Source organism: Anopheles gambiae, chromosome 2, assembly GCF_943734735.2.
Source record: "Anopheles gambiae chromosome 2, idAnoGambNW_F1_1, whole genome shotgun sequence".
Classification (NCBI taxonomy): domain Eukaryota; kingdom Metazoa; phylum Arthropoda; class Insecta; order Diptera; family Culicidae; genus Anopheles; species Anopheles gambiae.
In genome coordinates this window covers 87,821,632-87,893,720 of record NC_064601.1, presented here as the reverse complement: position 1 = coordinate 87,893,720, position 72,089 = coordinate 87,821,632, and the positions used below count along the sequence as shown (strand labels likewise).

Sequence of the window (72,089 nt, the reverse complement as noted above, 5' to 3'; positions counted from 1 at the left end):
AATCACAGACTGTAAACATACATTGTTAATGATCAATTCGCTTAGAGATGATCCCCCACGGAGGGTAATCCTCCCAACAGTTCAGTGTGGCCAACGGTAAAGATAAATCGGACCTAAAGCTTCATTATCAAAGGGGGAGCATAGGACAGGTGAACCTGACGGAGATCGGGTGTCTACATGGATGGGAGACTGCAGACAGGGACCGAGCATCCTGGAGAATAGTTGTTGACCGGGCCAAGTCACTCTATCGTGAGCAGCCCAACAAGAGAGAGAAAGAGAGAGAGAGAGAGAGAGAGAGAGAGAGGGAGAGATAGAGATAGAGAGAGAGAGAGAGAGAGAGAGAGAGCTTCATTATCAAGGCTATAAGAAAGATAAGAAAGTCAATCATTTTGTCCTAGGGTCCTAGAGAAGAGCGCGATATGTTTTTCTTTGGCACAACCAACCGTTGTCGGTCATAGTCTGTTTCTGCCTGACCTGTACCATTAGTGATCTTGGAACAGAATAGTTAGACCTAAACGCTACCTCTTTGCAATATAGTCATTGTATTTATTTATCTTTTTTTTTTTTGCTCTAAGGAAACTATTTTTGACAGTGTTCATCATGTTTTGATTGTAATGCACCTAATATTGTCAGATAGTTTATACTTTAATTTTATACTTTATAAGGCATCTTTTTAATTTCACAGTTCAAAAGAGCAGATCTATGTGTCAGTCTAACTCACACTTAACTGAAACTTTCAAAACATAGTATTAAATTGACACTTTTCAAAAATCAAAATAAAAAAGAGTAACATTCAGCACAACATCCAAGCCTTTGGGATGAAAAACAATTGCGACACTCTACTAAAAAGTTGGTGCTGAAGCGACAAAAATTGATGACTTACTACTTATTTAAATAGAGCCAAACTCGAGGGAAAGAAAGAGACTTATGTCCCTGTGTATTGACATTCAGCTAAACATAACGATGTTGAAATACGATCATAAGCCGTATCGTATTCACACTTCGTCTAATAAGATCACTTCTTTTTTTTTACAGATCAGCAATAAACCTTTCTCTAAGATATCGCTTCATCAACACGACATCCAGCTCCATCCATCCATCACTTTACCCCATTATGCACGGAGAAAAGCGAAACTGTGCCATCCCTGGCTGGCTCTGCCCCCAATAATGATGTCCCCTCACACCCTCACTGGACCGTAAAATCCTTACACCCTTTTGCCAAACACAACATCGCAGACTCATTTCGCACCCACCCAAAGAAAGGACAATTAAAAATTCCATTAAATCTCAGCTTTGCGTCCCACTTTCGCGCGGGCACACCTTACCATATGTATGAACAGCGAAATCCGTACCCTTCTATCCCCATCGGTGAAGCATATGTGTGTGTGTGTTAGTGATGTGCGTCGTCTGACCTGACAGATCGATGATTAATGAGCCCCCCGAACCTGATGGGGCTGCCGTCGTTCACTGTTTCCACTCCAGGTCGAACTCTTGCTCATAAATCATATCCACGTCAACAGAGGGACGAACGCGCGCGCACGCGTTCCTTAAAAAACCACATGCTCCCCAGCCAGCTCCACGACAAGGAGGAGAGGGAAGATGTAAAGAGCGGGCTCCGAACTGTTGGCAGGTTTTTGGCAGGCTAGTGGTGGGATAAGTTTCGTTTCCTGCCGCCGCCAATCCGTAATTCATTAGCCGACTGCGAAATGGGAAATGTGCGAACAGGCTGTCCAGTTGGAGCTGCTGTTGCCTTCAAAAATAGACACCTATATAATTGATACTATCATGCAAAAGCTACAACAAGCTCAAAGGCTCTTGTCAGGCTCCCCGCTCAGCCCCCCCAACAAAACAACGACCAACGACACAGCGGCTATTAAGCGGGTAAGTTCCACTAATAAGACCCCGCGCACTGGGAATGTGGGCATTCTTCACACACACACACACACACACACACACACACACACACACACACACACACACACACAGCCCAACGAACGAAACTCGAACGCGACCTGGCACTTAGTTCAGCTTCCACTCCCATTTGCATAATGAGCCCGGCAATCATCGCCTGATTCGTGTCGGGACGGGTGCATTTTTCCACTTTTGCACTTCCGCTGCAGAACAGTTCCACCAGAATGCATCGAGCATGGCAATCTTCCTGCCGTACTTCGGAGAAGTCACCAAAACTCCCTTCCTTCACCGCACGAAAGCCCCGGTGAAATGAATCGATGGAATAGAAAATTGTTTTGTCAAATTAGTGCCTTGTGCATGTGTGGTGGTTGATTGAGAAGGTTCGTCTCTTTCATTCTGGTTCTTCTTGTGCTTTGGAGCGATCATCGCCTGGGGACAACCGAGTGGGTGGGCTTCTCTGTGACAATTTATAGCCCTGGTTTTGCGCGTTGGGGAAGCCCTTTGGACCTGGGTCAGCAATCAGGCGAAATAATTGAGACAAAGCGGGTGCGTTTGTGAATTGTTGTGACGTTTAAATGGTGCCGTAACTGGTTATTTGTAAGCGATGCACTGTTTTGGTTCCCCCCATTGATGGTGGAAACCGCTGACTAATGTGTAGTTTGATTTTCTATTTTCTACCCGAGGAGTATTCTTTGTGGCGTGATTTCATTCTTTGCTCTGCTGCACGATTATAGACAGCCAACAGGAAGCCAATGACTAGTTTCATGCGAAAATGTGCCTTTGAGTGCATTTAAAGCGAAAGCACATGAATTGCTGCTAATAAAAGAAGCTATAGAACCTCTTTATGGGCTTTTCTATTCTATGATGGCCTTAGGATGCTAAGCTTAAACCGACAAGATGTCTGCAAGCCGCTTGCGAGATTCCGTTATGATCATGGAATAATACAGAATTCGTCATCGAATGCACCGCAAGTCATCTGCTACCGTTTGCAGTACTCGCAGCCATGATTCACGTCTCACGTTGCCGCAACAGCATCGCGCAGCAGTACAAATCGAATTCAAAACCCCCGGGCCATGGCAAAAACCAACGGCTCGTACCACAGAGCGCCCGCGCAAGAGCCTTGTGACGGCAGCAAGACCTGTATGGTCCGTAATTGCTACTGTAAAATTAATAACATTATTTATCGACCACGTTCGCAGTCGGTAGCCAGCTTCCCGCCAAACCCGAACTTCCCCGTTCTTTTTCTTTTTGTCCGATCAAGCAACCCGATCACCGAGCCAGTCGGTGGAGTTGGATGCCAATGTCGCGAACTGAAACTTTTAGCCAGCCCGGAATAGAGAGAGAGCGAGATGAGACACTGGGGCAGTACATGGACAATCCCGCCGGCTACGGAGCGGATCTTTTCCATGCAATTGCATTATGCACGGTGATTGTTATTTACGACTGGCTCGATCTTCTCCACCGACTGGCTTGTTGTACGCGATCGGAGCTGCAGAAGGTTCAGAGTGTTTTTGGGGGACTTGGTTCCGAAACGGCGAGCAAGTAAAAAACGTAGTCCTGATCGGTGCGATTACGCAAATTGGAAGAATTATACCAATTTGTGACCTTAAAGCAAAAACGAGGGAAACTCGTTGTTTTTTGGGGAAAGAGGTGAGCAAGAAAGAAAATGAACTATTATGTGCAGGGTGTAACAGTATTCTTAGCAAAGGCACACAAGTGGTCTGGCTGGTCAGATGGTTTACGGCAAACATTAAGGAGCAAAACAACACACGACATGGCTGGAATGACTTAATAGGAATTTTGAAATTGCTTACACATTTCAGAAACGTATTACTCAATGGAGGAACACCAATTTCAAAGTGACTTTCATGTCATTGCAACCCTTTCCCAATCATTCTTGTTGAACCACAGAACAGCTTGTTGAAATTTCAGGTGCATCTGTTCAACTACCAACAAGTGAAAAACATTCAATATTTTCAGATTTACGTTTACCACCCACATCCTACCAAAGAGCGCATGAAGAATCACAGCCGGATCGGTACCAACATCACTCCACAACAAACCAACCGATAATGAGGCTAGTTCGAGTTTGCAAAACATTGCAATGAATATTTACCACGCACAGCGCACCGTCACAAAAGACTGCTTGGGTTACAGGCAGCACAGGATGCAGGATATTTAATGAATAGTTTCAATGGGAGTCTGTCCGAATGGTGTGGCATTAACCCTCTGTTTGTAATGGTACCGTGAGTCCTTTCGAGGTGAGTGAATTCAATGCTTGAACGGTGAGATTGCGGCGGAACGTGGTCGATCTTGGGCACGAACGAACGGTGTGGATTACCTAGCTGACTATTCATTTACCACTGTTAACGGTCGGCTGACTAGTGGGCAGAATGTATGCAAAAGCATCGTTAGAGTAAGTCATATGTGTTGATAGAGTGTTGAAGGGATATTAGATAACGGTAGTGTAGAAATGTGCTTTACAGTGATAACTTATTTATGTGTTTTGAATCTACATGATTGAAGATGAAATTTAATTCCAGAAGAAGAAGTAATTATTTTATAAAGTAGAACTTCACTAGAATCATGGTCTTGACAGACTTATACAATAATGAAGCACATAAAGATAATTTTAATATTTAAAGTAAAGCTTGTAGGCTCATAAAACGATCCTTTCATTCCGTTGTGTTCCCAAGGAAGACGCTCCGATGCGCAAGGAAGCACACTGCTCGGAATGCTACATCCTCCGGAAAGGAGTGCTCGTTCTATGTCTACCCTCACAACGAACTAAACGAACGCAGTTTCAATAAAGTGCACCGGAATTGCTTTATGATGATTTGATTAGCGAAACCGAGACCAGCGTACCAGCGTGCACCATCGTCGTTTCAGCCTGCATCGTTCCGGCAAGCATCCGGGAGCATCGGCCAGCCAGGAAGTGCGCTCTATGGTGCGTGTGTCCTTCGGTTTCGGTTCTGCTTCTGGTTGCAGAATCAAGCCATCAAAGCCACCAGCCTATGGTCCATATAAATGATCACGATAAAGGCAGAGTCGGCAAAGAGATGCAAGGCTGCTGGAATGTGATAAATGAATGCATGCCGTGCCTGCTTGTTGCAATTGCAGCGGTGGAAAGGACCATTGCTTCGGTCCGTGCACATGATTCATTGAAATGAAAATTGAATCCCTGCCTGCCCGCCCTTCTCTCATGCTCTGCCAACACGTATCGGTGCTGATAAACAATGCATGCTCTTTGCCGAAGCTTAGAAGTTGATAGGACTTCATGATTGTTTGTGCAGTTAAACTCCAAAAGGAAACGAAAACCTCCATTGCTGACGGATGCGCTGTTTGAAGTAGGAATGGTATCGCTCTGTTATGGATAGAATCAGTTTGGAATTTCGAGACAGTGCCTGCAAAAGAGAAACACACAAACACACTTCACTTGGCGTCCATTGGTTCGGGTCAGCTAACAAGATTCGCCAAATAAACGCACAACGGTTACGGTTTGATTGGAACTTGCCAAGTTGACTTTCCAATCCATAAAAAGTAACACAGTCTCTGCGACTCCAAAAGCCCCGCACAATCTGTACGCGAACCTCCTGCTCTAATTGCCGCACCGCAAGGGATATCTTCATTGTTTTCGTGTGCAAATAAAATAATAAAACATAATGATAAACTAAAACATAAGCGGACCCGGTGCAGCAGTTACAGCCGGTAGTAGCAGTTTGCAGTCTCCGTGTGCCATCGCTGTGCCGGGGTAGCGGATAATAACAGCCTACCAGCGGGACGGTTCCGGGGGTTTGAGCAGTATTTCTACAATTGTAGCAATTCCAGCCCTTTGGACCCGATTGCGTTCCGGACCGCTGTAATGTCGAGTTCGGACGGACAACAAGCACACGTTCCGGCTCGCACACATCCCTGCGGGCGTACGTGTGAGTGTACACAGTGGGGTGTTACATTGTATGTTCCACACATTGTAGCGATTAAAAGGTGAATACCGTTACACACCGGTCGGACGGCGGGGGGATGCAAATCGGAAAACCAATCGAGAACCGGGCAAATTGGCACTCCACATGCGGGGCAATCAGGGAATGTTTTTGAAAATAAACTAACATAATTACAAAGTAAAAAAATGAGCAAATAATAAAACTCTGTAGAATAGAAGCCTTGTCATGTTTACTTATCATCCGGATGATGTGGTTTAATGAAGCATTAATTATACATCACCGTTTCTTCATACTATGAATGAGATCAAAGGAACTGCAATTGTGTAGCCACAACTAAAAAACTTTAACCACAAACCGTGCTAACTACAAACAGTGACTAACAATGCTTCAATATTTCTATAAAGTAAAGTCTCATAAGCAAAACATAAAACACTACCACAGCAGCTAGCATAGTTCTTGGTATCTGTCACGGCCAGTGCTGCAAAATGTCATGAGTATCACGAGATTTTCACCAACGAAAACAATGAACATATCCGTGGTAGCTTGATGCTCATTGCTGATAGTTAATAAAAGTGCGTCATGACATGCTAAACACGACATGCGAAATCTTGAATCCAACGCGATACTCTGACTGACAACCTTAGCTTAATGCCGGCGCAAGCATAATCATGATTTTTTTTCTGGCTGGGAACAGTACTGACAAATGCCACTGTTTAAGTCATCAACACTCATGACTGAAACGAAGCTCAAATCAGATCACGTACACAACTGAGATGATCAGTGGTGATACTCAAACAGTTGGAGAATCAATCACATGCTTGGTGACATTTTGATTAGCACCCATCTCTTAGTCACTCATTTGGTCACAACATTTTTGTCGGCGATAATCACGACATTCTTGGAATATACTTGGCGCGTGGGCTCTAAAAACAAAATGAGCATGCTTTCTCCCTCTATCTATTTTGATTATCTGTCGGATCAAATAGAGCGAAAAAACATGCTCATTTTGTTTCTTCGAACCACTTGCACGCACCGCATCTCCCATGACCATCGCGATGATCACCGACTGACCAAGAGTTGGTTGCACACAATGTCACCAAGCATGTGATGGTCGCACCAACTGTTTGAGGCTCGCCTCTGATCATCACAGTAGAGCTCGTGACGCTAACATGATTTTGTTTCAGTCGGAATTTGTCATAACTATGTCAGTGCCATTATGCAGAACTGATTGTGGCAGTAAGAAAAAGTCATCACATAGTGACTGACCAAGCGATGGTCGCAAACATCTCATGAGCATGTATTGGTATCACCTTTGATTATCACAATTCAGTACGTGACGCTGTTATGGATTTTGTTTCAGTCAGTTTTTTTTATGACATTGACATTGACATTTTGCAGCACTGGTCACGGCGTTGTTGTACTTGGACCCAGTGGAAGGTCCCAAAATGACCAGAGCCAACAGTAGAAGACGAAACCATTATTCGCTCTAAAGGAAGAGCCTTCAATGGCACAGCAAAAAAAACATTGTTAATTATTTCTGTGAAAAGTGAATAAGACCAAAACAAAAATAATAATAAAAAATATCCCCCAACAAACTTCTTGCATAGTAACAGTGAAGTCTCACACACAGAAACCCTTTTCGGATGCTGAGAAGTGCATGATACTGAGATGGTGGACCCAGTTACGGCAGCCGGACAAGGCAACGGGGCAAGGAACTTTCTATGCCTGTTTCGTTTACATTAACAGTGCTTGTTGTTTGCAGTTGCATTTTCGCTCTGCACTTGCCATTTAGACTTGAATATAGGAAGAAAACAGAGACAGAGGGAACATAAAAACAGGAAGTTTGAAACAAACTTCCCACCCCGTCTTGCCGCCAACGGTCGTCGATGGTTTGCGGTTGATAAATTTTTGCTCATCTGTGAAACATTATGGTGGCTGCTGTTATGATTGCGTAAAAAAATAACTACGAAAGGAAGCGCACCGATAGCGTTCAGCTGCAGTGCCGCAGCCTCCATCGCCCCGAGCTCGAGCCCGACGACAGGGATCGTGTACAAGAAGCTGCACCGCATGGTAAAGTACCGTTTCATTTTATCTTTCATTTTCTACTGGTGTTTTTTTTTTCATCTTCTTCACTGCTTCATTACTGACCTTATTCATGTACAGGGAAGAGCAGCCTAAGCTGTTTGCACTTTGCACAAGTCGACCCTCCGGGTGGGTCGGCTTGCTTTGGCGAGAAGCTGTCAAAAGCCATAAAACCGATCGCACCTACGCGTCAGCTGAGCCGGGCGGAATGGGTCAATTTTTATGGGTGGGCGTGGTACCCAACGCACTTACAATCCCTTGGGCGCGTTTTCTAGTCATATAGACGAACGGGAGAAGAAGAAAAAAACGCTGTCTAAAAGGCCCATTTTTATTAAGTCAACAAACAATTGGTAGCCCTTCGGCTGGAACACACGCCAAAGTGGCCAACTGCTCTTATGCAAAGCACCGGCCAAACGAAAACAGGAACCACGTAAGAGGCAGCACGGCGGAGCTCATTCAAGCTGGCAAAAGGCTTGGCTGCTGCGCGCCAGTTCGCTGATTATGTTCTCAGCAACGAAACCTTTAACGACTGACTTTCATGATCGGTTTTACGACCCGATTACCAGCAAATAACGCTTTTTGCCGCTTGCCCATTTCCCTCGCCCGACCCATTCGCTGTTTGTTTGTTTGCTTTAAATGAGTCCCATTTTCTGCACACTCCCGGCATAGCTTCCGCCCGACTGTACGTTGCTTTTTTTCTCGCTTGAGGCAATCTTGCCGCACCGAAGTAAACCCTTTTTCCCCCGTTTGCCTGCGCCCCGTTTGGCCCGTGGGCAATGTTACACTAATTCATCATTTAAAATAATTAAAGTCAACCATCGGCCAGGGCGCGTTTGGCCAGTCAGCGAGTCAGCCTGTTTGTGTGTATGTCAACAGTGCAACTCCAAGTGCAACGTTGGTTCGTTGAAAAATGGAAGTAATTAAAGCGCTTCCGTAGCCACCGCCAATGCAATGCAGCTTCCTTCTCTATGGTGTGCCGGTGGTTGGTGCATCTCATTTGCGCACAGGAACAGCGCAGGAAAAAAAACAGAGGCTCCTTGCGAATGTGCATCGATGTGGAGAAATGGCATCCAGCAAGACAGTGCGAAGAGATCTTCGTTAACGTAATTTATCTGGTGATCGAGCGATCGACGCAAGTGTGAGTGTTAGTGTGCGGTTTTGTTGGAGGGTTGGTAATGATGGATGTTTTTGCTTTTCGCAAACTAACAACTTGTCTGCCCGGGTGCCCAAAGATTGATTGGGAGGTGAAAGAAAAGCCAAGGAACCATGGTAGAGAGAGAGGGGGACATTTGTTTTTAGAATCTGGTTGCACTGCAAGACCGTTGACGAAATAAGGTTTGATAATATCGGTTGGTCTGTAGTATGTAAGTGTTGGCTTAGATCGAAATGGTTGCTTTTAAATTAAGTTTGCTGTTTACTACCATTTCTTGAACTTTAATTTTGTTTATTGAACTTTTTACAGTCTTAACAAACTTTTTATTTTCTTTTTCAAAAATCGAAATAAATGATACTTTTCGTTTCTTTCATGGGCTTTCTCTTCTAGTTGCCTCCTATGGTGTCGGTGTTGTTAAGGGCTAGCCGTAACATATGATGTCTACAACGGCAATCTCGAATGTCTATGAGCTTACTTAAGTCTCATTTTCGTGCCCGAAACCATTCCAAAATACAGTTTGCCCTACCTTACACTGTGACATAAGCGGACAAAAATGAATTTAGAGCAAAAGGCGATGAGCATAAAACATTGAAAAGCCGTAAATTATAGCACTCCCAGTGTCCGTTACCAAAGCACGTTCCATTCCAGAAGATACACAAACAACTAAACCAATCCCCATACGCACTTTATCCACCCGATGAAATGTTTCTTTCGCCAGCTCCGTAACTCCATAATCGCCGTCTTTGTCTCCGTCGGCTCGCAAACGTAAAAGCCACCACATCTTATCATGTTGCGTTTCCTAAGCGCTTCCTTCCAACAGCGCGAGAGAGAGAAAAAAAACGCATAAAACTACTAAAAATCCATCCTTAGAAACAAAAAAAAAATCCACTTAACCGGGAGCGATGATGAACTTTTAAATTGTTTATCTATCGAAACCGACGAAGGTTCCTCTCTCTCCCTCTCTATCAGTAGTGCTGACCGGTGCGTATGTGCGTGCTTGTGTGTGTGTATGTGTGTGTATATGGTGGAAAATGGCCCAGCCCGGGGAACGTTCACGATAAAAAGTCACAAAATTAATAGGTCGCTGAAAATCGGACATAAAAACGGCTTTACGATCCTGCGCGAGGCCGATTTTGTTTCTCTCTCACTGCGGTCCCTCCTGGCCCCTCTCCCGCTCTGGTGGTAGGATTTTAATTACCAAGCTTTGAGCTGGACGCTGCTGAACGCAAAAGATTGACCGATCGTTCAGCATTTGAGCATTGAGATATGGGGTACTGACCAAAAAAGGTGCCATTTGTTTTTCTTTTACAGTTCGGAGCGTGTTTTATGGCGGTAGAGTAGCAGACATTCTGGTCGAGGTGCTAGGTGACGCCGATCTCCGCTCCCGTTTGTTTCTTTTTTCTCGTGAGTTTCGCTTGCACCTGCAGAAATTTCATTAAGCTTGGACGAGTCAAATGCGCACCGAGCGAGAAACTGCCCCCCACTTAAATGGCACTAAACCGGTGATGACGGGAACAAATTGAACGGGGGTACTAGTGCATCGGACAAGCAATAGCATGCGCCGTTGCTTTGGGTGCTTTATCTCCTGGTTTTTTAACTGGCCCCATCAGCACCACCGAAAACGGGTGCGCACTGTGTTGATAAATATTAATCAACTGTGCGCTATCTCTCTCGCCCGTTTCAGAGGCGTTTGCAGACGCGAAACTGTATGTCCCGTTGCGGGTACGTGGTTTAATACTTTATTTATCAAATTCGTGGGAGTTTGAAGCATTTTTCCTAGCGCCTGGCGTGTACTTCGGCTACTCCAACGATCAAATAATGCTAATACACTGTTTATGATGTTTCCTGGCGAGTGTTTCGGGGCGCCGCACGGCTATGCAAGAAAAATGAAGCTATCTTTAACACGGAGCGCGCGGGCGCTCGGCTTTGAAGTAGTGCGCGGCTTTTGGGGCCGGGAAGGGTGTTGCATTTCCTTCGGTAACAAAAAATGAAAAAAAAACAAAATTCCACTTTCCCATATCTTATCCCGGCTCATTAACGGTCATTAGAAACAATGATCACGTATACTTTGCCATACCTTCCGGGCTCGAGGGTAGGGTCGGACAATGATAGATGGGTAATTGAAGGAAATGCGCCGGGCGGTTTTACGATATGTTATGCCAGCGCGCATAATCAAATGGCCACGAATGGTGAGACGAGGCATTTGTTCTATCTCCTTTCCATTTCCTGATGGATAGGTAAGACTATTATTAAAACGTTAAAAAGTAAGCAGCGCTTGAATCATTGCAAACAAGGCATAAATTAATTACAATGGTTAAAACATTTTTAAGGCTACGGCTTTTTTATTGTTATTACAATGAGTATAAATAATCATAAAAACTTTAAGATGTTAAAAAGCTATTTTTGATCGATAAGATCATACCTACTCAAGGTTTTAACTGTCAGGAAAATGCCTCATTTTGTGATTCTTCCCAAGTCTCTAATTAACACTGAACATAAAACATAGCTTTTGCCTTAAAAATCGACTTTTACAGTCTGGTGTAGAAAAAAAACTATGAAATAATTTCTTTCCGTGAACATCCAATAATTCATTATTAAAAAAAGTAATTATTTAAGCTTTCTAGCAAAAACAAATCTACGACCATGCGAGCTGCCTGTCGTCAGTTATCCGGAATGTTTGCCATGGATTACGGCGCAGACATGCTTTGAAGATCTACCTCCATTTTTAACAGTTCAGTATTTGCCACAAAATTATTGCCATCATGTTGTTCCAGAAAGTTAGGATAGGACGCAGTTGGAAGATGTTGGAACGGTTCGCGTACCAGGGTGTTTTATCAAAATTTATCCGATTTTTTTTATTGTAAAACTGAGTTTTGATGCGATTGATTGCCGATACGATGCCTGTGAACCTGATTTTGGCTTCCTGATATGTTTGTTTATGTTTCCCAGGTACTATTTCACTGCTTGGCCGGTTTCATCGACCTCCCGGCCAAGCTAACATAGAAATGTAACCACATGTCCCTCGATATTCATTTTCTGCTTCCCTTGGAACATCAAGTCGCTCGAGGTTCTTCGGCCATTCGGTACCGGGATCTGCTTTCGGTGCTCTGATGGTTGTCTAATAGTATCAATATGTTGTAGACCGTTGTATACCGTTGTAGACGCTCGAAGATGCAGTTTTTTGATCGCTCACGCTTCTAAAACAAAGTTGCTGCACTTTTTTGACCATCACGATTAGATTTCAACTGATAGAGGAGTCAAATTATTTTCCTGGGATCTAGAGGTCACTAAGATTGATAATGCAGAAGAAAGTTTGTTAATAACCGTTGTTGAATTATAGTTCCTTTTGCTCTAACTGACAGTTATCAATTCATCTACTTATCCTTAACAAACCTGCTTTGTATCTTTAATATTTTCAACCAAGCTAAATGTACTTATACTTATGATATTGGTAGTGTTACAGATATGTTTTAAATCTTTTTTGTTCCGAAGATGGTGGTATGGTACCAGTAGTTGTAGAATTGTGTTCCAATAGCAATAATAGTCCAATAAACACGAAAATAAAAGCTATTTGTAGTTCTTTGTTCTTTTTTTACAACTCGAAATGAGAGCACTATCTAGTCTTTACTCGGTAAAATATTGTCATAAAAATATTGGTGAGGTCCCGTGGCACAGTTGTCAACTCGAATGACTTAATAGAACATGCCCGTGATGGATTAAAGCCTCATATGAACCGTTCCCCTGTATTAAGGACTTGAATAGCACTTCACAATAGAACGAGTGATGTAATTTCTTCTTATTTATTTAATTTAAAGTTACTTTTTTAATGTTTTCTTACAAATTGGCTCAGGAAGGAATGATAGCGTAGCCCGAAGAGTTTCTGAAACTTGTTCAGCAGGCAAATACCACAAAGTAGATGTAGCAGATAAGTAAATAAGTATTTTGCTAGCAGTTTTGAAAAGAAGAAGTAGTACCTGAACACACTACTTCTTAACATTGATTTAACGTTTTTATTACTAAACCTTTGAAGTGGTTTGGTTTACATATCTCCGGGGATATGTTTTCAACTGATTTAACATACCACATGATTTTTAATCACTTCCCTTTGTGTTCAAACATAAAAACTGACAAAAGGTTTAATATTCCATCCAATCGAAAACCCATGTTAATGAAAATTTAGTAATAAACTGCAATAAAGCAACCTTTCACGCTATCAAAAGGGCTCAAACGCATAGCAAACGATAGTTAAAATTAATCACAACGAAAGCTAGACTGTGGAAAACTGTGCGCCACGGCTTGTGCAGCTTACGTTAATCAGGGCCAGCTGACGTAGCGTAGCCTGTCTGAAAACAAAAAAAAATCGTGCTCCCTATGGCTTTTTATACTTACCTAGCTACCGTACCCCATTAATCAGTTGTGCCCAAAATTTGTACCCAAATGAAGAAAAACGGCAGCAGCAGCAGCAGCCAGGAAAACAATTCCAGGTAACACCGCCCCGTGGAACTGGCTGGTTCAGTTAATTGGTTTTATAGGGCTCCAGCGGTGCCAACCCGGTAGCCCTGCCGAAATCGAGATTCGGGCCCTTTCCTCTCTCTCTCTCTGTGTAAAACCCCCACCGTGTTGACGATCAGCATGACGCACGGAATGATTCCGGCGCAGACCTCGCACAGCTCGCCATTAGTAGTCAAATAATTTCCCTAACCCTCGCCCAGCTCCCCCCGGTGGCTGGTTCCGATTTCTTATCACAAGCGTGCCCCCCGATCGCGTTGTATTATTTATAAAGGAAGGAGCACAACAGGAATGCGCTACCCCATTTGGCAGTGGCAACAGTGGAAGTGCAGCAGCGTGTTTTGTGCTCCCGTGTGAGCTCACCGGAGCGCGGGGCGGTTAAGACAAAAGATTAATGTTGCGCCCCATTTTGCACACTCATTGGGCACTCCCGGTGCAACGAGGGGGGAAGGAGCTTTGTAATGCTTTGTTTGACCGGTGCTACTGCTTGCTGTTGCTGGCCCTTGCAGTTCGGAGGTCGGTGTGAGTTGTACATTTTAATTTATGTAAAACCGCCCATTCTATCCTCCCTTGCCATGGTTGCCTCCTCTCAACGCTCAAAATCTTCCATTTTCCGAAACAACCTACTGGTGTTTTTTTTTGTAGTCTTCTTCTTGCCGCGTTTGCTGCCTGCTTTTGTGTACCAAAGCGCCAAACGGCGTTGCTTCTGATGAAGCTTTATTACTTTTATTTGAATTTGCTCTGTTCACTGCCCCATTTTTTTTTGTTCAACCCCTTTCATGTAATGGCGCTCGCCTTCATTCTTCCGTTTCCACTTGCCCATTCCCATGGGTCGGCACGGCCATCGATTGCACTCCAGTTTTTATCAGGCGATGATGATGGGGCTACGCATTACCGCCCAGCTCCAGCTGTATCGTTTTGCTTGTAGGAGCAGCGATAAAAATCACCTTGTTGTACAGTCTCCTCCTCCCCTTCCGCTCAAGGAAGTGATACCGTCAGTGACACCGAGCAAATTCTCTCTGTCTGCACATTTGCCTGTACCTTCCGGTATGCTGGAGTTGAAGCATGAAACAACAACAAAAACGGGAAACTATTTTTGGTTCCTTCCTGCACTTGTGAGCCGTTTCGATCAGGAATCTCTAAAAGTGGTTGAAAAACAAAACACACACACACTCTGAATGAAGAGGATCGTTTCGGTTTATTCTTTTTTTTACAGAAAAGCTCGCCTCTGTTTGCATTATTTTCATACTCCACCGGCCTCTGTGCGAAGCGCCACCGCGTTTTTCCTTGCCCCTGGACTGGACGTTGTGTACAAACAGGTTCCATGTTAATGTTGCCAGTGCATATAAATATCGGCGCTGGTAAGTATAACCATAATAATCACACTCGCAGACCCCCGGTCAGTCCGGTCGGTGCAGCTTTGCATGAAGATTTTTTTTTTTTTTAACAACACATTTTGCTCCCTGTTGGTAAATATGGTAAAGGGGCGGCAAGCACTCCAACGGAATGGGAAGCAATGGTGATGACTTCATGTCGCAGAAAGGAAAATTGCGAATACTGGGTGCTTGAAACGACGAAAAAAAAACCCTGAGCAACAACACATGTGAGTGCACAAGCCTCAAAGACACTTTACACTGGAAAAGAGCAAAGAAACTAAGAAAAAAAAAAATCCAACTAAAAACGATCACTTTTGAAGAAAGCAACACACGACCGCAGCGGGGTGCGGTGTCCCCGGGGCTGGGTGCAGATGGATGAAATTATATACCTCACAAATCTCGTGTTTATTGTTAATAAATTATACACACCGTACATGTATCAAAAGTATTTTTCATAATATTGTTACACCGTCCGTTCTGTGCCTTGCCCCGTTCCGTCCTGGAAGGGGCTTTCGGTTCCAAAAGCCCGGCGGTATGCGCCACACCCAGCCACACTACAGGGCTAGGCTGGGGCAGTTTCCTTCCCATTGCTTCGTTGCTCTGCTCCAGCAGTGTACGGGAAGGTTCGATGGGTTTTTGTTTTATTTTTTGAGCTTCGGTGTTCTGCCAGCTATCCCAAGGAGTGAGAAAAACGGGCGTTGCAGTCCCAATTTTCGGTCAGCATGTCCTGCATGTAGGTTAATGGCTACGGTCGTGATTGTGAAGCGATCCGAGCTGTTGACCGACAACGAAAACGCACCAACAACTGGATGTCTTTATGTGCCAGGGGTTTCATTCATGATTCAACCTATTTTTACTAGCTTACTTTACTCTGGAATAAAAGATTAAAGCAATCATCATCTCACATTTGCAATGGCAGACACATTTGATTAGTAAATTGTTGATTTATTTGTCGATGGCACAGAATGAAATTGCAACTCGATAATGTATGCATCTAATTTAGGAATTTCATTTGCACCCAGAATCAAAACAAACTGTTTCGATCAATCACAGTCAGGTTCATTAAAATTTCAACCACAGCAGATTGTATTGCATTCTTCGAAAATAGATCATTGAACATTGATCATTAATATTCTAATGAAGAGAAGTGTATGTTGCTCGATTATTCCGTCAAACAATTGTTATGTTTGTGACTTCATTTCATGGTGATTTTGCTGCTACAATTCCACTCCTTTATAATACTGCAACCAACACCTCCATTCCGAACCAAAGCTTCCCCATGAAGCTTCTTTAACCCTTTTGCTTGTTTATTCCAAATTAGTTACGGGCAATCGTTTTCCCGTCCCAAGCTTACACTCCACAAAAGACCATTCCTAACCTTACAACCCCGGGAAGGTGTCAAACGGCCGAGCGAACGGACACTCCCATGCTGTCGAGTGATTGACACTGATGGCTCCAGCGTTGATCCTCAAGGTCACAGGCCAGATTCGGCAACAAGCCTCGAGCCGAGTTTGAAGAGCTTCAACAGCTCTTACCCAAAAACCAAACCCCAAAAGACACACACACACACCACACCATCAACCCCCAAAAACCGGTTAATGTAAGCAAAAGCATAAATAAACGCGATGCTCTTGGGTCGTTTGTTTTAGAAGCGATGAGAGCTGTGCCTCGCGGGTCTCTTAGGATGCGTGAACATATGAAGCACTTTTCGCGCGCTTCCCAGCATGAGTGTTTTAAAGCGTCTTGTTAAGGACTTTGTTGTACCGTACCACTTGTTGGGAGGGTTTTTTTTACACAGGATTATGATAACTTTTGTACCCATACACCGGCACCTGAAGACTTAAAAGCTTATCTGAAGTGCTCCGAGGGATTAGAACAAAAAGCCTCATTTGTTATATTGCAAGCAGCAAGGCATCAAACAGACATCAAGCGTCTTCTCAACGAGGCACTAAAGAAATCTCCCCAAAAGAAGATTGTCCCCGAAGACAAACTTGTTTCCGATTCTGAAACTGTTCTCCTCCTATGCCCAAAAGTCCCACAGGTATTGATTGCATTTTTTGGGGGAAAGATATTATGCCGAAAACTGCTTCATTAGCCGCGGGGACAACTTTCCGATCCGTGCGACGATCGTAAACGCGTAAGTGATGCAAACCATTAACCGATTTATTTCGGTTCAATCCAATTAGATGAATTGCCTTCGATCGATCGAGAATGTCAACCTGGCGGGGTAAAGGGGAGAATGTTGATTGTACGTGAGAGCTGTGCAAATGCAGTCGGTTTTATGATGTGGAGGCTTTTGTGGAGAACGTTGTGGAGTGCGTTACCACCCAAAAAAGGGATATTTGAACTGCGCTGCTGCAATAAAGGATTCGTCAGCAGAAGTCGTAAAACAATCTCAAGTCATTTAGATTAGGCCTTGTTTCGAGGCTTCATTGGAACGGTTGCAGAATCATAATCAGTTCTTATCATTTTTTTAAATAAAAGAACTCAATATTTCGCTCAAAAAGCTTAATTAAATGCAAATGCAGAGACATACCTTCAACTGAACAATGCATAATTTTGAAAACACTTTTCAAGAAAACCTTCTACAAGTACTGAACTGAGCACTGAGATGACAGTTGGAAACACAACACCAACCACAAAGCTGTAGGCGCCTTAACGTGGCTCGTTACTTAAATCATTTCCCGTGTAGCATCGCACGGCGTAGCATCAGGAGAAAAAGCACATGAGAAAAAAAGCAGAAATGAAAGAAAGAAAAACCATCACCCGCCACATACAAATCGCCCGCAGAAGGCTCTCAAGAAAGGCTTGCCAGACTACAAACACCCGAAAGATTCAACAAGCAAAACACTCACACTCAGCCAATCTCTTCATCATATTTTATTTTATGTATCATTACTTTTTATCGTTATTTTCATTCCCTGGCTTCCTCTCCGTTTCCCCTTGTCCTCCACCAGCCACTTTTATTGCCATCCCGCCAGCCACACATTCCCGGTTTCGCCCCTCAATCACCTCCCGGACCGGTGCTGTTTGACGGTGCTTTTTTCCACTGTGAAATTGATTAGCATCCTATCCCCGCCGGACGCCACATACTCGCTCTCTACGTCCACTGACCGATCCGAACCGGTAACCGAACCGGGGCCCAGACCCCGGGAGGGGAGGAAAAGCATCTCCCCGCGCGCGCTTCCACACCGGCTCGGCTCATTAACTATTTTAATATTTTCGAAATAAAATTATCATATTTTGCTAATAAATTTCCTATCGCCATCGACCGTCGTGTCGTGTTCGCTGTCGTCGTCGTCGTCGTCGTACGTGAAAACATTTCAAGCCTTAAGACGGGCCCCAAGTGGAACCACGGCAGAGAGTGGAAAAAGCAAAGCAGATAAGGCACAGACCGACGCAACAGGCATACGGTGTGCCATACGGTGTGTCGATGTCTGGAAATGGAATAGGCAAAACCGTGCCCACCACATCCACGCTCACACACACACACACACACACACACACACACACACACACACACACACACACCGCTCGTGATCGTGCTGCTTAACATACTGATTCGTCTACTATTAAGTTGCCTTTTTTCTTATGCGTCTTTCGTTGTTGATTTGCTTCGTTCTGGAGAGAAATAGACAAGACTAGAATAGTTCTTTGCGCGCGAGAAACGTTTCTTTTTTTATTGTTTTGTTTTTACTTTGCTCATGTTTGCGTTTTGATTGGACGGTGGAAGTCAGAAAAAATGAACTGTAAAACAGTTTGTAGAACACGTTTGACAAAAGACAGTTGACTCAACATTGGTTTCTTTGCTTGATAGAACACTGTTTTAAACTGTATAGCATCATACCAAAAACAAAAAAAAAACAATCAAATGTCATTATCTTACTCAAAGTGACAGCTTGATCAAACCATTCCACCAATTCGTTAATTGTCCCATCTCTCAGCTCGTGCACAATCGATTATTGCCAAAACGTGCGCAATCCATCATCATCATCATCAGCGAAACACTATCGTACGAAATAAAACCTCCAAAATCGTTTTGATTGACCGATAATGAAAGCGCCTACCAGCGAGGCTTTTCTCATTTGCTCAGGCGGAAGAAAAAGCAATTAAAAGCACGCGCACAAACAAAGCCGGCTCCAGCTTTTAATGAGCACGGAAAATGAAATGTCAAACAGCATAAGACCAAGCTGGGCTGAACGTTTGATTTGTACACGATCAGGTGAAATGACAAAAGGTTCTACAGTTGCTAATTTTTTTTTCTTTTCTCATAGAAAATAATTATTTATTACCCTTACTCTATCACTCATTAACGAAACGAACCACGCGAAAATCAACGATTCGCGCACTTCATTAAACGCAATCAAAAATCGCCCCAAAAACCACCCAAAGGTTCACAAATAGTTCACGATGGGCACGCAAATCGCTGAACCTCCGGGACGAGCGCATTAATTAGCATTCACTCACTCAATCGCAGTTGTTTCAAAACACACACACACACAAACCCCGAGGTCACATCAAACCTTTCGTTGGGAAGAGGGAGGGTGGATGGAGGGCAGAATCGTCCTATCACCAAAACAAAGTCAATCATAAAACCGTTCAGAAGGGACGCAACGCGAACAAAAACTGTTCCATCCAAGCGCTGCTAGCGACTTTGCATTTAGTTTGTGCGTTTACTCCCAGTTTTGTTTTGTTTTAGCTTGCTGTTTGCTGCTTCCCTTTCCGTGGTTTGGATGATTGAAAGCTAAACATGTCATATTTTGATAATTAGTTTCTATTTTCAGCGCGTACCGAGTGAAGCGATGCGAAGCGACTGGTGCGATAGTGATTGGAAGGGACAACCACACAGCACTGCAAAAGAAATAGGTTCGAACTGGTTTTCTGTGTTCCTTATCCCAACAGGGGCAAGAAGAGAGAGGGATAGAGGGAGAAAGGTTGTTTGTGGCGGTGGCAAGAGTTATCAGACAGGCTATTAAAACTGTTGTCTTAGTTTTTTGCTCCTCTTAATCATTAAACTTACTAGCAAAAGTCACTGAAAACCTAGTTCTTTTTCAAACTTGTTCCATCCGAACCGAAACAAACACGTTATCAGCAATAAACCTGCTCACTGATCGACTGAAATTTGAGCTGTAGCAAATTTATGAAGCACACAAGGACTCACACCGGGCATCCAGGTCAATGCCACCCGTTGGTGGCCGGATGTGTGCCGGAATTGGTCCCGACCCTCCCCCATTTGCTCAAAACCGCTTGGTGGGTTTTCTTCTCTACCGAACCACTGTAACCTTCCACGGAATCTTCTTAAGGCGTTACGAACAACAAAAAAAAAAAAAAAGATCCAAAAATAAAACCTGCACCCATCAGGGTCAAGATTCCATCTATGGACAGGGACCGGTTTCAACTTCAAAAATTGATTTGTTTCTATTTTTATTATTTCCCGCTCCTACCCGCTTTTTTTTGGTTTAATAAATCCAGCTAATCCACCGGCATGTGAGTTTGATTCGCACTTTGGAGCCTTTTGTCACACCCCTAACAGGAGATTACGCGTGCGCGTATCGTTCGGTTGCTTAGCGTTTTATTCTCTATATTTGTCGGCGCTGTGAATTGGCTTCACAAACAGTACATACTAAACAAAGCTAAGAAACAAACACAGCACAAAAAAACACAAGCTGACCGATCGATGGCTCACCACAAGCACCCAGGCACCCGGGAATGATCGATTATCACCGATTCGATACGCACGCTCCGTCCGAATGGGTGACTTTATTTATGGAAACTCGTTAATAGATACACACAAATGGCAGGAGGTGAGCAGAATTAGCCTCGCAAGCGTCGGAGACAGCCAGACAGTTGCTAATCAGACAGGGTTTGAAGATAAATACGAATTGGGCTGGATTAGCGCTGGTTTAGCAACAAAAGCATCACTTCAGTCCACATGTCTTTGTTCGGGTCGTTTTCCCTGTATATTAGTCACCGGGGGTTTTGTTTTTAATTAGCAAATGCGATTTAAGATGAATATTCACAACACTTCGTTCCCGTACATTCTACTGCACCTTTGTTTAATTGCTTTTGCACGTTTATTTCTAATCACTTTCACTGGACGATCACACACACGCTGGTAAACGGCTATCCAAGAGCACGGTATGAAGTTCCTACAAAGTTTCAATCGATTACCGTAGGAACTCTATACCTCGCTGATGGCAGTCACCTCTTATTAATGGTTGCAGACCGATCACACACCGTCGAACACTTGTGGCTTTCCGCTGGCTTACGGACGCACCCGCTTACCTTCGGCTTTTCAGCTGGCCCGAAATTACTGAAGCTGAAAAATAAGCGATCATTAGTTTAAATTTTTCGAAACCTTACCAAAAACCAAAAAAACACGCGGCTCACAAAATCAGAACACATAAATCATTAGCTTAGCTGTTGGGTGAAAGAGGTGGACGGAAGAGGAGCGGTAGCTAACGTACGACGTACGCGCCCGGTGGAAAGCTACATCAACACGACGCTAAATTAATTATGCCAATTAACCGACACCTTTCCGAAAGTCGGGCACGCGAAGAGGAGGGCACAACGGGCCGCGCAGCGTACTGCACGAAAGACATCAACCCGATCTTGGCGACCGTAAGCGACGAACCGGACGGTTTTCTTGTGTATGCTTTATTTTTGGTTTTATTTCGATTTTTCTCGAGCCTACCGGCCACCAAAAAAAAGCCCCTAAAATGTGTTTTTGATCACCCGAAAATGACAGCTATGAAACGGTGTCTGTGAAAGAGAGAGAGAGAAATGCGCAACGATTCCACCCGCCCTTATCTTATCCTGCCCGTTTAATACCGTGCCAGCTACAGCTTCTTGCTTTTTCGCGATCTTTTCCCATCCCTTTCCGGGCTCGATCTTAATTATCTCTTCTGCACCTACCCCTCATACACACACACGCACACCCGTCTGTGTGGTAAAAACATTCAAAGAATCCGCCCGAGCGTACAACGTTCGAGATAAAAGAGAGCCGCCCGCTCGCTGGCCCCAGAAAGGAGCCACATTTTCGCGCACTGCCTTCTTCACCAACCACCACCAGACCAGGCGCACCACATTCCCTCCGGTCGTTCGGCTTCGAAACTCGCACCACATGAAATAGATGTTATTATTTGCGCGCGTTTCCTAAAGTCTCACACACCGACACACATGCGCGCGCGCGCACACACTTTTTCTTTCGCCGGCGGAATGCTGAAAACTTCCCGTCATTTACGAGCCACCGTCACCGCTGCCACCGCTATCGCCGAGAAGCCGGAGGACAAAATAGAACAGAACCGGCCGGAACGGGGCGATTTTAATTCCTTTCCAATTGGAATGGCGCAGCCCGCGCGGCTCAGGCTTTTTGTCGACCGCTGCGGCACAAGCGTTCATTTGAGCGTGAGGGCACGAGGGGCAATTAGCTCGGGCCGATCTCGCGGGCGGCATCTTCTAAACTCGGGCGTCGTAAATCTAGCAAAACTGGTTAAAAGTCTCAACGGCTTTCGCGGGGTTACTTTTTGGTATTTTTTTTGCAATTTTATTGACCACCTCTACACCCTGGTCGGCTTGTTGTTTGTTTTCTCAATTTGTTGCAAACCTGGTGTGGAGATCAATTCCACAATTACGAGCATTTAAGGCAGCGGGCGCATGGACGGGACGGGAAACAATGATCGCCCATAAATCTTAACCTCAAAGCAGCAAAGGCTGGGATTTGGGGCGGTGTCGGCACAGCACACGCTTAAGCTGCGGAAAACCAACCGCATGGTAAAACAATTGGAAATAAATGTAGTTAAAAATTCTAAACACATAAAACGCGCCTAAAATTTCCTCCCACCGAAGGCCCGGTGCCGTTGAATATGTATGGACAGTGTAGTAAGAAAGCGGAGCGGGGGATTTAGTGATGCGATGTCGAAAACGTTAAGCATTCGGATTCACCTGCACGAATCATTAACCCTACCAAACGGTCTATAACCGAAACGGGAAAGGAAGGGGAAAAAAGACACGAAAAGTAGAGGAAAAAGTTAAAAATAGCTCAAATCGGCCAGGAAGTTCAGGGTGAAAGAAGCCACAAGAATCATAAAATGGTAGATTTATTTGGAATTATGTCCCCCTGTTCCACTCTTTCTCTCCCGCTCCCAAACTCATCATGATCACTTTTACAATCCCAATAGTTATCATTATCATGTTTAACTACGATCGTAAAACAAAATCAAAAGATTGCGCGTCACGCAACAACCATCAGACGAGGTGGAAAAAAGAAATTCATCACCAACAACAACGGCAACGACGACGACAACGACAACAACAAAAAAACTCCACATTTCCTCTGGAATGCGTAGCTGTGTTGGAGAGAAATTAAAAAAAAATAACGTTGGGCAGGAAAGTTTGACAACACCGTTTAACAAACATAAACGTGTCTAAACTTGTGCCACGGAAAAAAACAAACAAACAGCTCGAGCACACCCAAATCTCCCATTTCTATTCCGTAGCATGATGCAATCGACTGATTTGCCTGAGCTGTGCCTAATACAATGTTTGGCCGAGTGCGGTTGATAAGCGAACCGACCGCTATCGGCGCGAAACGTGCTGCACAGCACGGAGCGCAAAAAGTTTATCAACATGTCGGGCAAAAATTAGCGAAAGAAGCTCTTTCCACTTGCCGTGTGTGTGTGTGTGTGTGTGTGTGTGTGTGTGTGTGTGTGTGTGTGTTTGTGATAGTGTCCTTGGTGTGCTGGAGGTTTAAATTTAGCGCTGCTCGGGACTGATGCTGAAAACCTCGCCAAGCTGATTATGAGCTTGAGTGGCAGTTATGGGTCATTAATTAGTGTGACCTGAGAGCGGAGTCAGTGGGCAGGGCACGACTTTGAGAGATGTTTTGTAGAAAAATAAATCATACAAATACGCTTTTTGTGTGCACGAAACAAAACATAAAGTAAGTTTTAAATCATCAATATTCCGCAGGAATCCATCCTCAGCCTCCATAATCGATCGTAATTGGGCTCTATTACGGTAATAACTTCCTCCGGGCACTTTTGCGCTAACCAGCACAGCGAGATGTATGTATGTAATTCAACTAACCAGCCACCAATCGTTCGCTGGAGTTCATAATTCTCCCCCTAACATTCAGCTCGTTTTGAAGGAGCGAAAATAAACTCCCCATTTATCCGCCGGGCACAGCAGTCAACCAAACACACCTTCTGGCTGCATTCGTTTTTGTGGTGTAAAGTACTTCGAAGTGAATTTACCCACTCGTTACATCGACACACACACACATGCGATTGGACAGCTCCATTACACATCGACTACCCTCGTCGAATAGGAAAACATTCAGCAAAACTCCCCATTTCGTTTTCCGCTCTGTCTGTGTGTGTTGGTGTGTATACTGCCATCGGGAAACGATTTTCAGCGACCCAGCGACGTGAAAATTTATTGTCCATAGTATCATAAATTTCCAACACCATGTGTCCCGAAACCCTGCACGCGCAAAGTTTTGGGTCCGCCCGCCCGCCGCTTGTGAGAAGCGAGAAGTGCAAGCGTTTTAGACGTTTGCACGTGTCCTAGAGCCAAGCCCGAATTTTCGGTTCCAGGTTCCAGCAGGAAGCGCTACGAATGCAACGGAGCTTGTTTATGGCATCCCTACCCCCCCTCCCCATGGCACTGTTTTTGGGGAAACTCTATCATCCCGTTTTAGTTCAATTTCAGCAACTTGTCGAAGTTTGTGAGCAGCAATTGAAGTACACTCCCGGAGTACACAAAAACAAGGAAAGCCTCCCCCCAACGGGAAAACGATGACCAGCACCACTTCAAGCGCAAGCGCTTTCCCATAGACCACATGGCCCGTCACCCCGTATAGCTTCGTGTGCTGCACTGGCTAGAGAGCAGACAATAAATTTCCATTTTATTACCATTTATGACTTAATTTGGAGTAACTGCTTTCCACTGCTTTCTCCCGTGCGTTGTTGTTGCTGCAGGCCAATTTAATCGAAAACGGGCGAACACGATGTCCCAGAAAATGGGCACGGGCATTTGAAGCATGGCCGTGTCGTGGATACACCGAAGGACATTGCAATTGCAAAAGCCGAGCGGGGAGAGACCGGCGGTGGAACACGTTGGTATAAGTGGAGGTATAACCACGACCAAGAATTAATCATCGGGAAGGTTTCAGAGCACAAAACATTGGCTGTTGTGCTGTTGGCGATAACGCAGGGTGGAGATCGGGTCGGGCTGGGAAACAATCATGACGCATGTTACAGCAAAACGAGCTACCCTTCTCTTGCTTTCCTTCGCACCAACCTGTTTAGGTAGAGTGTGGAGAGCCCCGGTGCTCGTATGTGTTTGTTGGCAGCATTTGCATCCACACCAGCCTCCCGTCGGCCTGTTATCTTGTCACATTTTTCATCGCTACATGGATGACTGAAAAGTACAAAAAAAAAAAAAACAAAAACCGGCTCGAAGTTCCCATTTAGCTTGGTAAGCGGTCGGCGAGAGTCATAGGGGGATGGCTGTTTGTTGTAGTGTTGTTTTGTAAATTTATAACAATAATGTAATAAACCCCGGTAATTGATGACTACCGATGCAGTGCTCCTTCTTTCTTCCGTTCTCCTCTCCTTTTGCATGCACCTATCTCCCCTGAACTCGATTCGCAAAGCATGCCACGTGACCACGTTGCGATGGAAATATCCAGGCCAGGTTGCTGCCAAGTTATTCCCGATTGCAACGTGCCTTGTTTGCGGTGCACAAATGATCCCATTTTGTGAGAGGACAATTAAACATTTCAGCCCTTTTCAGCTATGACACGTTTTAGAGGCAAAGCAAAGGTTTCGTTTGTTTGTCAATAGATGGCGCTGCTAATGCTAGTACTGTTCCACTCATGGTCGCTGTACCACTCCTTCCCAGGAACACCACCGGAACTGTTTATTGGGAAGGATTTGCTCGGGATTAAAGTGTCACTAGTTCGCACAGTCCGCCGAGCATATTGATTTCCAAGAATTGGGGTTCGCTTGAAATCACTCGTCAGTATGTCATCTGTCCAGTCTGTTTTTTGGTGTGTGGAATTGTTTGTAGAAAAGATTTGGAAACCACTATAACCGCTCACTGAAAACAGGAATCTAATGCCCGAGTAACATATGCACTATAGAGCCGAGTTTTAATATGTGGGCAGAAATGCTCTTGAATGCTTCCGTTCGCTATTGCCTTCAAGCGTCGTGCAAGGTGAGCAAACATGTGACACCCCTTGCATATGAGGGTTGAATGGTGTGTGGTTTTTTTTTTCATCTTTCTATATCTTCCATTTGGAATTGAAATGGCAATTCAAAATCACAAACGAAGGAGCGCTATAATCCGTCCACCGGTTGCGAGGAAGAGGAATTGGCTCTCGTTGCACAAAGAAAACTGAACTATTTTCTAGCGCCCACACATCCGTAAATGCTTATCGTTTCGAAGTGATTTTGGGGTACAACTTAAAAGCGAATGCTTAGGCTTGGTTAGTCCGGTTCGAGATAAAATCACACTTAACGATTTCAGTTTTACGTGTGGCTTTCGTTAAGCGAAAAAAACTCCAAACTGTGCTGCGTAGGTTGTTCAGGAAAATACATTCACATACAAATCGCGCTACTCAGAAGGTTCGAACGATCGTTACACCCTCTGAGAGCAATTTATTGCAATAAAAAAGTAACAAATCCTATTCTTTTGTAAACTCACAGCATAGAATTGATGTTTTATGTCGTTGTAGATGCTGTTGACGAAGACTACTAGACAACACAGGCTTTAAAAAGGCTCGTTCACCTCAGGGGATGTCTTAAGAACTAGGACCTTTTTTATTATCAAATACAGAAATCACTCCTCCTAGCACATGTCTGACATGTCGGCTAGACTTTTGGAGTCAAGTCTCGCTGGTGTGTCCCGCCAGTCACTAGACGGTTCCTTAATTTTATCGAATTTTAATGACGTGAAGAATGCAAAGCCCGCGCGTCACACGTACACGAAGCAATCGCGGCCCGAACCTCGGCTCGGGCAGGTTTTGATTCGTCCGTGCGGCAAATTTGAATATTTTATGGTATCGAAATCGATCGTAAATTTTCCACCCGTCTCTAGCCGCACCGGAGCACACGGATCGAGAGAGCGCGCAAAGGATCGCCAACCGCTTCGTTTGCCGAAAATGTAGCGCGGCCCACGATATGGTAGGCGATTAGGTCCATTAGGTTTTGCTCGATTTGGTTGGAAGTTGCTTTTGGGACGTTTAGGGCTGGAGCGGCGGACAAAACAACAAAAAAGCGAGGAAGAGCAGCGCAGGGAAGTAGACGAAAAGGCTGTGGGGATTAAGGTAATAAAGTTTTATTGAACAGGTTTCCACCGAACTTTGTGGTTTTGTGATCGTGGCACACAGGGGTTAAGGCCGAAACGCCGTGCGAGTATCCTCTTTTCCTGCTTCCTTCGGCCTGTTGGTCACCGATTGAAACCGATCTCCACGATCAAAGGAAGCAATGGGAAGAAGTAGAAGAGGAGGAAGAAAACGATCGCTGGGCCTTTGCCGTCTTCCTTCGCCTAGGAAGCGAGAAGCGTACGATCTTCGATTACATTCGAACCAGTGTCGCTCTTTCTCTCGCTTCCCCGTGGATGGCTTCACGGGGTGTTCAGGTTACCAGTCGCAGGAACCATCGCCCAGACAGAGACAGAAAGGACAGCGTGCGGAGAGGAAACACATGTCAGCATCAATGTCAAGAGCGAACGCAAGAAACACAGGCACCCGGTGCCCAGGACCGAAACCAATCGAATCAACCCAAAGGAATGCCCCGGTACGACCTCTGGCGCGCTGTGCCGAAGATTCTTGGATGAAATCGATACTTTTCAAAAAATAATCACAAGCAAAAACAAGGCCGGGGCAGAGGGCAGATGAAGCACGGGCATGGGTAGGACACAACCTTTCTGATACGACGAAAACCACACTCGAAACGAAAAGAACAGCCCAGTACAAGCACCACTTGGTTCTGTGCAAGGCAAAGCGATGGCAGGAGTGCCTCGCGTCTTACCATCTCCAAAATTTCTATTACAGCATAAGAACCAACCGTCGTCGTACGGCTTCGCTCGCCGCTCTGCGTACGAGAACTTCCCCAACCGGGAACGATACTACGCCCTGTGGTTTTGTGTATGGGTTTTTGGGCTTTGGGCCACTTTCGGTACGCCTAAGCACACCACTTAAGGGCGAAGAGCGCGCAAACTGCGCGAGATTCCCGAGAGCTCGGAAGAGCTGTCCCAGCCGGGCGAAAAAGACCCTTCCCAACGCGTTGTTGCGTCACCGCCACTGGAGTGCACTTGAGATGCGGGTTCTTTCTGGGCAAATTCGATGTCTTGCGTTCGCTTGATTCTTTCGTGTACCGTTGGCAACGTTAGCTCACAGGCCGGTCAAACTCCAGTCCAGTCAATCCCCGTGTTGGTAGGATTTGCATTGTCGCGAGCATTGGCAGCTGCAAAGACTTGTCCCTTTGCTTTTGACTTCCCGCCCAAGTACTCGCGCACACAGAAGGGACTCAATGGTTGGACTCGAATCGAACCCGGTGCCCCTGTGACGCTAGCCTTTGTTTACACTCCTTAGCTCCCCCCCTTGGCAGTGAGCGAAGGGGCCCTCCCACCGAGCAGAGTCGTAGCCGGCCGTCGACGCCAACGCGACGAGATGCGGCTTAGCTCAAGCAACACCGTCACAGTCCACACCGGCAGGAGGCCCCGGCAGCTCGTGTGGTTTAGAGGGCGCGCGCTCGCTTAAAAATATCATCGCAATTTAAACACATTGTGGGCCGCGCACCGGGGGCGCAGTATGTGGAGGTGGTGGAGTCATGTTGTGAAATTAAAATTGTCCAAACCCCTTTTGCCGTGTCTGTGTTCATGCCTGCTGCTGCTGCTGCTGGGTTGTAGATCATATTTCGTGTGAGCCGCGCTCGGTTCAAAGCGGAGCAATCGGAGGGAAACCCTTTCGCTACCGGGGGCATCTGCGGATATCTACGGCTTCGGTTGATGGATGTCATCTCCACATGGCACGGTTTTCTGTTGCTTTGCGACCGTGTCTATGCTGTCCCCCAGTTTTGCTTGCCTCCTAGATTGATTACCCTCTCTGGGCGTTCTAGCTGAACCAACAGAGGGGCTCTAAAGTTTCAATTAACAAACGACGATGGCAAAAAAAAAATTAATTGCATCGGAAACTAGTCAACCCTGGAAACTGGAGCCGGGTGTGGGGAATCTTTTACTTCAGCACGGTAGTCCTGCCATTTGACAGCCGCCCTCCCGGAAGGGTTGTGAAAAGACAAGAATGCTTTTTCTTGTCTATTTGCTAGCTGCTTTCCATGTCACAGGAATAAGCTCTTAAATATCAAAACCAACAACATCTTCTCATCATAATTCTCCATCCGGTGAGAATTCGGAAACCAAGCCCCAAAAAAAAAAACCTTCCCACAAATCTTCATTAACGTCTCGAGCACCTTTCCAATACTTTGTCAGATTTTCCTCAACGATCGGTTCTCTGCCTTGTTTTGATCTCCTAACCCCGGCGGGCGTTAATTATTCTGCCCAAAAAAACCTTCTCCCACACACGCAAACTGCGGAAAGGATTCCGCCACATCATCGAACATTAATCAGTGTGTGTGTGTGTGTGTAGGTTTTTTTTTCGCGCCTTACATGACGCCCACCTACGACAAACCGCTCGACGCCACAACGGATGAGAGCAAATCCACACCGCTGGAGCGTTCACGGTGAAGCGAAAGGGTTGGCGAAGATCATTAAACAGGTGAAGGGAAGCAATTTGGCCGCCGTGGCGAAGGAGGCGCAGACGTGCGGAGGCGCAGAGTTGCTTGCGAAGCGGCCGAGCCCTTAACGAAGGATCCCGTCCGCCGGCTATTGGACTATTGGCACATCAACACACGAAAACACTCCGCTACACGCTGCATAATGATCGTCATCAGGATGGTGGATGAAAAATGAGCGGCAATGGGCTTCACCTCCGGCAGGACAATAAATCAAGCCACGGCAGGCCGGGAGAAGGGAGATAGATATTAGGCACCAGCGGCACCAGACGCCTTCCATCGATATGGAAATTGGACAGGTTTATGGGGCCGCGCTGATCAATCATGCTGGCCCGCGTCGGGAGTAAGACATCAATCTGAATGGCGAGTGAAGTTGGCGAAACGTCTTCACTTGTGTGATGTAGTACGGTGCATTTTGTACTCAATATTTGATTGTTTTGCTTGTATATTTCGAGATGATCTAGGACTTAACTCCCAGGTCTTTGCCGAAATAAAAAAAATAAATGCTGTCTTCTGAAATCCCAAAAGTCCTCCAAAAACTAAGAGTCTTTCCCAAACAAAACCCAACAAAAGCCTTGTTGTTCGCATGCAAGCGACTGAAAACCCCCGAAATAAAATGTCAAAGATTGAAACAGCAGCACAACAAAAAAATTAAAACCCCACCGCTGCACCGCTCTCCGCACAGTCCCGAAAGGAATGCAATTGGCGGTGCATTTTTCCTCCGCTCGCTTGCATTTCCCCACAACCGAGTTGCGTGCGAACCATCCCGAAGCAACAAAAAACAACGACATGAAAACATGATTTGACCTTTTCAAAATCGCTGCCGAGAATGGTGGTGTGTGTGTGTCTGTGTTTGTGTAATGGGTTGCTACCGTTGAAGCCGGAATACGCGTTAGTTGGCGTCCGACCATCTTTGCCGTGGCCCGCAAAGCGCTAAAGCGAAATGGGAAGCGAGCCGAGCTAAAAAAAAAGAAAAAGGAGACTCTTAAAAATTTGTAAACGCAGCAACAAAGGCATGCGAAATTCCAGTGATTTCTTTGAAGATTTTGTAATTTTTTGCGCTGCTGGTCCAACTCCAACATGGGCACCGGTTTTGGCCAGCGAAAGCTTCTCCACGCCTTTGGCTGGAGAGGATTTTGGTATGTTTTCGTGGACGTGTCGATAAGAAGCCGAAGCCTCAGTGACCATTTGACCGCACAACTGAAAGCCGATACCGCCCCACCTCCTCCTCCTCCTCCTCCTCCTCCTCCAGAAAGGCTTTCAGGAAGGCCTTGGAATGCCTGCCGGCTGGTACTCATAATTATAGGTCAGTCCCGGGCAGCTCCCCGGCGAGGAAGGAAGGTTGTTGTTTTTCGTGTTTCAGCTTCCACCGCCTCCGGTGGTGGTGCCGTCGATGGCGCGGACGACATTCGATACATATGTTTCGGTTTGTGGTGTGCCATGCCACACAACAACAAAAAACAAGCGGGAGAGTTGCCTCAAGCCTCAAATGATCGGTTTTTTTCTGTGGTGGTCTTTGTAAAGTTGGAGTTTACCTGGTCCGTCTTAACCGACCCGAAAGCCCCGCGGCAGGAGTTAAATGATCACCGAGACACCGTGCCGCAGCAGATGGTTCCGATTTGGGTGGTGAGGAACTGAGATCCCTTGGTGGGGTGTGGAGCGGGGTTCTGTGAAGAAAAAGAAAAAAAAGAATTAGATTTAGAACCAAAAAACCAGTGACTCAAAAATGTGTTTCTGCAACATATGGAGCATGATTTGTGTTACAAACAGTGCGCGCTGTGCCGTACACCATCCCTGGTTTTTACGATGTGACGGTTTTATTGCGGGCCCCCGGTACGTTTCTGCGCCTAGCCATGGTTTTGTGCGCTTTACGCACCACCGTCACACCGTTTTTAGTACACCCGAAGCGTACAAAACTGACGTGACGTGCTCCCCCCGACTGCTGCAAAGCGGTCAGCGCAAAACATAAAATTTGCACTTTAACACAGCCCAAGCAATGCTGCAACAAAGCACACAGAGAGTGCAGCGATTTTATTTTCATCGTTGGACCCGTTTGCGCGGACGATGACATTTGATGTTTGCCAAATGTGTGTGTGTGTGTGTTACCATATGTGTGAGTGGAGTGCGCGAATGCATCCTGCAACTGAGGCCGAGCAAATGATTCATCTCGCGCAATTTTATGCCACAAACCGCATAACGCCGCAATCACACACATGGTTGTACGGTGTGTGTGTGTGTATGCTTTGGCAGCGTTCCAATGTTTCGGTGTTGCCTTTTTACTACCCAGATGGTGCCACGGAACGGCGCCAGCTCGCCACATTATGACAAGAGAGCGATGGGGAATGGGACGACTCTTACTTTACCCTTTTTCCCTGCACACACACACAATGTTCTGATGACGATTGGCACAGCACATACACACAAAAAAGGCCGCATCTTGCACTGCACCGTACCACTGTCCCTGCAATGGCGCGCAAGAAACCTTTCAAAAGTCTCACAGGGCCAGATCACAGTGGCACCGGAACCCCAACCAGTGGAATGATGATCGTCCGACTTCGTTACCAATTTACCGACCGTCGGGGGTTTTGGGGCCCTCCCTTAATTTACTTCCATTACCGCTCGAATGCATTCGAATCTTCGACCACTGTCGGTCGGAATCACGGCACGATAACAACACCGGCCGACCCTTCCGCCGGCCACGGTACTCCGCTGGACTCGATCGAAATGGCGGTGCAAGCGAAACGGTTTTACCAGCGCCGGTCCGCGCCACCAGCAGCACACACACACCACACCATCCGCCTAATGGACTCTCGGAAATTCGAAATTATCTTCCACCGTTGTGTACCGGCCAGTGAATGTCTGTGTGAACCGTGTCTGTGTGTTCGCTCATAAATTTCCAAACCCCTGAACGGATCGCGCAGCATCATCAGCGCAGAGCAGCGCAGGGAAGACGCGATCAAGTAAACCATACATAAGCACCCGCAACCGTGTGTGTGTGAGGGAAGGGTTTCTTTTGCGGGTCTTCTTCGCGTTTCGATCTCAAAAAACCCTCCTCCTCCTCCTTCACCTCAGTTCCTTCCGCACGGTTCTGTCAGCCGAGAACCGAAAACCCATTTTCGGAGCATGATTGTGGGCCTCCCGACGGTTTCGTTCTTAGCCGTGTGCGCTCTCCACGCGGCGGAATTTCGTGCGGGCCCGGCCCTTCGCTGCGCGAGCGTTCTCCCACGTCGATCGGACGTGGAACCACACCACACTCTCGATTCTAAGCACGTAAAGATCGGTTTCTAAAATAAAACCGGTTCCAGGCCTCCCGAAAACCCCTTGCGGACGAGCCGGTTGAGTGAACTGTTGGGTTTGATTGCTGCCAGTGGAGGTAGTGGTGGTGGTGGTGGCGCGGAGAACAACCTGCCCAACCCCTTCAGCAGGGGTGTTGTGGAGCACGCGGGAGGGTTACAAGAAGAAGAGCTACAGCAGAACGATAGTGCGTGGCGCGATTGATAGGTAAATAAGGCATTCGAGCATTCGGCTTCCAGGCTTCCAGCAATGAAGGAAGAAAAGGGGCAAGAAAGCAACATCCGATCGTGTTGATGCTAACCAAACGAGCGATTGTTTTTTTCTTCTTCTTCTTCTTTACGTCGGAAGCGTTGTCTGGTGTATTGCCCCCTGTTTTCCACACACACAAGATCTCGGAAAGGGGGTTTGGTGAGTGGTTTCCGAGCAAACAGGTTCTTCTCGCAGTTAGATTTTCACGTCTCCGAGAAGGGGCGCGGACGGGGCCGCGGACATGTTGCTCAGACAAACGGTCGCTGATTTGAATAAATTAATTAACGTGCGGAGAGGGCAGCTACTACACACGCACAAGCGATTTTTTGGAGTTCTGAAGAATAACGATCGAGTGGAATCGAAGAGCAGCGAGGTTTTTGGCGTATTTCGTTAACGAGAGTCTAATGATATGGACTTGAGCGAGGCAAACTAAGAGGTTAAGTTTGCCTACATGATGTCTAGTCATAGGATATTATGAAGGTCCCAAACATTCATAAATGGTTAAAAGACAGCCGCAGCATATAGACAACAATATTCTTGGAGGTTCTTAAAGCAGTAAGCTAAATTGTACATCAAATGCTGTTTAAAAGCTACTATGAAGTTGTACGTAGACTTACTATAGAAGTTCAGTCTTCCATAAATAGTCCAAAATTTACAGATATTCAACGACTATGAAGTATCCCTCTCTCACACACACTTACAATAACCTCACACAATCATTCCCAAAAATGGTCCAAACCTCCTACTTCGCTTCATGTTCTATGTCCAAACTTCCATTCGTCATCCCGCACCTTATCACTGGCAGGCAATCTAAAGCCCCCCATTCCTAAAGCGTTAAAGTATGCTTTCGTGAAAGAGAGACAGAGAGTGTGGGTGATGAACAGAAGAGAACATAAAAAAAAACGGCTGACGTCTATTTCAGCCAAAAAATTCCTCCCTCCGGCCTTATTTGGTCCCTTTCGCGTAATGGGCTTCCCCTTACCACGTCACACCGAAACACCACACAAGGGTAAGGTGCAAAATGGTAATGTATTCGTCACCGGTCATCAGTGGCGAGGCAATGAAAACCACACGAACACACACACACACACAGCCGGCAAGCCCAACAGTTACTTCGCTCTGACAACACCGGCCGATCGAAATCGCCGGTCGGCTCCATTTGTGTGGGTCGTCTTATCGCCTGGCGTAGCATAAATTACCTTTTTTTCCTCCCCCAAAAAAGGATCAACTCCTGCCGTACCGCTGCTCCCGAGCACGCTACCCAGGCACCCAGGACGAGGCAAACACCAAATTTGGGCTTTGTTTTGGAGGGGTTTTTGTCCGAATATTAACATCACGGATGTGTGCCTGGTGTGACCATTGAATGACACCTTGGTTCTTTTTCGATTTTCCCCCACAAGTTTCAGACTCAAACACACTCGGAATCTTGAGTTCAGGAAAATTGACCGAATAAATACATACTGATCCGTCCGGTGGCGATGGTGTGCGATGATGTTCGGGGACGTGACGTTATTTTCCCTTTTTCGTAAGCGGTAGACGATAAGGTGTAACGGCTTCCCTTTTTTTTATTCCCTAGGAGTATCAAAGTTATCAAAAGGAAATCGGAATAATCCCCCCGAAGCGTTGGCCTGGCTCGGGCTAACCGTGGACAGAAATTAGAATCTCATTTCCCAGTGGCGGTCTCACGGTGTATTTGCATCACAATTCCCGAACGCTCCGAACGCCCTGCAGACGTTTAGGACCCCGGGCCAGCGTGCGGAACGTCGTGCGCCAACTCCGCGCGCGCGGGATAAACGGATTCGGTGCGGTACATCCGGCTTGATTTGTATTCCGTAGCACAGTTTCGTCTTGCCTTTCCCTGTGTATCAGCGTCCTATGCCGCTAGGCGAATAGAACCCCTTTTTCAGAGTTTTTTTTTAAATAAGATTCTCCTGAGGAACTACCCAGAGACCCTAGACGTGGATTTCCTTCCTGAATCGAGCAACTCTCTTTTCGGAGCTCCGCGCAGACGTTCTCGACAATCGGGACAAAAAGAGGGGGAAACTTATTACCGAATCTAACGGTGCACGCTAATCGAAGCGAGTTGGAAAAGTAAAGGAATCAAGGAAGAACACACAATCCTAGAAAAGGCACTCCGTACGTTCGTTAAGCAATGGGAATGCCAGAGGTCCTACCGGTAGGATTATCGTCGCCTTATTAAAATAATGCTTCTATAGCGGGGTAAAAGGTAAGATGGAAGCAGCTGCAGCTGTATAGTACTGCTGCAAGAATTCAAGACCATCGAGCAATGCTTTTCTTATTCAAATTTTCGTCTGTACCGAATAATGTTCCAGTGCAGTGTGAAACATTACCGAAAGTTCGACCCGTTCTCACGACGACCAACGATGACTTCATGGTGTGTTTGTACGAAGAACGTTGATTCCTATCCGTTAAATTGCAGATAGCATTTCTCACGGGCTCTCTTCCTCTGGAAGTTTCTAAAAGACAGCCGTCGTTTCACGTTGACAACTTACTGGACATCTTTTAGGGCGTGCAGGTGCATTCCAACGTGTCCCAAAATGAATTCTCCAATTCCCAAAGAATCAGTCAATTCATCTCGTCGTGTGTCTTCTGCCGTCTTGCGCTGGCCTAATGAGCTCCTATTAAAATTTTATTAATTTGATTGTTTCGCCTGCTATATTGAGCAGGGCAAGGAACCCCAAGAATCGATCGCAAGTTTGGCGGAACTGCATCTGTTTTTCTCATGGATGACCTTCCAAGAAACCACCGTCCAAATGCCGCGTCCGTTCGTTCTAGGAAAGCGGGGACATTCATTGTCATTCCCGGGCAGTACCCGGTGCGTGCGCCAAATCGCCCGCAGCCAATCTTTCCCACACACACAAAATCGTTTCTGAGAGGCGCTTCACAGGGAAAATTAAGACACGGCCCAGCCGGCGCTAGATGCACCTGTAACTGTACCCAATCCTCGCAGGCTGATCGAACGATCGACGCTGCGAATTGGGATACAAGGTAAAGGGCCCAAAAGCAACAGAACCATCCGCCCTTCGCACATCAATATGCCGCCAAAGGGCAAATGTTTTGCTTGCGTTTTCGGACAAGGTCTTAATGTTTTTAGGCAATTTGGTGTGTGTGTGTGTCCCGTGCCAAAGAACTAAAGGGCGGCAATAAATTCTACCCCACTCCGCTATGCTTCGCCGTCTCCAGGAAACCCAAAACATAAGCAGAGAAGGCTTTTACACGAAACATGGTAAAACCCATTGTTTTCGCTGTTTCGATGGTTGTAGATCTTCATCTGTCTAGTTGCTTTTGGGTGGCACAGACCAAGTAACGCAAAAACAAGCTTTGTGGTTTTGTATTTTTTGTTCATTTTTGTGCGGTTTTTTGTGTGTCTTCTGTCTGTATCTTCCACTTTATCCGATAAGTGCAAAACATAAGCAGTGGCACCTCCGCTTCCCCGAGGCCGGGTACGAGCTGATCGACGAGATAGCTCTGCGCCGAAGTGGAGCAAACGGCCCCTTCTGCCCAAAAACTAGGACACACTTTGCACGCGGCCTGCAACACAAAATGGTGCGGGTGTGGCCAGTATGATTTACGGGTGACGGGACCCGACGATACGCCATAATCATCGGCCGCAACCGTCTGATGATGATGATGATGATGTCTCGATGTCAATTGGCTAACAAGGGCGAAAGGGCGCCACATTATTCGACGCGCGTGATAACGATCGGTCCATTATTAGATGAGTGTGGCACACCCCTCGGTAGATTGGAATCCCACCCTGTGTGTGTGTGGGATGTTCGAATGCGTGTCGGCGAGATGATGGGTTGCCAATGCACCGCGTGTGGGTGCGGGCTTGCCCTGGCTGTGTTGATGCACTTTGTGAAATTACTTACCCGAGCATGGTTGGTGGCATGGTGGCAAATGACAATCCCGCGGGCTTCAAAGGCGTCATCTGCGCATGAAAAGAGAGAGAGGGAGAGAGAGAGCGAACAATGCATAATAAATTAATATTGACGTTATAATTCGTTCTGGTGAATGATATTTCAATTATGAGTATGTAGAGGAATAGGGAGTTATTCCACAAGAATGTTGAAGTTCAAGAGTTTTGATTGGGGAACAATTACTTAATTTTTATTAGTAGAACAAATAAAGTGTTATTGCAATAAGCGACTTAACATCGTACTTTTTGGCTTCCGAGTGACGTAAAAAATAATAAATGGCACCCCATCTGTTTCATCTCGCCTCAGCACAGAGGCACGGAGAGACTAATGTGCAGCATATTACTCATGATCTGCATCTTGGACTGGACATCCGTGCCTCCGTAAGGACGTAATCGAGATCATACATCTTCGTGCGAGGGGGTTGAACGGTCGACTTGGGAACCAAACGCAACCGATAAATTGAAAACAAAATTCGATCGCCAGAGAACCCGAACCGAACGCACCTCACCTGTGAGTCTCCTTCGCTGCGCCTCGCTTCAACTCACCGTTCGCACTGTTTGCGCGTTTTGCCAGTTCCAATTCCAGAGGAAGAGATATTTCATGCAATTTCAAAGCACGCTGCAGCAGCAAGGGAAGCAATAAATCCAATTATTCTCCAAAAACTGCTCCCATATGACCGGGAACATATGTTTCGCACACTGTGTGTGTTTTTTTTTTATTACTACACCACAGCCCCATGGTACTACACATCGGAGGAACCAGCGAGTTAGCGGTTATTAAATGTTATTTTTTCTCCCTCTCTCTCGTGATCTGCTCGTGCCGTCAGCACAAAATGGAGTGCCGAAGAGCGCATGTTTTCTGCTTGCCTTTGCAAGATGCAATCAGCCTCGGTTGCACTTAGGCTTCTGAAGGTGGTGCAGTTTTTCCTTCCTCCCCCCTACCCCCCTCCTACCCCAGTTTGTTTCCTTCGAGTCCTTAATGGAGCAAATCGGTTTGCTCCTAAAAAGCGGATCATAAAAATGGCACGGAGCGAGGCCGAGGCACTGCGCCATCCATCTTATCGCGATCGCCTTCTGTCGGCCATTTTTACACCACGGGGAAATGAAGCGAGCCCCCTCGCCCCCCTCCACAAAACATGACTTTACGCCTCCCAGACATCATCTGCATATTCCGAAGGGGTCGATTTTTTTTTGCGTAGAACCCGTAGAAACGTTTAAAATAAAACCGTATTCCGGGGTGCAAAAATAAGCATCAATCCTTGTGGATATTATTAATCGTTCCCTTTTTTTTCGGTGCACAAGGAGGTAAATTGAGTAAAGTGTGTTGATAAATTAGAACGAAAATTGCGAAATTTGCCATTACTGGAAGAGCAATGAATGGTACAGAAGCGTAAGGATTACACGTGCACCAGCTGCGACGCATTGGAACATCTGCCTGCAAGCAGCAATGCATCTCAAGAAACGGTTCGTTCAAGAGCTTGCACATGGGTGAGTGTGTGTGTTTTAAAATTTACATAAAACCCTTCGCCTTTCTTCAACTTTTCAATTATGTTGGGCTTGATGCTGTTGAGCATTATTATTATAATGTGTAAGCAGCAAGCCCGCCGTCATCGCCGTCGTCGACCGTCGTCCATTCAAGGCTAAACAACAAGGGGCTAAAATGCAAACCCCCGGCCACGCCAGCCGATACACGGTTACGTAAACAAAGCATGGCCCCTTGGGCCAAAGAAAGCATGCCCAGCTGCCTTTGCACGGAGCGTAAACACGGGCTCCACGCGGGAGAAAGTGCACCGTGAGCGTGAGCTGCATATACAAAACGGGTGTGCTAGCTGTCCTCGCAGCCCGAAACGGATCGGAGCAGCATCCGAAATAAATGCATTAGGCACAAACAAACATTGGAGTCCAAAATCGAGAGTGTGTTTGTCCGCAGAAGCAACAGCGCATCGGTTTGTTTATCTTCTTTTTTTTCTATTTTAATAAATTGTAATGATTTATGCTTACCATACGGGTTCGAGTGAAGGGTTAAGAGTGGAAGGGGGAAAAGAGGGAAAAACAGACTCTGTTTACTTGGCAAGATGGCACAGGCAGCAACAGTTCTGGCAGCTGGCAGCAACACTTCCCACGTGTGCCACAGTAGGTAAGGATACAACATGTGACTCTCAATATGAGCAGAAGGACCTTACTGAAGCGGTTAGCATGCAGAGTAGAGCGCAGAAACAACGGCAATCTTTGAAAACTGATGTCTATTTTCTAAACATCTTACACATTTAAAAAATCAATTGCATTAAACTAACTCAGGCAAAACGCCCATCCCTCCCAACTGTCTTCTTCCATGCACAAAACACAAAACCCGTCACTCACTCAATCGAAAGTCAACACAAGAACGTCCCCAAACAAGCGGGTGGAAGACGTTGATTGCACATTAGCATTCCTTTGCCAAAACAGGGAGGAAGTCGTGAAGGGAGTCAATCTGTTAAAACATAAGCAGTTTCCTCCCTGGTTTTTTTGGTTTATTTTTCGGCCCTTCCAACACACTGATCATTATTCTGCTGATGGTGTTCAAACGATTTTCCAATACACTTACTTTGCTTTGGGCTAGAGGTGAAGGAAGAAGCAGGAAAATTGAATACACTGACACTTCTTTCCCCATTGAATTCCATCACTCAAGGCAAGGTGCTTTCCGAAACGTTCTCTCTCTCTCTCTCTCTCTCGCTGTCCCGCTCGGAAGAGTTGTGTTTCTGTGAGTGTTTTATATAAATTATGTACGGCTTGAAATATGACGAACCCGCGTGGTACCATCCCCGCGATAGATTTCCACCACAACCACGACCACCAATCGCTCACGACGGCGCACACACGCGGTAGCAGATGAAGTGAAAGAGTTGTAAGTTCGTGCCGTGAGTAGATAATGATTGAACCAGGGGGCTGACTGGCTGGCTGGCTGGTTACTCTTCTTCCCGCCGCCAGCCGGAAACCGGGTCCATCCATTCGCGCCGTGTGTTTAGGTGATGGTAACGCATAAATCATTATTCTGTTTGGTGGCTGCCTTTTTCCTACCAGCTCTCATCTTCCAACCCCCGGGCACAGCGCTCACGCTAAGACAAGTGACAGTCGCACGAACGGTCCCAATGAGCGGAAGATTCTCGCTCGATTTTCACGGCGCTCGATGTGCCGGGTGAGGTGTGCGGGCACACCAGGAATGCTGCTAATTTGCATACAAAGGAAAGGGAAAGAAAAAAGGTGGCAACCATTTCGGTCCGGTCATCGGGGCCATACTTTCGGGAGGTCCCGCGGTGGTTCGTGCCCGTGCGCTTATCTAATTAATTTATCTTTCGTCATCGTCGAGTGGCCGGGAAGACGTCATTGGTGTTTCGCTGCTTAGTTGTTTCACTTCTTTTTGGCCAACCTGCGACCATCACTTCATAAACAGTCAGTGACAGTGACAGTCACCTGCCAGGGGCATAGCTAAAGAATAAAACAGCGGGAAAACACACAAGTGACAAATTTGCTGTTCGTTAGCAGAACAGAAGGAAGCTTTCGGTTTGTGTCTCAAGGCAAGCGATTTTTTGTCTTTATTTTTGTGAAAACAGCTTATCGAGCGTCTTAAAAGTGCTGGGTAAACGGTTTAAAACCCAAAAATTACAACCAATAATCGCATTGAGCCCAAACAAACGACATTAAATGACCGAAAATCAATTTGCTGTGCTGTTGCGCTTCTCCCCTCCGGGACAGACAATGCTGGTGCCCGGCTTGTTAATACACTTCTGTCCCGAAAGCGAAAGGCAAAACAAGCGCTCGAATTACCCCCACGCGTGGCCTGTGACCCCGCGGTTGAACCTACGAGGGCACATATGCACATCATTTAGCGTGTAGAATTGATTATTACAAATAAATTGGACCTTACTCGACGGAGGCTTCCCGCTCGGAACGGGGCGCCATGGAAAGCCACTTCTACAAGCGATGGAAAAAGGAGCTGAAGAAAGGGCGAAAAAGCAGATGCTTTCATGCCGGGCCGGTAAAACATAATTTCGTTAACTCACCCCTAGAGCTCCACAACACGGAGACAGCCACACACCGCTACAAAGGAGCGCCAGAATTTGATTCGATACACGCGCGCGCTAGACCACTCGACCAACACCCCGATCTTTTAAAGTGAACGTAAAATATGGTGCAGATAAAATACGGCACCGGAATGTCGGCACGCAACGCAAACTAAGCAACAGCCCGCCCGCGCCCGCGCCAAGATGTGTCTATTATTATTTAATTTAATTCTAATTAACTTTAATTCATTCCACCTCCAACTCGCGAACGGCGAAACATTCCGTTTTTCTGTGAGCTCGGTCTGGCTCCATCTCGTTTGCTTTGTTTTTAAAGTTCTCTCAAAAGCGAAACAAAAACCTTTGACTTGTTCTTCAGGACCGTAGCATAGCGTTGTGCAGGCGGCCGTTGATTACGTCGCTGATTATTGATGGATGGTGCCCGCCGCGGGACGATCGGCAAGAAACTTAAAGGGATCCGACGTTCAGGATGAGGATCGTTTAAGGGATCATTTGTCAGAGCTGTGAGCGCGGTAACGAATTGTTTATTGATTGGCTAGACTGGAAGCTTATCAATAGAAGCAAACCGACGCTCTGCACCTATCAATCTTGTTTCTTACTCAGAATTAATAAGAAAACAATGAAGCATTGTCAAACAGTTTGATTTAATCGAACATATTTTTCCGATTGGAGTTTTGTCTAAAAACTGATATTTTGATACAATTTCCACTCGCTTGATTTGTCTTAGTGACACAGCTTAGTACACACTCTGCATTGGACAGCTCGCAAAAAAAAGGAACAACATCCAACTGTCAAAGTTGAAGTTGTGTAGGCCCCTTTGTTTTTCGTTTCCAGCCGAGCTTAGGCATACTTTCATGCTGACACCGATTATTACAGTTTGCTCCAGTTTGAGGCAAAGCGATTTTGACAAGTGGAGTTGATGGATTGAGGTTTAAGACCTCAAAACCAATTTATTTATTCGCCAACTTTATCTTCAAGCTCAGTGGCTGTTGAGTTGATAAGAGAATGAAAATAAATTAAAAAGCTTCAAGACACGCGCACAGTGCGACTCTTTGTAGTAGCGGTTGCAATAACTTGGTACAATTTTTCACAATTTGAAAACACACACACACTCGCACACAAAACGCCGCCAAGAACTCCTCACAGGCACAGCACACAAACACGTTCTCCGTTGAGATGATCGTTGTGCGAAGAGGCGGCCAAGTGGATTTTATTACATTTTTGTTCGCGCTCCTTTGCGTTATGTTTTTTTTCTTCTTCTTTCTATTAACTTCTGCCCTGGCCCGTCGTTTGATGAGAGGGACTCCGCAAGCGCAGCTTCACCGTCCGCCGACGCGACTTGCTTGAGCGCGAATCAACCGAAAGTACATTAAAAAGAAACAATACGAGTCAATACAAGAGCAAAACAAAACTCCAATACACACTCACTCACACACATTTTCTAACATTTTAATGTGCTCCCGCCATCCTTTCCCTTTCGCTCGAGGCCCACCCGTCCGCCAACCGAGGTTGGAGTTTTTTTTTTTGTTGTTGTGTCCGTTCCATTCCGCAAAACTTCCACTCCGCCCGGAACACTGGAATGGTGCTGACGCGCGGGTTTGCCGGCGGTGTTGCCTTCCCTTCGAAACGTTCGAAAGACGAAAAACTATACACACACACTCCAAAGCATACACTCAACACGCTTCGGTCCGGCCCAGGCCCGAGGGGTTGTGTTCTACGGGAGTGTGTGCGCACACACTCACACACACCCGCGGCTGGTCTAATCTTGGCCCGCCCGTCCGCCTCTAACTAGTCCTTTCCGCCAGTGGGTTTCCTTCCCAGCATTAGAGCACTTCTCGCGCGCTGTTAGCTTTACTTCGCTGCTCCGTTCCAATGCGCGCGTGTACTTCTTTTCCTACTTCTGTTCTTCTGCTTCTCGCGGGAAGATTTGTAGCTTCTTCTCCTCTTCTTTTTTCCTCTTCTACCTTCTTTTCCCCGGCATCACGGTTTCCTCTATACTTTACGCGCTTTTCAAGATCGGCCTGTGTAGGCTTTCTGCTTCTTTGGCCAGGCTCTACTACACACCTTCCCGTCCCGTAGTTTTACCCGGTACCCGGTTTCTTCTCGTACTGCATTCACCTCCAGCAACCCTTTGGTTAGAAGTTTAGAGCAAGATCAGTGCGGCAGAGGGGGAGCAGTCCCGAGAGTTTTTTTGGAGTTTTTTTTATGGTCGAGAATTATTTTGGACGTCGTTTTAACCTTCTCTTTCGTGCGTTAGAAACACCAAGCGGGGGTAGGCAATGGAGGGATTTGGAGGGATTGTGTCTAGCACAACCACCCCCTGCCACCCTCACTGCGCTCGAAAGAAGAAGAAACAAAAAAACACGAGCCACATATGGGAGGCAGGAACAAACACACACACGCACATATCGAAAAAGCGACCGATGAAGGTCGAGATCAGAGCTCCAAAATCTCGAGTCTCGAGTCGATGAAAAAATGTGTCTGCACGTCTCCGTGTGCGCGGAAGATGCTCTTTAGAACGGTCTTGGCGGCCGCAAGATTAAGTGTGTGCGGTTGAAGATATGAAGCAGCGAGGGAGCAAAAACTGGAAACTGACGACGACGACGACGACTGAGAAGAAGTTGTCGGTGCTCGATTGGATTTCATTTCCCCGCCCCTCGCTCGCTTCGATCCTCCAAACTCCAAACGGACCACGACGGCTGCCGTCTTCCGTTGCCTTCCACAGCAAATCACTCGCACTTTCCAGCAAGCCAACGCTCGGGTTTTAGCAAACGGCTCTATCAGCATCTCTCCCACTCTACTATCACCGCCTGCAAGGAAGCGTGGTTGGACGGGGTGAGTTGGAAGGAGACTTCGAGAGTTCTTTGGGGCCGCTGATTTCATCGCTACCGTTCGCTGCGGAATCCACGCACGCACGCTCGATCGCAACCGCACGGACGATCGCGCGCGCGCTCGTGTGCGTTCTTGTTGCGCTTTTTTTTTTGCTGCGCTTCCGATGCGAGCCAACGTGATAGCCATTGGGCTATATTTCTTTGTGCTTACAAATTTGTATTTTTTTTTTCGAGTCGAGCTGACGTCGAGTTTGGTTTCAATCAACGAAAAAACAAAACTCATCACTTCGGCTAGCATAAGCAGTTAATTTTTTATACTACTTTTGCTGCACCAATCATTAATTATTTCGCTTCTTTCTGTTCAATGCTAAAAAAGCCTTCTTTTCTTTTCCCTTTTTTTCCTTCACAATATTTAAAATAATTCTTACAGTGTTCACAAAGCAAGACAATCAAGAAACGCCGAATGAAATGCTATTCAAGCCTCATCGGCTTGCTCAACACAGCAAAAAAAAAAAAAACAAAAAAAACAACAAAGACATAACAAGCAAGGATCGCTTAACAATCGCCACAAAGTTAACCGACACATGCCACTCATGCATCGCAAGGGATATCATTTTGACACTTTTGTCGATAATTTGCGCTCCTCGAGCAAAACGGGACGGCCCACTCGAGCAGGTGCACACCAATTCCATCCGGCGTCAACTCGGACGGCGCACACAGCAGCGCACAGGTGAAAGCAATGCGCCCGTGGTGAAAAGAAATGCCCCTTGGACCGGGCGAAATGATCCTTTCCTTCCCCATTGCTTTAATCGGAACGGTACGATCTCCGTACGCTGAGAACTCGATCGGCCCTTTCTTTCCGTGCCGGAAGTGACGCGAGAGAAAAGAAACAACAAAGGTGACACAGGCACTTCAACACACTCACACTCGCGTCAGACGAAAGCAGGTGAATTTTTGGTGCGCCAAAGTGAAAATGTCCCATATAACCAAGATACCGAAAACGCCACCAATTTCTTGTACTAAAAATCCAGTTCCTTCAAACAAAGCTAAAAATTATAAGTTTGGTAGGTTAAGCCACACGGCCACAGAAGCGCTCACTTCAATGTTGTTGAAGTAAGTTTTAATACACGGGTAATTCATTTGCTCAACATGTTTCTCCCCAAAATATGTTTAATTATGCAAAGAAAGCGCTTAAATGTGTGGGTTTAAGTTCGTTTATTGTAAAACATATTTGTGTGTGTTTGTTTACTTGCAAATGGACTAATTAATTTCGCTGGTCAGAGCACAGTTTATGGATTTATAATATTGCCGACAGCATAACGTAATGTAAGTGAATGAGTTAAAGTAATCGATGTGTTAAAATCCTGTTAAGCATATTGACCCTAGTCCGCCTTTGATCCATCTTTTCCTCGTCAACATGTTTGGAAAAAGGTGGGTCAAGCGCGGGCAAGGTCAATACATATGATCGGAACTAACAGCTCCGATTGTTCTAAAATTTGGTGGATTAACGACTGAATCGACCACCACTAACCCACGTGGGTTTGAAGTGGCTTTACAGTGGGTTAAGGCCGATTTGGTTATTTGGGGTAGAATGGGCTTTTTTCTTTTTCTGTGCTTTGGTAGACACAAAAAAATCGTTTGCGTTGCAAAGAATTTTCAGAAACTGGCATAAATTGAGGCGGACTACAAGTGAGTTGTTTTGTTCCTCAAAGTATCGTCATGAAAGCATATTTTATCAAACTCATGTGCTGCACTTGATGCACTGTTTGTTTTAAAGTATATTCTCTTTTTGAATGGACCCCTCACACAGAATAAATTTTTTTTTAAAAAGTTGAACATTTTGTACAAATTAAGGAAAAGAGCTTACCATTTCATTCGTTTAAGCACATTAGATTCACTTTTTCGTAAAGGGCTTTTAGGCTCAACACTCAACCCTTGCAGTCAGTCAGTTCTTCCACATGATTTTTTGGGTTTTTTTTTAACTTAAAAAGGCCATAATTTCCTTTTGTTGAGTCTTTTTTGGCATTAATTTAGCATGGGACAAAGGATGATAACGAACGTTTTACAAAATTATTGCAGTCTTGTATTCTCTTCGTTGGTGTCTGAATTTTAAAAATGCTTCACCACTTTTCACTGATTAGCTTCAGAAATCGTCACAATTTTTTATGAAACTAACTAAAAAAAATCACTCGCGACTTTGCCGATTTTTCCGATTGGCTCCAGTGTGTGTTCGGGTTGAAGATGGCCGGTTTAGGGATATCGAGAAACTAATATGAAAAACCCAAAAACATTTTTCCCATCAAACGCTGCGTTTTCTCATCAGACTTGTTGGTTCACAGTTGCTGAGTAAAAATCTTCCCTCAATTTCGTGCCCGGCACAGCGTTCTTTGTGGAATAAAAATTCGAAAGAAAAACTTTACACCATTGCACCGAATTTTTCTCCGCAAAACCTCCGCTCGCGAATTTCCGCCGACGCGTTCGATTCCGTTTTCCGTTCCGACCCGCCAGCGGAAAGCCAACTGGAAAGTGTCGTACACCGCACGCAATCTGGTTATTTTTTTTTTTTTTAATTTTCGCGACGCACACCCGAGAAGCGCAACAAAAACGCACCGAAAACACGCAACAAACACGCGATACTGCACTGCTGCTGCCTTTTTCTTTTTCGCTGTGAGCTTAGATTTTCCAACTCGCTTTTTCGTGCAAGCCCTTTTTCCTACTGGTTTCGATAAAAAATCATTACGTGTAACCTTGTGTGTCCGTGTGTCCGTGTATGTGTGTGTTGGTACGTGCGTGTACCTTCCTTGGCCACAGGACCGGGGACTTGGTGTCAGCGCGCGCACACACAACGGGACACAGCGAACGGGGCACGGCAGCAGACGACCACGGCGCGACTGTACGGCACGAACGTTTGAAATAAAATAAAATTTCTTCCCTTAAACTGTGCCCAAGGAACGTGTCCACGCAGTCGGCCGCGCGGCTGAGACGGCACTACACCGCACGCCCTCTCGCTCGGTCACCCACGGCAACCCATCGCACGCACGCACACACCTTCACGTAGCGCGAGCTCACCCTCAATTCACTCGCGGGCGCGCGCGCTCTCTCGCTCTCGTTTGTGGGTGCTCTTAGCACTATAGCACTTTCTCGCTCGCTCACTCACACACGGCCTCACCCTCGTCAATTGCGCACAAATACACACACACACACACACACACAGATCGGTTGTGGCGGTGATGGTGGTGGTGGTGCGTGTACACAAATGAGGGGTGTGCGATGGGCAATTGCACTTCCAATTGCACTGCAGGCGCATGCGTCGTTCCGTGTGTGGGGCGCAAGATGACGTGAGATGACAGATGTTGTTGCCGTTTCGCTCTCTCTCTCTCACACACACACATACGTTATTTCCCACCTCGGCTGTTTGTGAAGCAACGCAAATACAGTATGGGGTGGGGATTGTTGCGTTGGGGTGTAAGTAAGTGTGTGTGTGTGTGTATAATGGGCAAGTGTAAAACGTTCATCCCCACTACCGGGCGCTCTTGTACGTACACGGTCCTCGCTTCATCCCTTCCAGTCGTTCCGGCCGGCGTTTCGCTATTTGCGACGCGATTTTCCCGCTGGTGGGGGAGGAGTGCCTACCAACACACGCGCAACCGTTCCCTTGGTTCGGTGTAGCAGTACCAAATTGCGAACAGTGAGGGAAGGGAAAAGAAAAAGAATCTGCCTTGCGCAATTTTACAACCAGCGCAGCGAGAGAAGCGAGAGGGAACGATCGAGCCGAACGAAACGAGGCGGAGAGAGCGAGTGCGAGCAGTGCGGAAAGCAAAGCAAGCAGTATCAACAGCAGCAGCAGCAGCAGCAGCGGCAAAAACTGCATGCGTCTCCATTCCAGCATTTCCTCTTGCTTCCGTGCTTGCAGCCCCGATCCCCCACCACCGAAGCCGGCCGGAGCAACAAATTTTGACCGAAAACGTGGCAAATTTGCACCCGCGACGCAATTTCTACAGTTTGATGCGCTGTGCAACGCGGTGCATTTTGTGTGTTGGTGTCCCAAGCACACACACACACACCTCTACACACACTCCCGAGTGTGTATCAAAATCACGGAATACGCTTCCTAAATTCCTCGAAAATGGTTCGAAAATCAGCCATTCTCACCCCGCAAACACGCACCACCTTTTTGCGCGCACATGGCTAAAGCCCGCGCAAGTCAACCCACAACCCACCTCCCCGGGGTCAAAAGTGTATCAAAGCGGCGGGCGCGTGTGTTTGTGGAGCCGCCGGGCTTGGTGGCTTTGGGTGGACGATAAGGACGATGCGTTTCTGTCTACCCTTCCTGGTGCGGTGTTTTGGGTCATTACTATTGTTGTTGTTGTTTCGGTTTGTAGAGACTGCCGGCCAACGAACTCCTCGATTTCATGTGTGTGTGTGTGTGTGTGTGTGTGTCTTTCCACCTCATCAGCAGCATCACGGGCAGCATCATCATCATCATGGCGTCATTGTCGAATGACCAACTTTTTCCAACTGTTTTTGCACATACACACCCCTCACACACCCTTTACCCTTTCTGCTTTCCATCCCCCTTTCCGGAGGGATGAGGATTGTGGTCGATTTTTTCCTCCATTAGCCTCCGGGGTGGCCTTGAGAGTGCGTTTTCTAGGTTAGAAAAACTGTTTGCACTCGTTCGGGCTAGCGCGAGGACATGACGGAGGCTTTTAATGTCCACCACTCCTAAAAACCGACACCATTGTGTGCCAGTGTGTTTGTGTGTGTGTGAGAAGGCAAACAAGAAGAAGAGAGCGAGGGAAACTGTCCACAACGAACGATCTCGATGGAATCCAGCAGAAGAAGAGACTGTTATTGTTGCTGCCTGTGTGTTTGTGTGTGTGCTGTTATTGTTATTATAATTATTGCCAGCACTGTTTGGCACACGTAATTACACGCACGCATTTGCATACCAATCTTTTCGGGTTCGGAAAAGGGTTGTTACTGTGCCAGTGGGTACGGTTGGATGTGAGTTGAAAATCAAGGGAGAAGAGGACACACATGGGAATGTAAGTCAAAGTCAGCTTCGTTCCCATTACGTACGTTTATTTAAATTTATCTTTCAAGCCAAATGCATCGAGCGAAGACACATTTTGTAGGTTCATCTTTCATCCATATCTTGACGGTGTCTTATTCTTCGGATATGGTTCTGAAGAGAGTACATTGTACAATGCCTGTAGATAGTTTTGTTGTATCCTGAAGAAGATTTTCAACATTTCAATACTCTCCAAAATTAGTCTTAATGCGGCTAAACACGAACATCGCGTGACATTTTGCAGTGCAGACATCGATTCACACTACAGAATGCCATAGGTTAAGCAAAAAACTATAATTTAATGATTATTAATTGACTTCTTGATCACTTTTTGGCTCTTGTTTGAGATATTGTAAACTTGGAACGAGTTATCTGTGACATGTTCTATAATTCATTGAAAGGTTACTTACTGCCATCTAAAACAGAAAAGTGATCCCAGCAACGACTTATCGGTAATCCCCAACTGTTGGAATATTGCATCTCCTCTGATGAATCTACAGCCTTAGCCTAAGATGTTTCTTAATCGAACGCTTTGTATCATGCACCACCAAAACACCCATCAAACCTAACACGCACATACATAATAAATCCATTCCCAGATGTCCCGAACGATCAACGTCCTTCTAGAAAGACGAGCCTAACGCACAGCCCCATCCAACTCCTTCCTTCATTACTAACTCCATTCTCTATCTGTATGCATACGTGCGTGTGTGCACGTTTAGTTTCCCTTCCCTTCCATGGTTCTTGTTTTTTTTTTTTTGCAAATCATACCATACGTCGCGCGATTAGAGACGCACGGCGCGGGTTTCGAGCTGTTGGCCCGCTGTTTGAGGGGGGGATGAAGTTGATGATGCCGATGATGTCACCGGGTCCAATCGCGCGGACATACACACATACAACCGCCACACACACACACACACACACACACACACACACACACACACACAGTTCTTGCTTCGGGGCACATCTTTTCCGTTCGCCGTTTGATACGGAGAGGCTGCTGCTGATGATGATGATGATGCTCAAACAACAGCGGCAAAGCAAAAGCAAAAAAAAGGCGCGAGTGACTACGATCAGCAAAGCCCGGGCGTTGTCGACGACAACGAAGACGTTCATGGTGATGATGGAAACAAAATAAACGGTAAGGCTTGTGTTTGTAGCGTAGGCAAATAATAATCGTACACTGGGTAAGGGAGTAGGTACGATCTGTGCCTGATGATGGAAACGGCGACGGGTTTGGAAGCTGATGAAGCCTCACCCTCCAGCCCCTGGTCGACTAGATCGATGAACGAGCATGGATCATGTACAAAAATTCAACAGTTTGCTGCTAAAGATGACACAAAAAGGCTATATAAATTTCGTCTCTTTGCTTTTGTGCTGTGTAGGTTCGAACGTTGTTCGCATGATTTCTTCTAACGAATAAGGAAGCTTTTTCCCATACAACCCTAAGTAGGTAAGCAAGAATCATTTCCGCACCCGCGCCAACGGGCTTCTATTTGCCATTTTCACACCGAAACACGGTCACCGGGGCCAACCCCGGAGCGGTTTCGTAATGATTGACCTTTCTAGCCGCAACAAAACAGTGTCAGTGCATAATCCACGCTCGCTTTGCTACTTAGTGTGCCTACCTGCACACCAAAAGCACGCACAATGTACGCACGCAATGTGGCACTGGCCACAAAAGCACGTGGCATTTATGTTTGTGGCGTTTGTTATAATAAAATATAAATAGGTCGACACATTTGCTGCTGCTTCTGTTGGCGTGCAACGAAATGGCGTAAAATTTTGCGCATCTTTCGCATCCGAGCAGCGTGATGCAGCTACAGCCGCCACACAGATCGCACCCGTCTCGTCACACTCGCCATATTATGCTAATTAATTAACGCGCCGCGCCCCAAACCCGTCGATGCGCGCCTGTAGTGTGGTGTGCGGTGTTGTGCGCCAGTTAGAGAATGCAATTTTTGAACATCACACAGAGAGAGAGAGAGAGTGTGTGAGTGAGAAAGAGAGCAGAAGGGACCATTTGTATGTGTGTTATTATTCCAACGCAGTGTCTATTTTACCACCCGGGTCACGCTAGATGATGGATGTGGCCCCCAGTGATTAATTAGAACCAAATCGCCTTCGGCTGCTTCTGCCTTAACAGAGCCAAACCAAAAAACGTGCTGCAGAGCTGCTACTTGAGAGCTTAAAACCGGCAATGAGACGAGCAACAGGTTGAGCAGATTTGTTTGCCATCCTTTACTCGACACTCGCTGCGAGTTGTTGTTGGGCATGACTTGATGCATGACTTGATGAATATTTTGAATGCAAATCGGAAAAGCAAATACTTTCTCCCGAGTAGCTTATTGGAATTTTTTTTTCATATAAGAAAAGGCTATTTTCTAAAAATAAAACCAAAGTCACAACCACAACCAGTCAGCATAAGTGTCGTGCGATAAAAAAACAATTTTGGGGTAGAATAAAATACAAAAAAAAAACAAAAACTATACTCGTACTACCCCGAAACTGACGAAAACAACCCCCGAAAAAAAAAACAAACGTGGGGGGAGCTAACAACCGGTCTAACCGGTCTTCCACCCGGCCCGGACCGAAGGGAGGAGTGTATACAATGTTTTTACGCTACTCGAGGTCCAGGTTTTTCATTCCCGGCTAACTCGAGTTCGGATCGCGTTTTGATTCTCTTGCTATCAGTGCATGGCGGGTTTTGGATTTGGTTCGGTTGAAGGAGTTAATTCAAATAAACACCGGTAAAATTCCAATTGGCAGAAGTGCATGTAAGGTATGTTCTATTGAAAGTATAATTTAACATTGAGGCGAAGAAATTTTGAAAAGAAAAATTAGCAAATTTAATCCTTTCTCGTGCGCACAATTAACGCAATGCATCCTTGAGCGATACGTTCACGGGAAGGGAATAAGAAACACAGCACACACACAAAAACAACAGCAAACGTGCGCTCCTCCCAAAACACCAAAGGAAAACCCTATAATTCATCGACATAATTCGGTCTTAACCTTTTCCCCCTTTCCCTCACCCCCCTTCACACTGGTCCTTCCCTAGCCCTTATGTTCCTGCTCGCTGACACTGCCCCACTGGAACGTCTAATTTCGGGCAGACTTTTGCTTTCCGTTTGAACCGCTTTGCTTGCTTGGCCGGGACGCGCTACGGTAAGGAAACATTGTAATTAAGCGTTATTTATTGGCCCTGCCGAACCAACCGCACCGACTGAAGACGACGTTATTTGGCAGTCGTACAAATTTGGCGAGCGGGACGGAAATGATCGCGCTGGTTTGTGTGTGTTTTTGTTTGTAATTTCCTTCAAAGTATTTGGGTGTGTTTCTCGTGTGTTTCAAAGCATTGTCCATAAAGGAAATTATGTTTTAGACCGAGCGGGAGGTGGAGATGTTGTTGCTATTCTGCTCTCTACACCCGGCGCTCAATAATGTGTATCATTATGGTATCAACACCGATCGTGGCTCGCAAACATCCCTTTTAATCCGCAACAAGCTCGTTGCGCTTTATGCTAATGATAGCGCGCTTTACTTCCACTTCCTCTTGTGCGCTCTTCTTCAGAACTGCCATCAGAACAGGTGAAAATCAGAACGCCAACAAATCAGCGTTTCGTTGCACATCGAATCAACTTACACGGCGGAACAAACTCACCTTTCTCTTTCAACGAGGTTCCGTTTCCCCGGTTTGGAAGTGTGTGTGTGTGCCCTTCGATCCCCCGGGGGACGGGTTGTTTTGCAACGTCAGCCCCAGCTTGATGCGTAGTCAGGGGTGGGCATCTTATCTTATCTTTATGACGCGTCGGTCACTGGAGGCCGTTGCACTTGCAGCCGGCGGTGCGCGACGTGATGCAATTCTCGTACGGTTTCTTCTCCCGCTCTGCCGCGGGTTTGCACTTTATCACGCACGATTCACACCGTTCAAATACAGAGTTGTAGTACACACTTGTTTCTTCTAATTCTTTTACCAAACGTTTCCAGTTGCTTTGTTTTTTTTTTCTTTCTTCCTTATCAACACTTGATAATAATTCACCACAAACAAACCGCATCAAGTACCGGGTTTGCTTACTTTCACTTGATACGGCGAGCTGCCGGTTTCGAATGCAAAACTGTCGGGCGCGTAAACGAACACTGTTTCCGGTAATGCGGGGGTAAAGGGTTTTCGAAGCCGTACCGTACCGTGCCCGCGGACGCGCGTAGTTGTCGTCGTCGTCGTCGGCCCTGACTGCATCGAGCCGAAATGAGCTACCGCGGGCCCAAAAAAACCCGGGTGTCGTCGTCCTTGTGCGCCGTGCAATGTACCGGTTCGTGACAAGCAGCATCCCGCTGCACCTAACCCTTCGTGTGAGCAGGAAAAGGGAAGCAAGGCAAAGAAGAGGGAGAATAGATACACTCACCCATCCGAGTCCTTGTGTTCGAAATCGGTGTTCGAAACACTCACACTGTGCGGCGCTCATAGGGACTGAACCAACTCAGCAAAAATAAGGCTCATTCTACAACAACTTTGTGCCTTGATTTATCAATTTTTCTAACATAAAACTGTTCTAAAAGTAAGACCAATTATTGAACGTAAGGTTGAAAAATGGAACCAACCGTACCACTCTAACCAAGGGCGATTATTACAAGCGAAAAACACGCCACCCCGAAATGCATTGTGCAAGTGTGTGAGAGCGGCTATTAGCTGGCTGTAGTGGTGTTACAACCCTCCATACTTATGGAAGTGACTGTAATGAGTGCGTGTGTGTGTGTTTAGTTTTCTCTGTTTCACTGCTTGCCTTGCTGTACAATAGCTTGCTCGCTCACTCTACAGGGTGTGTGTGGGGCGAAGTGTATACTTCCCCGTTGAACCTTCTTTCTAGTTGTAGATGCATTAAATAGGGGTTAGTGAGTGGTTGAGCGTTCCATTCAGGGGTGGTTTGAACTTCAGTGCTAACTTCCCCTCCAAACATTAGCGCCACCAAGTGTGCACTAGCAGCACTAGAATCTGAGCCTCCGTGAGGTGCTGCCAATGGGCTGAATCGGCCGGGATTGGTACTAATGGGCACCCGTATGCAGTGGATAGTGGTAATTTGGTGCTCAGATTAGGAATTAAATTAGTTGTTAAAAATGAGATAAGTAAGATAAATTGAGAATATGTAATTAATAGTAGAGTTAAAAAACAAGTTTATAAAAACGAGGAGGATTTGAAAAGTAGATAAGAAGCAGGAAATAAAAACACAATTTTTCTTGTTGTAAAACCAAAAGCTGTGATAAATAGAATGTAATAAGGAGAGGAAATGATCGTTCGTCTAACATTTTTCTATTGAATTCTTTTATACTTTTATTCATATCGGTGAAGTTCATAGACATGAACAATGATGTTTATAGATTTCGATTCTATTGAGTTTATCTAGCAACGGAGTTATATATAGTCTTTTATTTTTAATTTTTTGAAACTATTTTAAATTAAGCAACACGTTACAAAACATATCTATCCATCAAGGCATTTGGTCGTTGCTTACGAGTCCAATATATGATATTTACACGTTTTCCCTTGGAAAGGATTATCAATTATATTTTTTTTAAATAGTCATTTAAATTATTCCATGCTTAATGAATGTACTATACTGATTATGATGAGGATGGTCCCTAGTAAAATGTGATCACAATATGCATGAAATTTGACAACATGCAAGAAGACCTGTAAGGACTTACAATCATTTTGATTTTCCATCCCAAAAACATTTGTTTTGTGTGTACTATTGTAGCATTTAAAAAATAAAATGATGAAAGATAAAATATATGATGACAAATAAAACTGATTTTCAAACAACAAGCAGAACTTAAATATCAGATAACATGTATAATATATAAATTATATAATATAAACTAGTTTATTAGAATTTCTGAATTAAAGGCCCTCTCGAGCCGTACTGTCATGATTTAACGTCATGCAAGGCTTGATCGTTACTTGGGGAATGTGATAAAGTATGACAGTTTTGGTTAAGTTTTCGACAAATTTCTTCCAACTCGATTGTATTTTTTTATACATTGATTAACTATTGCATATAAAACCTTTTATCGTGTGGGAACGAATATAACAAATTAAAAATGACAAATACAACCGAAACACAACTTGAATTAGGGCTCCCTATAAGAAGGAGATCTCCAGCGGCCACTCAGTTCACTTATAGGATAATCAACAATCTCTACGTTCCTTTGAGGACCTTCAGCGGTTTGATCTATTATTGTTTAGTCAAATTTTAGGCATGAACATTGCATTTTTGTTGAAATTTGAGATTTACCTAACCACAGTGAGATTCAGCCGTGGCAAACAAATCAATAATCTCACCTTTTGAATTACCAAAATAAATGAATCGAAACTAGTGCCTGGAGCTAACTATTTCACGTTGAATGCTTTTACATCCAATCAACCACTCCTTACCGGCATCATCACTTCGATCAATCGTTTATACATTAAGCAAAGAATGGAGGTCGAATCATAACTCTTCCAACAGGGCGCAGTTGTTGGTCAGCTTGGGCCAGGACCTTTGTAGCAATAAACCGCAGCAACTAGCGTAAAAAAGGGTCAACGGTAAAAGCCTGTGCCAACCTCCGGTAAGGCAAAGAAAGGAACAATTGCATCGACAAATTGCAGAAATTATTGCAAGAAGCACAAATACACCCGTACCCGCCTTCTCGCATTGATATCGATTCGTTGGCAAAGAAGGGTTTATCATTTGTTCTCCTTTTATGCTGCAGTTCCCACCTCCACCCCCTTTTTGTGCAGATTTTGGAAAGTCATTAAGGTAACAAACCATCAACAATACGATCGATTGCCGTTGTTGAGATTGTTGGAGTTTGTTTTCTTTGCTGGTTTCTTTCTTTTTTTTTATTGTGAACGCTCCCAACGCTTCCCCGTGAAAGGGCCGAACGGTTGGGTGTGCAATAAATCAATAGCAAATAAGTTTATTATCATCCTGCCGTGGCGATGCGTTTGTCCGTGGCGTGATTGCGGCGAGTCATCCGTGGACCCTCGGCGATAACCCACGGACGCTCCCTCGGTGGCCGGCCCAGGGTAGCAGCCACCGGCGGCCGTGTGCGTGTGTGTGTGTCCCGCACGAAGATGCACGTCTGCCCTGCGGCCAAGATGAGTTGAAATCAAACAAAACGTTCAAACCGATCATTTGTCTTGCATCGCTGCACACACAACACCTTTCAATTGGCTGTCAAAGTCGCTCGGCAAAACTTCCTCGTACACGGTTTTACGCGATACGCGATGGGGAAGGCAACCGAGGGGAATGAAGCAGCAGCAAAGAAGATGCGAAGACGCATCGCTTGACGTGTTTGCGATAGGGTTTTTATTTTTTTTTTCGCGTTTGCGTATGCGCTTTTGCGCGTTTCCGCGAAGCAATCAAAACGCTGCGCGACGTGCGCGAGCTGTCGCAACGAGGCTATCGAACCTGCAGATCGACTACCGGGACCCGCTAGGGCCGGCCAACATCACCAAAAACGGTGGTGTGCGACGAAGAAGAAGAAGAAGAAGAAGCCAACCAAAGCCAAGCCACAAATACATTCCAAAAGCGAACGGCCCAACCTGATCGTGTGCAACCTGCCGGATGGGGAAAGTGTGTGAGAGAAGAAGTAGCAGCAACTGGTACGGTGGTGGACACAGCTCGGGCAGGGGTCTGCAAATGGGCGCGGGCTTAATATGCAAGTGACAGTGTCATCATTATATTTTATTACCAACACCATACATGGCATAGGACGGTGCACGGAACGGAACCGCTACCGTGCCGTTGCTGTTTGACCCGGTCGCGATAGCGATCGTTACCCGTCAGGGCCACACCCGGCTGCGTCTGGCTGGGACCGAGAACCGACCTCCTCAGAAACAGGTGGTCACGGATTGGTAAAAAACGCAAAAAACACAACCTTACACGAGATCTCGTGCTGGGAAGCAATTTGGGCAAAACGATGTAATGAGATTCGATCGGAAGGATCGCCAACCGTGGCAAACTGTTGGCCGGACTCTGGCTAATTCGTATTAGCATGAAGGCTTCTTGTCTTTTGCACGTGATGCGATAATTAAGATGATTGATGCCAGCCCAAACGGTTTTGTCGGGATGTGATAGTGCCCGCGATAGGATCTTGCTTACTGGGCTGGGGAGGGAATTAAGTTTGTGCGTCCTGCGCCTTACTTTGTAGCAGGGTTTATTTGGCAATTGGGTGGGACCAGGTCCAGTGCGTTAAAGTGCGTTGAATATAATAATCGTAAAAATGAAGTCTTTTAGCGCTGATACGATCAGCATCATTGGCGTGGTTTGATGAGTAGCTTTAAGTTTAAATTATAAGGAACGTGCCTCACGGGATGAGGAGACGTCTCGTTTGTTTTCAGCTTGCTTTTTATAGCTCTTGTAACTTGAATCTACAATTTTTGGATTTATTTAATTTTAATAATAATGTGAAAAATAACAAGAAAAGTAAGAACTAATGAGAAAAGGCAACAATTTTACATTATTCAATGCAGATGATTATTCTTCAATAAAGCTGATATAAGACTGAATTAGAGCTTAATTGTTATTCACATTGTATACGGCTCATTGGATTAAATTATGTTTAATTCAAATTGTCATAATTAACTTGTTGCGTTTACGTTCACTTACATCAGTGCAGCCTTTCACTAAACGTTGTTTGAATGGCGTTTGATAGTAGCTCCGTTGGGTCTCTCTCAGCACCACTCGCGTGTAACACCGTTTTAGTAGAACTGCCTAAATTCTCCTTCAACTTAAAGTGTCTACATTCACAAGCACACACACACAAACCTTCACTTAAACTTAACAAATGACACTCTATTGCTCCCGAAACATTCGCTCACTTTCCTTTCCATTTGATCGATTGGCGATAGACCTTGGTGACATTTCGTGTGGGGGATGCAGACATCTCCTGCGCTAAACAGGTTCACAAACGCAATCACTTACATACACACAGCCACAGGTATCATACCAATCCCTCCCATGCACACATACACTCTAAATGTAGAACACTCGCCAAATGCCTCTAAAGTAAGCAGTACTCTAAATCTGCACCAAAAACCGTCACCATACGCAACCTTGCAAAGGCCAAAATAAGAAAATAAAAACCAACCGACGCACATTAGCCGATCCTTCGCTCGTTCGACAGTTTTGCACAGCCCGACATGACATCCGATCGACGACAAACTGTCCCCGTCGCCGTGTCACATCGTAGGCTTTTATACGCGCTTGTGTCGATGCGGTTTGCGGGCGGTAGTAAATGCCTAAGAACCTAACCCACCAGCCGTCCCATCTTGGCCACAGGTCTTGGAGAGCGCTGTAACAGCTTGCAGCAGCAGCAGCGTTTGCACACTGCAGCTAATGCAGCAGCAGGCTCGCGTGGTGGAGGAGTGCAGCTCGTATGAAGTGGATCATATTCTGCCCCGGTAAGCAGGCGGTTCTGCTGTCCCCACCACCAGTGCCAGAACGGAGCACCGAAACGGTCGGAGGCTCGACTTCGGTCTCGACCCCAAAAACCGGTCAGCTACAATTAACCCATAAATGCACATTTGACGCACACCAGCACACCGGGGGCCGCAAGCAGCAGAACCGTAGGCACTCAGCCTCGCGGGTCCTCGCGGGAAGGAGTTATTCCGAGCGCGTAAAGTTATTCCGCCCGTGTATTCGCCCGGCCCGGCACGACACTACTCTCCACACCGCAGAAAATGACAGCTGAAGGTCAGCGGTGCGCAACTGCACTCCGGCACAAATCACTCGACCGCGGAGAGCCCATGATCGATTCAAAGCCGCAGAATGCGCGTTAGGAACTGGCGCGGGGCAACGCGAGCGAGGAAAATAGCCAGGAATGGCCGGAGGTAGAAAGAAGAGAGAAAAAAAACGGAATCTTGTCACCGCGACACATATGTCAAAGCGCCCGCGCAAGTATCATTAAGATGATGAGGTGGACGTGAGTGTGTGTTCGTGTTTGCGACGAGTGAAACGAGCCTGGCGACAAAACACTAAAGCAGAACCTCGCTTGCAGCCCTCCCCCTCGGTAAGTGCGTGGGAGAAGCTTGCATGGCAGGCGGCGGCCGACATGCCCGGTTGCCGTTTATCGTAGGCCTGCAACCGGCAAGGGGCTGGCAGGCTAAAGCTGTGAAAATGATACGCCACGATAAGGAGTTATAAATTATTCAGCAGTCGTCACGAGCAGTTGCGCCTGTCGAAGCTTATGTCAATCGGTGACGGTGCGCAAGTGTGAAAAGTGAGCGCAGCATTACCTGCAAAGGTTGTGTTTTTGGTGCAAAGCAAAACAGTATAGCTAAGCACGATCAATACCGACAAGAGCATGGCAAATATGTTGGAGCACTGTAGCAAACATTTCGAGTGCAAGCGTGGTAGAAGAATCGTCAATAGGGAAAGGAATATTGTAGCATTTCAAAAATATTAAAACACTTATATAAATGAAAAACAGATCAAACAGAATGAAATAGTAAAATTATGGAAGAATTGAATATATTATCAAATAAACTAAAAAGAAAATAAATGAGTGAAAAATGAGTAAATGAACATGAAAGCAATGAAGAATAGAGTATGTAATAGAATAAGTAAGTAAGAAAGCAAGCAAGTAATTAGATAGGTAAAAAGAAAAGTAAATGAGAAAAAAGTATCCAAGCTCACTAGTAAAAAGTGAGAAACCAAGAGAAAAGCAAGAAAGTAAGTAAGTTAATGTGTGAGTAAAAAATAAAACAAGTAAGTCAACAAAAACTCAATGAGCAGAAAATTAAGAAAAAATAAAAGTAAAAAAAATGAATAAGAAAGTAAGCAAGTGTTTCTAAAATTGAGTAAGAAAACAAAAAAACATATCCATATGAATAGGTACCAAAAAAAGGTAGTAACTGAGGAAGTAAGTAAGTATGCAAGCAGGTAAATATGAAATTTGGTAAGCTAATAGAAAGAAAAGTAAGTAAACGAGTAAGTAAATGAGTAAGCTGATAAAGACAAACGAAGTGAAAATTCGAAAAAAAAAAGATAGTATCTATATAAGAAAGTAAATTAACTATGTAACTAAGTGAATTAAAAACCAACAAAGTAATGCATTAATAATAATGTGAGAAGGTAACAAAGTAAGTACGAATGCAAAATTAGCTTAAGAAATCAGTAAGTAATTAAGTCAATCAAAATATGAAAAAAACAGAGGTAACTTGGTAAGTAAGTTAATACACATACAACGCTTCACTTTTCAGTGGCAGCCAATAGAATCTCCCACGTTTTGTGGTTGCATTAGGCACACATTCCAGGCCAGCCGCTTGAAACGAATGTGAAGTGTGCGATCACATTAAGACGTCCGTCCCATGTGTGATCGTTGCCAGCTCCAATACGTTTGCAAGCAACAGCAACCCCCGCTCTATCACACTCTACAGGTGCAAAGTGCGGTTCGATGGTGAGCTCACTAACAAAAAAACGCTCACCTCTTGAGTGCATCGATTGCGATCGATCGCAATCGGGACGGCCCGTGTTTTGCATGTCTCCCGATCGCGCCTATGCCGGCCTATGGCTTAATCAAACACGACCATTAATTGTAGTGCCTATTGATTAATGACAAATGGTCGCCATGTACGAGCGAGAGTGTCCCCACGCGCGGCCCCCTGCCTAAGATGGTGCACGCGAACCTTTAACACTAACGTGGCTAGTTGGCGGGTCCAACCAGCCACGTTCGAGCTGATGCGCGGGATGTGATAATTCAAATCGAATTAGCTCGCTGCGCTGCCAAGTGCTGCTCCATGTGAGTGTGTTGGAATGCATGTGCGGTTTTTGTGGGCAATCGATGGGCACTTGTACCTTGCTTTGCAAAAACAAATTTCAATGCGACAATGCGAGTGACGACATGCACGGCCCCGTTTTTGTCCGTGTTCGATTTCCGCACCGTAGCCCAGCAACAACAACAACATCAAAAAAGCCCAGAAGGAGCCCACTTACCACGGGCAGGAGCGGGCCGGATTGGCTTCGATTGGCTGATTAACTGCACTGTCTTCATTAATTTTCGCTCTAATGAACGTTCGAACACAGCGCACGGTCGGTACGGTGTCATTTTTCAAACACGCAACCTGCATCGCGCCTCACGCCATCGTGTGATGAATGCCGTCGCTAGAGAACGCTAGCAACCGAGTCGAGTTTGTCATTTGGCGGCCGGTTCCGGCGCACGAAGTGCAAGCATTAGGAGCGAACCCTTTAAGATTCCGATTGCTGCCCGCTCAGCCTAATGATCGCTGCAACTAATGTGTGGAAGCCCATGGAAAGCCCATTAGTCAATGGCGGGATCGGGAGCGCTCTTTTCCGTTGCACTGTGAGATTCCAAAGGGACTGATAAAAAAATAGAAACATTCCCCGCTCGGTTGATTAGCAATCGATTTGTTCTCGTTTAAAATTTATTGCCCCGGTTCCGACATTATTTGTATCATTGTTTCTGCGCGCGTTCCGGCTTTTGTGCAACCAACACGACAGATGACTAATGTGTTTTGTGTGTGTTTGTGTGTGTGTGTGTGTGATTTCGAAGCCAATCCCTACTAGATCGGGCGGGTCCCAGCGGTCAGCGAGTAAGCATGATTTGTCGCTTTAAGTGGATCATGTGTAGTGGAGGAGGTGGGCTGTAATGAATTCATATGCTTTTAGCGGTACCCGATGATCGGCAGCATGTTATCACATGTATTATTTATTGCTCGAAAATTCTTTTCATTGTTCACTGTCCGATCCTCAGAGGCGCAGGCACGATTGTATCGGACACGTGAAAGCTGATAGCTTATGATCAGGTATGATTTATGAGCTGAAGTTTGTAAAGGTATTTGTAAAGGGTTTTTTTACATTGCTGGAAATAAATCACAAAAATAGCACAGAACGGTCAAAACTATCCACGAATGGCTTGTCTATGTAAAACAAGCGTCAAAGGACATGAGAAATGATTTTAAAATGTATATCATATTTTCAATAATTTAATTCTTATTACTATTAGGGTACCGTCATCTTCATTAATGGTAATGATTATTGTGATATAGTTAGGAAACTTAACTAGGATCTAAGCTCAATGGATGGGTGGCTAAAACATAGAAAAAACTCTAATTAAATTCTGAAAAAAAAACTAAGGCCTTGGTTGTGCGTAGAGGACTAATTAGCCGACATACTCAACTAGTAATAAATAAAGTATATGTACAAATTCTATCCAATATAAACAAATTAAGAGTAATAGTTGACAAAAAAACCCAGATTTATGGACCTAATTGACTATGTTTTAAGGAAAGTAACTAAAAACGTTGGTGTTCTTTGCAGATTGAGAATGGGTGTAAACTGCTGTGGTAAGATAAAAGTGTACTTATCACTTATTGGACCTCACCGATCTTATTGGACTTATTGGACCTCAGAATAAGGCGATGCGAGCTATTCTTGATAGTGGTTGTTATATATAGCTATTCTTGATAGTGGTCGGTTTGTTTCACAGAGTTATCCAATATTACAATAGAGTGCCCCCGGCAAAGATTAATGCTGGTGTGTTATCTGAGTTTAAAAAATTGTGCTCTATTTTTGTTAAAACTTATATAGTTTAAATGTATTGTCAATTGTCAATTCTACGTAATGATGATATTATATCATTCTTTTCTTTTGTATTTTTTTAATGTCATGAATATTATTGAAATTAATTTACATTCTAAATTTGTCAAACTATCAAAATTAAATAAATTAGTAATTAGCATATGGCTCTTGACAATATTAATAAATAAAATGAGACTCTATTGAAATAAGACACGTGCGCGTACGGTAGACTTGGAGTTCGACAAACCTTTATGGTTTTATTTAGCTCTCAAACGTTTGAATATTTGTAGCTTTATCAAATTATTGCAAGATACCTCGAACATCCAACCCTTTGTAGAGGTCAGAGGTGGGCCATTATCATCATCATCATAACATCATTAGGTAGCATTAATGCTCTAGCCCAGACAAACTCTTCACAAATGTGTAAAATGCCAACTTTGTGAATTGTAAAAGATAATTAAAGCGAATCGAAATAAAAGTGCCTCTTTTTTATTCCACGAATAATTAAACCATTTCCACCATTTACATGAAAACCAATAGGAACACTAATTTGTGCGCGAAACTCCAAGCTTGCCTCTTCCAGGCGACACAATCACCATCATCTTTTCACTTTCGATGCAAATCTTTACAGCAAACAGCGCATAAAAAGCGTCACCACAGCAGGAAGTGTCACCCGGGGGTCGTGCGTTTGCTAATTTATGGACAATCTATTCTGTACCGTACTGTATCGAACGCGCTTACCCGGTGCCATCAGCGAGATCGAACAATCATCCTAATTAACATTCGAAGCGTGGAGCCGCTGGAGCTGGCCGCGCGGTTGAGTTTTTTTGTGTTGCTAGGATTAGTTTGTCCCTCCAGTGGCAAAGTGATCGTAAATTTTCATGACCGATGTCAGTGTCTGCGACGAGCCCTTGGAAGGAGAAGCCCCGGGAACGCAGAATTACTTTAATAGGAATATATTGTTGGTTTATGGGGGCCCTGTCTTAAATAACTTGTGCAAATCTTATTTAATTTTAGAAGCATTTATGCATCAACACAGAAACGCGTTTGTTTAGATGCGAACCTAGTTGCAGCCAATCGCGTCGTGGGCCGATCGCTTGCACACGCTGACATTAGAAATGCATTCCAGCAGCTTGTGGGTGAGCATAATGTCGCGGCGTTGGCAGCGTTCGATACCGCGAAGGTCACCGATTCTGAATTGCATTCCGCACAACGGTTGTGATAGAGGAAACGAATGGACGAACGAACGAAAATATTAACGAAGCCGTTCTTGTGTTCTCACATTCCTGCTGCATGTAGGAAATATTCGATATCTGTTGTTTTTAGCAAAACTGCACCGGGATTCGTTCAACATTCAGCAACGTGTGTAGCGTGGGCACGGGAATGTGAATAAATGGGTTGAAGTACACCCCGTTGCTTTTGTTTCACTTGCCCTGGTAAGTCACCCACCCTATCCCGGGCTTGTTTTGTGGGAGGAATGTAAAATATTTGCCTTTTTTTGTAGCTGCTAACGGTCGGTTATCGATTGGGAGCTACTATTCGTTCGCCAACACGTGTCCGCTAAACACCTGCATTTGGTGATACATTGCGGGGGTGTTCGTTATTAGGAGAGGGTTGGATGTGAAGGTCAGTGCTGTTACGATCGTGATCGATGGAGTAATATTAAGGCTTAATGGAATGCTGATGATAATTTACAGCTGGTTTATGATATCAAAAAAGCATTTCATTTGGTTCGTTTGGCTCAAATTCCAAATATCTTCTCTTCTTCCTGTCCATGGAGAGGGAAGCTAAAACTACAACTAATTAGATTTACATTCCGTAACAGTCATTAAACCATACTCCACACTAAACACCTATTCATTGGCCACCTTTCTGCTAATCACCATAAAGTTCCAGCGCCATCGCAGCACATTATCCGTTCACACCGTCGTGCTCGCTTCAAAACTGGAATAATCAAGCCCAAACATCGCATGCGATTTAATTAAAACATCGCCATTTTTTCACGCACCCTTACCCCGGCTGGGAGGACCGTGAGAGAAAACGCTCAATCGTATCTTTGCCAAACGTATCCATCGCGGATCGTCTCGGTGATGATAATCATGTCGATTAGCGTGGTAAGCGCATATTATCGTATGCAAACGCGTTTGCAAGTGGTGGAGCCATCCAACCACCGCCAGAGTCATGCCATTGCTCGGTCGAGTGGGGGGTAATGCGTGGGGTAAGTTACTTGTTTTCAAGCGTCTTCGGTTGGTCCGTGTGGGAAATTGAAGAGTGGAACTGCGCGTAGAATCATGTGCTGCACTATGCACTTTGCTCGCAAACGCCGCAAGGGAACGCCACTAGCGCTAACGAAGCAAAACGGTGCGAATGGGGCATTAAGTTGGAATGGGAAGCTTCATAAAACTTACACGGAAGGTCCGGTATATAGAAAAAAAGTCAATAGAAAAGTACTGCGAGTGGTCGTCCGAAGGGTGATCAATTAATCGATTACGCCCACGGTATGTGTGTGTAAATTAAAGCCACCGCTAAAGGCCATTTAGCCATTTGCCGCGCGAAGAGATGGCATTGATTAACGGTACGACATTCCAGCGCGACATTCCAAAAGGAACAGCGATGCAAATGGTGAAGCGAATCGACATGAATGAATTGAAATGAAAAATTCAACGCTTTTTTTCATTTGCATCGTTTCCTGTTCCCCGTGGCAGAGCGCCCTCTTTTAGGCGATAGGAAAAGAATGGCATCCTGGTACGGAACCGGTCGTAGCGGGAAATATCCCGCAAGGGAGTAGGGATTGATAATCCTAGACCCAACGAAACGGTAAACCGTTTCATCTAGCGCGCACTAGAATCATTCTGTGGGCTAAGCTTTTTGGGCTAAGCTTTCCCTTTGCTTGACTCCCTTTTTTATGCTTTGCAGACTTTTCAATGTTTCCTTTTCCAATCACAAGCGGCGAAACGTCCTTGGTAATGGGCATTGTTTGCCGTTGAGCTCCTCCCCTTGCTTATGTTCCTACCGTTGTCAGAACCCTTCACATTCTCGTACGGGGAAAGGGTGAATTGGTTCCGGTTGATTTTTAGGGAGATAGAGAGTATGTGTGTGTGAGCGGAATGTTTTTCCGCTGAGTTCGTGTCTTTCGGAAGCGCTTTAATTGCTTTCATTCACTAATTAGCAGTCGCATCATCAACACCGCGTGGATTAGAACTAATTTTGTTGATCACAGTGGCTGCGAGCAAATGAATAACGGTTGAAATTAGCTATAAGAGTTTAAGTGTTTCAGTTTCATGATTGAAAGTGTGTTTCTGTGGTATTTCTAAAAGTGATATTATGAAAATTAGTGTTATATAGTGTTTTAACACACCATGGAAACTGAAATTAATCAAGCAATAGAAACCATTGCAACGTCAAGTTAAAAGGAAAGTTCAAATGTGTGAAATTACAGTGAGCTTCAAAATTGAAAGGGAAAACACAAGCTGAATGTAAAAGATGAAATAATGTATTGGTGAACAGTTGAATAAAAAAGCTTAGACAACGAATAAGATAAAAATCTGCTCAAAGAAAAGATAACGAGGTTTATGCTAATAAGATGAATGTAGTGTGTTTTACAAGTAGCAAACAATCATATTAAAGTTGATGTAAATATAAATATAATTATAAATCAATAATGAATGTGATATTAACAATAAAAATCACTATGGCCACTAAGCCATAAAAACCATGGAAAGTAAAGTTTAAAGAAAGTTCAAATATGTATTAAATTATAGTGAAAATTTAGTGCAATATATAAAATGAAACAATGTGTAATTGAGCAGTTGAAAGTAACAGCTAAGCCTTTTGATAAGAAAATGATACGATAAAAAGAAAACGAAAAGAAATATCGAAACAAGATAAATTAAGTATGTTTTTCAAGTTGCAAAAAATTACGTGAAAGTTAAAAATATATAAAAATATAAAATAAAATAAAAAAAATAATAATTGATGATATCAATAAGCCCTCACAGTTCTATCAAATCACATCAAATCTTCCTTGATTGTTGCCTGTAGCTGTTTTAAAGTGTTTTTTACTTTAAACTCCTCAAATAGCATAAGTAATGCTTATAACAAAAATCAAAGCTTACAAAGCGACATCAAGAAAAACGTTAAGAATATTACATCCACATCGAGTTTGCTTTATTTCTAGCATTACAAGACCTGACAAGTTATAACAATTGTTTTGTAAAATGGTTTTTTATACTTTATTCAATTTTGTGGAGGAAAATGTTTTGAGATGTACTCACTAGTCAGTGACATATCGACAATCGAACAACATTTTATTTTCAAACAAAATATTAACTCTTCCAAACTGTAAGCTCGACTAAAGTTGCCTCAATTCCCTTAGCAGCGGAACAAAAGCATACAACATGTGCAATACAAATATTTTACTTCCTTGCCAGGTAAAAAAAAGAAAACACATACCAAAAGTCATAGAACCATTTCACAACAGTGGACTGTACAGGGGAAGGGGGAAGGAAAAAGAACGATTGCAAATACCATCCACTCGCTGATGCGACGAGGGAATTGCGTAGACAGAATATTGATAGATGCTGCTCCCAGGGCTATTGATACGAGCGGTACAACATAACCAAGCAGCAGCAGCAGCACACATTCGCCATTTGCATTCCTTGCCAACGACGCCGAGGGGGTGAAAGCGCTTGGAATGCACATGTTTGGATTTTCCTCTGCCAATACTTGCCAACTAGCGGCACTACAAGCTCCCTCGCCCCCACACACATATCCTTCGCGCGGGTGTACATTGTACAAACACAAACAGTCCATGCCCGCACACACACACGGCCGCACGAGCGGAAGAAAACATCCCACTACTCCCACTGACTGCGCCATCCGTGCAACGGGTAGCGGAGGGTTTCACCATAAACCTTCCATCATCATCTTTCGCTTTACGAGCCATCCCGGGGCGGCTCCCGGAGAAAGGGTGCCGAGTGGAACGCAGGAACGCGTCTTTCCGGCGCACACATATCAAATTTGATAAAATATGGAAATGTACTCGAGGAGACGGCTTACCCGCAAACCCGCGCAAACAGGGAAGGGCGGTGGCCTGGCCATTCCCTGGATGCGTGGAATCCGTGGAACGATCCGTGGCAGGGATCGAAACTCCCAAACCGAACGGGAGGGGACGGAGAAAAAATATATATCGAACGCAGGAGTAATTGTAGTAGCAATAGCGATTTTGGGCAGTGGCGCAGCAGTGTGCGTGCGAGAGGGTGGAAAGATGAAATGCTCGTTTCGGGTGTCGTAGGGGTGAACCACCGAATCTTCGGTGGCATGGAGGGGGTTTGCGCCCAAAACTCCGCAATGGCAGACGCGTTCGGTGAGTAATGGTGGCCGGGGAAAGACACGTTTGTGAAAAGCGATGGATAAGAGAGTGTGTGTGTGATAAGGGGAAGGTGGAGGGTACATTGCTTGTTGACGATGGGAGTATGTGAAAAAGATTAGAGTTGTCGCGAAGGGGCTCCGGGCGATGGTATTGATTGACAATTTGTTGCACCAAACCCAAAACGGAACGGAGGACAATGTTTGTACCGTTATGGGAATATGAAAAAAGTTTGGGAAGTTGTTGGGATTTTGACAAAAGAAGGGTTTTATTTATGTATAAAGAATTTCCTTATTGATTGTTTGGGCTGTTTAGAAGTTTATTTAAAACTTTTAGAAATATGGAAAGCACTTCACCTTTGCATTAGGCGAACACATTGAACACATTGATTTTCCACATTAAATGAAACAAATTGATTTTATCAATACTTTTGATGAACATTTAAATGTTTACATAAGTTTTTGAATTATTTTAAAATATTGTTAATTTAAGAATGATCATCATAACGTTGTTTATTCTTTCATTATTACGTATTTTCTTTCTATAATTTCTTGTGTTTGACAACCCTGGTTCGGGAGACTTCCTTTTTGTAAAAACCGGCGTTTAAATCATTATCCTTTCCTTCTGTGTGCTGATCGCTTCGAACGATAGTTTTGCGTCCGTCAAACGAGCTTGGCTTGGCGTAAGGTGTAAAGTGACCAGCATTAGCCGGCTAATAATTGGTGTTAAAACGCACACTCTTCAATTATGTGTTTGCTCCGTTTGGTGCCTACGGTGGCTGCCCGTTGCTTCAACACATATTAAGTCGGGCCTTCACTTAAGGCCTAATACTGTCAAACGGGTTGAAGTAATTAGGACGTGAAAACGGATCTGTACGTCCGAGACGGAACCATTTCGAAACCAGAAAATGATCGTTTAAAGCAGTAACAGATGGTTAATTTGCCAGACCTCAGTGTAGTTGTTGAATGGTTGGATGATTCTTGGTGCAACGCTGGGTTTGAAAACACTGGCATTGATTGCTGTAATGTTGATGAAAGACACTTGAAGCAAGATGAAAGAAAGATTCAATGAACTAATGTTATTGCCTCAGTATCGTTTAAATCCTTTCTCGTGTGGATTGACTTTGCAGTAGAGGCTACATGATAGAATGAACACATTATGAGCCACAATTCTTCGTCGTTCTGCCAACGTTTGCAATGGAACGGCTTTCTTGCTTATGGAATTCCTGTCTCGATATCGATATGCAATTCTTAAGAAGCCAACTAGCCTACCGCTCATCCACCATGCAACCCCATTCTTGGTCTCCTCCTTCGTACGACGACGTCCTCCATTGTAGGCTCTGCCAAAGTGGAACCTATTTTCGTTAAGGCTTATTTTGCCTTGCACAGGCATTACGAGGACCTACACACACACATACGTACACAAAATAGGGACAGATAAGCCTTCATCGCACGGTTGGAGCCTCACGATGGGAGTAGGAAAGGGGTGTACGTGCTCGTGAGTGTGTGTGCGCACGAGCATTCAATTTGGCATTTTCCGTAAATTGAGCACTCGTCGGTATTACGGTATGCTGATTTGTAATAAGGTAAGGTCGCTGCTGATTGAAGTACTCGGTAGCGGCTGATTCGAACTCGCGTGCCTGATGGAGCTGGCGCCGAGCAGCGAGCAAAGCAGCGACAAAGAGGAGGGCGTACTTCTTCGGTGGCTCATGGTGCCTAATGGCTGGAGGTTTGGGAGGACCTACGTACACGTTCGTCTTGCGTCGAACACCAAAAGGGAGTTAACTACTGGGTTTGAAAAGGATTTGGAATAACCGTTGGCTAGATGTTGAAGGTATTTTTTAAATAAAAAAATGAATGTAAAGATAGTTTTGTAGAGACATATTTTCAATGGGAAATATCTTGGGAATTATTTAGTATTAAATCATCTTATATGATTTGAGAACAGTGTAGTGCACAAGCAATTCTAGCAGCCACTGTATAATTACTTGGTAAATCATACAATATTTGTCAATACATACAATACGTACATACAATATTTGTAAATTATACAATATCTTTTTGATATAAAAGGAGAAGATTTAATTCAACGAAGGACACAAAACCATTTTTAAACATTAAAAAAACAGGTTTTAGTTTTGAAAGTGAGGCTACCAACATTTTGTTCTCATTCTGTTGCTTATGATTTCCATGTCCAATTCCCCATTCAAGCACACAGCAGTAAACCACACCCTTACGCGTTAGAGGATTCACATTATTTCTGCCAGCAAACGCAAAGAATCAACCCACTTTTACCTCCCCATTTAACCTCCTACCTCCTTTCCCTCTATCTCCAGCGGTACACCGCCACAGCGCCAATATCGATACCGAGCCGGGGCAATATGTACCCACCGTGGCTCGATCGGTGAAACGAAAGAGAATAATAAATTCAAATCCATAAACTAAATCTAAATTGAATTTTCAACCCTTTTCTTCTTTTCTGTCGGCGGTGGTGGAGCTGGAAGTATGCTCGAATTGCACAAGAAAATGCCGGCTCTGCTCGTTCCGTTACGGTGATTTTCGATCGTTGATGGTCGAAGGAAGTGCACGAAAGAAAGAAAGAAGCAGAGAGAAGAAAAGAAGCTTTCAAGTGAATTGATTTCGTCGAAGTCGAGTTTCGCGTCGTGCCGGTTGGATCTTCTTGTGTGGGCTCCTCGGATTGCGGATTGGTGAAAGGAAAGAAAAAGGCGAAGAAAGCATTTTCCACTGCACAAGATCGTTGAAATGTTCGCTGATGGCGCTTGTGAGTGGGGCTAGAGCGTGCCAGCAGCATGCAATGTGTGCCCGGCATTTTTCCAAAAATCGTAACCCGAATAAAATCTCAACAACACTCGATCCTGAGCGTGTACGGTTGATTGGGCGATTTTTATTTTCAAAAAGACACACACATACATATTATTTGTAATCATGTTTTGTGTGTATGGTCTAGCATTACCCGAATTAAACTGCACAACACTCACCAATTTGTCGAGATCGGTATCTTGGTATGGTGAAATTAATCCTGGACAAAAAAGGCGTCACATCATGCTCTCTCTCTGTATGTGTGGGGAAATGAGCTGGACCGACGATGATAAATTGAAACATACAATGTCCTTTCGGCGCTTCCTTCCATCAAGAGCAACCATGAGCAAGCGAAAACCGCCCCAGCGGGCCAGCAATGCGTATACACAATGAAGCAATAAAATCAATCAATTCCCGTTCGATCATCATTAGTCCGGCCCCTGGTCTTAATCTTCCAGCTCGGGCAACTGGGAAGACAATCCCTTCTAGCCCGGGACGGAGCATGCCCCACGCGTTTCCCTCGCTGCTGAACGCTTGTGTACGCATGTGATTAGTTTTGGTGCGTCCACAAAAAGGAAAAAAGGAATAAGGTATGCTTCAATTCTTATCCTGGATCCTTCGGAGTCTTCGGAGCTTCACAAAGGAAGTGGCGTGACAGATGACAAGGAAAATCCAGCAGCAACAAACAGTGTATCCATATCCAGTTTGGGGCAAGAGAAGGCAACATAAAAGTCAAGACGAGGCACACCAAAAAAAAAAAAGGGAACGAAAATGGACAACAATGTAAATGCGCATTTCATTATCAAACATGATTGGAACATGTGTATATAAAGGATTTGTGCAGGATTAAACCCCGTCGGGTTTGCTCACTGCCCTCCTCCCCACCACCAACCACAGCTTCTGTCCTGCTGCGTTACGACGTGCAAAGAGGGGCCGTGGGTCAGCTGAGAGGTTGATTGGACAAAGCCATTTTGTTTTTCCCATATTTCCCCCTACCGGCCGTCGAACTCTGGCGGCTCCTCCTGCGTTTGGCCATTATTTGCGAAAAATTCAATCGGAAACAATGGTATGCAATCGGATGGAAAATCTTTCCCGCGTGGTTG

The 72,089-nt window shown here is 45.2% G+C and overlaps 1 long non-coding RNA gene across 1 annotated transcript; it reads right to left on the bottom strand.

Annotated features, from left to right (window-relative positions):
- Positions 1 to 30,830: 30,830 nt before the first annotated feature.
- LOC133391289 (uncharacterized) lies at positions 30,831 to 48,557 on the bottom strand. Its single transcript, XR_009764781.1, has 3 exons — positions 46,010 to 48,557; positions 37,207 to 37,265; positions 30,831 to 31,437 (listed from the first exon to the last, which is right to left on the bottom strand). It is a non-coding gene; the product is annotated as an uncharacterized LOC133391289 (long non-coding RNA).
- Between the last annotated feature and the right edge of the window lie 23,532 nt (positions 48,558 to 72,089).